This window comes from Armigeres subalbatus, chromosome 2 (assembly GCF_024139115.2).
Source record: "Armigeres subalbatus isolate Guangzhou_Male chromosome 2, GZ_Asu_2, whole genome shotgun sequence".
Lineage (NCBI taxonomy): Eukaryota > Metazoa > Arthropoda > Insecta > Diptera > Culicidae > Armigeres > Armigeres subalbatus.
This window is the reverse complement of record NC_085140.1, coordinates 182,094,537-182,161,928: the sequence shown is the minus strand read 5'-3', so window position 1 is coordinate 182,161,928 and position 67,392 is coordinate 182,094,537. Positions and strand designations below refer to the sequence as shown.

General features: G+C 42.1%; 2 protein-coding genes across 2 annotated transcripts in view; both read left to right on the top strand.

Moving 5' to 3' along the window:
- The first annotated feature begins 7,134 nt into the window (after nt 1-7,134).
- Nucleotides 7,135-46,321, top strand: LOC134211350 (uncharacterized). Its single transcript, XM_062688128.1, has 9 exons — nt 7,135-7,439; nt 25,335-25,381; nt 25,557-25,729; nt 25,790-26,324; nt 26,378-26,704; nt 43,299-43,549; nt 43,603-44,064; nt 44,120-45,484; nt 45,546-46,321. The coding sequence occupies exons 1-9, from the start codon at nt 7,390-7,392 to the stop codon at nt 46,203-46,205; spliced, it is 3,870 nt and encodes a 1,289-aa protein (XP_062544112.1). The 5' UTR covers nt 7,135-7,389; the 3' UTR covers nt 46,206-46,321.
- Nucleotides 46,322-65,477: 19,156 nt separating this feature from the next.
- The window catches only part of LOC134211347 (aldehyde oxidase 3-like), a 17,294-nt gene continuing 15,379 nt past the window's right edge, over nt 65,478-67,392 (top strand). Inside the window, exons 1-5 of the mRNA XM_062688126.1 lie at nt 65,478-65,729; nt 65,820-66,169; nt 66,229-66,401; nt 66,461-66,992; nt 67,059-67,385. Coding sequence (XP_062544110.1) covers nt 66,130-66,169; nt 66,229-66,401; nt 66,461-66,992; nt 67,059-67,385 — 1,072 coding nt within the window. The 5' untranslated portion in view covers nt 65,478-65,729; nt 65,820-66,129. The remainder of the gene's footprint in view (nt 65,730-65,819; nt 66,170-66,228; nt 66,402-66,460; nt 66,993-67,058; nt 67,386-67,392) is intronic.

The following is a 67,392-nucleotide window of genomic DNA, read 5'->3' as shown; positions in this document are numbered from 1 at the left end:
TGAATTCAACGCAAGTTCTTAACGTGTTCATTTTACCACCTGTTCCCCTAAATATACGAGCGTGTATTTCGCTTGCACCATTTTGTCAGATTGAAGTGACATTTCGAAAACTTGAATATCCGTGTATTGATTACCCTCATTAAATGAATTTTATTTGATTGTTAAAAATTGTGATAAATAAAAGAGCAGATTTTTTGCCAACTGTGTAGGACATCTCTGTCGTCCGGAACGGTTTGTAATTCCTATTAAAAATACTATCAAAATCCTGTATTATGGCTTCCTAAGCATGGCAGCCACAAAGCAAGGCCAAGGCTCTTCCCTATACCTATGAGTATCATATTGTTAGTGTTATGACCCAGGAATGCAAAAATAGTGAATCTACTTAGAAACCTCGCAGTTAAAAACTGTAGAAATGCTTGACCAAGCTGCGATACGGTTACTTTCAAATTATAAATGTAATGCAAAAAAAATGATGACAGAATTCCTGAAAAAGAAAATCCTTCAGAAATGTCTAGGAACTGATGATGGAAATTTTCCAGGAGTTTCCCACCTAAAAATTCTGAGACACGTATTATTCATTCCTCAAAACTACTGGACAAAGGAATCCCTTAAACTCATAGATAAGGAATTCTTGGAATGAATTAAAAAACTGCGAGTATAAACCACTCTACCCCCTACAATTTCACAGGAATACTTGTAGAAGAAACTTTTTAGAAGTCATATCAGAGGGATTCTCCAGAATACAAGAGGAAGAAATTTTCTATAATTCATAGGAGAGGGAGATATTCCAAGAATTATTAGAGAGAGAATGATCTAGAATTTTTATTTATCCATAATTCCTGAATGGGTAAGTCCTTAGAGCTCCTGAAGAAGAAAATCCTCAGAAATCCTTGATATGGGAGAGTTTTCCATAATACATGGAGCAGGAATTTCCTAGAGTCCTAGAGGCTCTGAATTGAAAAAAAAAGTCTAAACTTTCCTGAAATCCTCGGAGGAAACAATCCCCATAATTTATGAAAGGATAAATGATCAGAACTCCTGGGTAGGAATTCTCAAGAACTCCTAGAGAACCCTGTATTCTTGAAAAATAAGTTTTCCAGAATCTGTATCCACCTAAACCCAATCGAAATCGTTTTTTATTAAAATTGTTAATACCCCGGTAAAAGATATACCCCGGTAATATTCACCGAAACCGTAAGCTAGACAAGTCAATATTATTTTTTTTTTAATTTCGTTAATAAAGGAATAAAATCAACAATGTTTGCTTTTTCTGGGTTTGGGATTTAATAATTTATGAAAGAAATCTGACAAGATTCCGTATACACCGTTTAGCCATATACACAACAACTTTATAGAACTTAACATATTGCTCAGCCACAGTAAACAGAAGAACATATTAATTGTTTCGCATTTTAGAAATATATGGAAATGCTAATATTTATCATCTTCCAAGCTTAGATGTCCACTTTCATGATAGAATTATAGGTGAAAGTGTCATTTATATACTTCCATAAAGATATGGCAGAAGAAGAGAAAACGAAGAGTATCAGTGTTGAAGAGAGATCAGTTTCCATGCTGATACTCTTATTTCCCTCCCCTCTCCATTATGAAAGCAATCTTGAATTTTTTTTCTGGTTTGGACATTCACCGAGATTACTACTACCTAAAGTCCAGTGAAGAATCACACTGAAAATAGCTCTTGTGTATGATCCATTGGCACGGCAAATGCTGAGTAAAGCGTACCATTGGTACTTCGCGTACCTGAAGGAATAAAATAGACCCCATCTCGCGGTCCTTAGCCTCTTACCCAGCAACTCCTATCCCTACCTCCCCGCGGTGCTGGCCGGGATACGAGCAACCTTAGGGAAGATCGGGTAACCAACCCCGGTGGGAACTTTGATCGTATGCTGGCAGGGAAGGGGGGTTTGCTCCTCTCCGGAGGTGCAAATCTTATTGAGCGTCTGTTCTCCATGTCAGGATCGGCTCACAACAGCGTCTGTTCTCCATGATAGGGGCGGCTGATCATCGTCCGAGTGCCAGCGAGGGACTCTAAGTGAAACTGTGCACCATGGTCCACCGGAAATAAGGAGGAATGGTCCTCCGGAAATTTAGGAGGTTTGGTGTCAGGCCCTGCAAGCCAGCCAAACAAAAAAACTCACGCAACGAACAATCCAAAAAGAGAGTACGGACCGGAACCATCGGCGAAGACCACTGCGACGAAAAGGGACTAGCGATTGGAAACTCGGTTCGTGGAACTGCAAATCTCTCAACTTCATCGGGATCACATGCATACTCGCCGATGTGCTCAAGGCCATGGATTCGGCATCGTAGCGCTGCAGGAGTTTTGTTGGAAGGGATCAATGGTGCGAACGTTTAGAGGTAATCATTCCATCTACCAGAGCTGTGGCAACACACACGATCTGGGAACATCTTTCAAAGTGATGGGCGATATGCAAAGGCGCGTGGGTGGCCGATCAATGAGAGAATGTGCACGTTGAGGATCAAAGTCAGGCTCTTCAACTTCAGCATAATCAACGTCCACAGCCCGCACTCCGGAAGCACTGATGATGATAAGGACGCATTTTACGCGCAGCTGGAACGTGAGTACTACAGCTGCCCTCGCCACGACGTCGAAATCATCATAGGAGACTTGAACGCTCACGTTGGCCAAGAGGAGGAGTTTAGACCGACTATTGGAAAGTTCAGCGCCCACCGACTGAGAAACGAAAACGGCCTACGACTAATTGATTTCGTTGCCTTCAAGAATCGACATATCGTGGCGCCAACATCGACTCTGATTACTATCTGATGATGGTGAAACTGCGCCCAATACTATCCGTCATCAACAATGTTCGGTACCGACGACCGCCGCGGTACAACCTAGAGCGACTGCAGCAACCTGATGGCGCCACTGCATACGCGCAGCATCTCGAGGCAGCGTTGCCGAAAGAGGGTGAGCTCGATGGGGCCCCTCTTGAGGACTGCTGGAATACAATCAAAGCAGCCATTAACGACGCAGCGGAGAACAACGTCGGGTATGTGGGACGAAGTCGACGGAACGATTGGTTCGACGAAGAGATTCTGGAGGAGGAGGAGGAGGCAGCGCGGGCGGTCGCGCTGCAGCTCCAGCGTGGAACGTTATAGACGGAAGCGGAGACAGCAGACCCGCCTTTTTCAGGAGAAGAAACGCCGCCAGGAAGAAACGGAGTGCGAGGAGATGGAATAGCTGTGCCGCTCTCAAGATACACGCAAGTTCTATCAGAAGCTCAACGCAGAGAACAACAGAGAACAACTTCCCTGAGAAGCTTACCAGATTGATCAAAGCAACGATGGATGGTGTGCAAAACTGTGTGAAGATTTCGGGCGAACACTTCAGCTCGTTCGAATTGCGCCGGGACTAAGACAAGGTGATGGACTTTCGTGCCTGTTGATCAACATTGCGCTAGAAGGTGTCATGCGGAGAGTCGGGTGTAACAGCCGGGGTACGATTTTCAACAGATCCAGTCAATTTATTTGTTTCGCGGATGACATGGACATTGTCGGCCGAACATTTGCAAAGGTGGCAGAACTGTACACCCGCCTGAAACGTGAAGCAACAAAAGTTGGACTGGTGGTGAATGCGTCAAAGACAAAGTACATACTTGTGGGCGGAACCGAGCGCGACAGGGCCCGTCTGGGAAGCAGTGTTACGATAGACGGGGATACCTTCGAGGTGGTCGAGGAATTCGTCTACCTCGGATCCTTGCTAACGGCTGATAACAATGTTAATCGTGAGATACGAAGGCGCATCATCTGTGGAAGTCGGGCCTACTACGGGCTCCAGAAGAAACTGCGGTCAAAAAAGATTCGCCACCGCACCAAATGTGTCACGTACAAGGCGCTAATAAGACCGGTTGTACTCTATGGACATGAAACATGGACAATGCTCGAGGAGGACTTGCAAGAAGACGGTGTGTGGCGGCGAAGAATGAACCATGAGCTCTCCCAGCTCTACGGCGAACCCAGTACAGGTAGCTAAACAAGTCGTCGAACAAGGTAGCTAAAGCCGGAAGGGTACGATGGGCAGGGCATGTTGCAAGAATGCCAGACAGAAACCCTGCAAAGATGGTGTTCGCTTCCGATCCGGCAGGTACGAGACGACGTGGAGCGCAGCGAGCGAAATGGGCAGACCAGATGCAAAACGACTTGGCGAGCGTGGGGCGTATTCGAGGATGGAGAGATGCGGCCTCGAACCGTGTATTGTGGCGTCAAATTGTTGATTCAGTGTTATCTGTTTAGATGTAGACTAAATAAATGAATGAATGAATGATCCATTAAGCTGGTTGCAAATAACCAGGCGCCCAATTTATTCAGTGAACACCCTATTTAAATTCTTGAAGAACACTCTTGTGTTTTAATCCTGGAACTAAAGTTGAACAGCCCAGGCTGCAATCTTTGTTTTATTTAAGAATCAGTTGGAAGTCCGTAAAGGAAGGCCCTACTAATTGAAATCGAAGGAGGTACGCCGGCTACCCAACATTTGGTCCTTCGAATCGCTTAGTATTTCAATAATCCGGCTCGAAGGACCATAATGTTGGGTTACCGGACCCTCTTCTACATAGAGAGAGAGATAGTTAGACGGCGCTGCCACAAACGTGATTAATTTCAAGTCTAAAGTAAATCTAGCCGTTCGGATTCTTGACTGCTCAATTCATAACACATCTCACATATTTATCAAACACGTTATTACACATACATCATTGCTTAAAACAGCATAAATGTATTTACAGGAACATGGACATGGAACATTGCCCCATAAATTCGTCGTAGCTGTACTTCAACTTTCTTTCATAATAATCCAGAACTGGTGGAGCTCAACTGGGGAACACGCCCCACCAGATTGAATATTTTCCTTCAAATTCGTTTAAATCTTGGTGGAATTTTTGAAGAAATTCCTGGAGGAAACCCTGACGTAATTCCCGAAGGAATTTCTGGATAAATCTAGGTATTTTTTAAGGAAATTTCATAAAACATTCCATCGCAAATTCATCCGGAAAATCCTTGAGAAATTCTTTTAAAAACTTCTAAGGAAATTTCTTTAGAAATTCTCTCACAAATTCGGAAAATGATTCAAAAATTCATTTGTTAATGCCTTTAGAAATACTCCTTCAAGAATTTCTAATAATTTTCAAAAAGTCCGCCAGTAATTCCATTGGACATTCCTCTAGAGATAACTTCGGAAAAGCCTTTGTAAATTTCTTTAGAAGTTTCTTCGAAAGTTTCTATGGGAAATCCTTTGAAAATTCTAGAAAATCCATATACAATTCGGTAAGGATCTCTGAAAAAAGTTCTAAGGGAAATTCCGAAATGATTATTAGAAGTCCTTCTTTGGACTTTCAAACTAATATATGGAGGAACTTATTCTTTTTTCTTTAACAAAATCCTTTATAAATTCCTTTGGGATTCGGAAGAAACTCCTTTACTGCCCATGATTTCATAGTTGACGTATCAACCATCCAAATTTAAGGGAATTTGAATTATTACGTTTCTACAAGCGCATTTCAACCGCTCAACTCCTAAAAAAAATTTGGAATGACTTACCGACTTAATTCCTTTTATTTCAGGTATTTACAAAAAAAATCCTGGGAGACTTTCCAAAGAATTTGTGGATAAATTTATGAAATAACACCAGGATGAATATTCCAGGAGTTTTTTATTTGAGTTTCGTTTCGTGGAATCATGAAGTTTGAGACGTCGCAAGATGAGTTTCAGATCTCATCAAAAAGTGGCCACTTCCCCGCGGAAACTAGGTTCCTGGAATGCCACTGAACCTGACCATCTGCACTCAGGTACCTCAAATTAGACTCTATTGAGCTCGTTTCGTTTGAAGTTTGCATCCTGTCCCGGGCAAGAATCACACACGCCATCTCCGGATTAGCAGTACTACGCCTTTACTCGCAAGCCAAATTTGAAGCCTCTATGTGTGGAACATATGCTATAAGTTTGCCATTGATTTCAACTTGGAAATTTAATTCATGTAATCAATAAAAGCTAGCGATTAACTGCCTACCCCTAGCTGCTACATTGCCATTCATCAAGAAAACCACTGATGACATAGTTGTAGACGCCACCATGTGTTTAGAATCTAGAAGTATCCATTAGATAGTAGCTAACGAACGAAGTCGTTATTTGTAAAGTCATCATCGATTTGCATACCGCCGGATATCGGCGCTGGCAATGATAATAGCTCTGGGTCCACACTCACTTCCTTCCAGTCAATGAAGCAAGTATTGCAATGAATCGCAAATCGGAGAGTAAGGATGCATAACCGCCAATGAGAGTTATTTGTGCTAGAAATTGATTCTGTGCTCACCGATTCGATCGCTTCACCTATAATCTGGTAATGCATTCTGCACTTTTTCAAGAGGATCAACAATTCAAAGTAAACATTAGTTCATTTCTGTCGTTCACGTGTAAGTTTGGTCTCGGAAAGGTTGTAATATCTGATATTATATCAATGTGGTAAGAACAAAAATCACGGAAAGAATACATGGAAAATCTGAGATGGATTTTTTAATTCCTGGTATCCAAAATTATACGAAACGTTAAAATTGGACGATTTGTCTAATAAATCATGTTTCGTAAAGCTCGACCTCTGAGAAATGTATTGAGACTTTCTTAGAACTAAGGGGCCGTACACTTATTACGTAAGCAATTTTTCTGGGTTTTTCGACCCCCCCTCCCCCCATGTAAGATTTTTTCCATACAAAAGATTTTTTTATTTCTATGGCGCGTAAGATATCAACTGAACCCCCCCCCTCCCCCCATAAGTGCTTACGTAATATGTGTACGACCCCTAACCGGGAAGTTTTCCGCAAAAACATCATGTAAAAATTTTAACAAAATTACCATACACGCAGTTTTTCAGTCGCACTGATCCTTTAGATTTTTATTTAGAGAAAATCCTGGATAAAAGCTTTTCGAAATAAGAAAATTTCAGTCCGCTCCATTGAATGGATTATTCATCGTTTTTTGCGATATTCTTACAATCAACGGGCAAACACTTTCCGCTCTTTCCTTCATTTGAACCTTCCAGTGGATGAGGTGCGCAACGAACTTCTCTGTACCCGGGCTCATGAATGCCATTCGCTGGAGATTTAGCCACTCGCTCACGACAAGTCGTAGTGAGAAGTCGCAAATTCAAAATCGTAGCTCAACCGGGCACGTGTGTTTTTTCGTCTTCTGCTTCAGTTTTGTGTACTTTTCGCTGTTCTGCCTCATGTTCGTGAACGGATTGTAGATTGAATGCAGATTTAGTGTAGTCGGCCTTGTAACAGCGATCACATCGATTAAGCGTTGTGAGAAGTGAATTAACGTTAGTTTGAAAATTCAAAAGGTGCTATAGACGAGATGTTATCATCGTTGAGTTCCTACATTTGGGGTGGAACCGAGAATGGCAGGTGAGAGAGATGAGCGTAAACCAAACCAAAATAAGAGATGACCTTCACCAGTTTAGGTTGATAATTTGGTAGAAGAGAAAATTGCGAAACGTTTGTTTCCATGTGTAAACCTTCTTCGAATCATCTTCCCCTGAAACTGGTTTTGCTTGCATTACCAGATGTGAGCAATAAAGAATTACGAACTATCGTTCTCGTAATGAATAAAACCGCTTTTTAAGATGTGCCGAGATTCGCAAAAATAATGACAACTATAGGAGGAGATCCCCTAGCGCCGGGCATCTCCCAATACCGGACACTTCTAAAAAACGACACTTCATCATCTTATTTACTATAATAAATGTTATTGAAAAGTCCTTTACCTGCATGGAATATCAGATCCTCATGTTGTAAGCTTTGTACAAAATTTGAAATTGAATAAAAAATGTCATGTTTCGCCGTAAGAAGGTTTGAATCAACAATATTAAAATCAATCGAATGCATTCTGATTATGTCGAAGAGAATCAATACTAGTCATTAAGGTAGCTTAAAAAACACTGTCTATTTTTTTGATGTCGATTCGTTCGGAAAAGGGGCCTTTAGACTAGTTTCAAGTGAAGCTTATTTTTGCATAGGTTAGTACTGCCGTAATCTGACAAAGTGACGTATACGCCATTTTCCAAAAATAGTGTTAACGAGTAGTACTAATCGAGCTCTTTAACAGAAAAATGGAGAACATGCATGTTGTAATTTGGCGCATTCTTCACTTTTTCAGATTACAGCAGAGTAGGACTATGTCGCTATTTGAAATATGACTAGTAGGGTGACTCAATTAGTATGGAATTTTTTTTTTAATTTTTTGATGGTCCGCCCTCTTATTCGGTTCTATTTGATTCCCTGATGCTCTGGACAAAATTTCAGCGAAATCGCGTCAACGTTTGGGCGGTGCTAAACCCGTTGGAAGTTTATATGGAAAAATGTATGCAGAAACATCGAAAAAGAGTGATTTGCAGTAGGACGGCACAATTTACGATGAAGAATAATGGTACTCATTCAGTTCTTGTAGAATTGAATACAGAATGTTATGCTGAGAACCGCTAGAAGATTAGAGTTTATTAGGCAAAGATATTAGCATTTTATTAGAGTGTTGTGTGGATGAATTTATTTGTTTTCAAAGGTAAAAGAAACGAAATTTACTCAAACCCCACTTCAGAGAAATGCGACATTTACTCAGAGTAAAAGTGGCGCCAAACAGAAAAGTGCACCAAAAAGTTTCTGCGAGCCGGGTCAATTCAAATTTCCGCCCTACCTCACACAAGACAGGGCAAACGAATTGTGGTGACAAATAGGTCCTATGCTGAGGGCTAATGTGACAACAAAACGGATCATAGTTAACTCCTTGAAAAAGGCACAATACATGTGTCCGAAACGTCGGATGAAAACATAAAACCCCGTTTTTGATCCCAAAAGACTGAAAGCCAAAACCTCAAACGTCGCCATCTTAGTCGAATCAATTAAGAAATATGTAACTAAGAAAAAAATAAGCTTCACTTGAAACTAGTCTAAAGGCCCTAGGGGGGGAGTAAGCCTGTCATCCACGAACAAATCAAGCCTACCTAAGATGTATTATCCGGGCCTCGCCGCTTTGGGAAAGGCCACCTGGGCCACCAGCTTGGGCAAGTGTAACATTTTCGAACTGGAATCTTGTAGGATATTGGTTAACCTACACTACTGCTGACTAACGAAAAAAATGTGGGATTGTTTATTTACATTTGCTTCATACTACATGCAGAGGAGGCGCGATGCACCGCATATTACCCCCCTGAAAGGCCCCTTTTCCGAACGAATCGACAACGTTTCATACGGAACAGTTGACATCCCTTCTGGTGAATAATGATATTTTTGGGTTTCTAAATGCTACAAATGACTGACAGGTGTAAGTGTTTGTCCCAGGTGGTATTTTAATAAATGAACGGCCTGCACATCAGGGATGCCAGATTTGAAGACATGTCTTCAATTTGAAGACATTTGAATCTCTGTGAAGACATTTATCTCGTGAAGACATTTTGAAGACTTTTCAAAATATTTGAAGACTTGTATATTTATTTGAAGATATTTGAAGACAATCAATAAAGCAAACAACCCTAGTAACATTTTAGTTTTATACTGGGTTCAAAAGACTCTTGTAGAGCAAAAAAATGGTTTTCGTGACCGTCATAAAACCAAAAATGTTACTTGGGAAATAGAAAATACAATTTTATTAGATGTTTATAAATTCTGCGACTTCTATATGTAAATTATATAAATATTACAAAAGTTATAATAGTCTTTGCTCTTTGTCTCGGGCTTAGAATCTCAAAACTCATGAATGATTCAAATCAACCGTGAGTTAATAAACGCATTTTCAGACCTTGTTAAAAAAATCCTGATGGCAGCATTAGTTTGAATAACCCATTTGAATCATCGTAAGTTTTCTTTTATTCTCCTACGTAAAAACCGATAATTGACGTTCGTCTCGCATAGAAGAATGGATACTCTTGCATGTTTAAACAATAAATTGCCAGCAAATTGGTTTCAAACGCTTTTTAGAGCAAAATTGTTTTATGGCAAATGAGTGGAATTATGCGTTTTGGCATGAAATACTCAGGCGTGATGCAAATCTGTAAATTCGCAAACGAGTTCGCTCGTGCGGGAGAGCTCGATGAGTGAGTTTTATGAATGATTTTACCAACACTGCGGAACAGTTGACATCCCTTCTGGTGAATAATCATATTTTTGGGTTTCTAACTGCTTCAAATGACTGACAGGTGTAAGTTAAGATCCCTACTGGGTATTCTTCGAACAAATATTTGCAATAATTCCATGTGGAAATTCAGTTAAAATATCCGGTGGATTTTTAACCAAAGACTCAGTAGAAAATCCAGGGGAAACTCGTTATCTTGTGAAAATTTAAAAAAATATCTTGAATTCTAACAAAAGAGAAATAAACATTATTCTACATCAGTAAAACAAGGAAGTTGTTTTGAATTTACATAAATACCTATTGGATTTTAAAATTTCTCGCTGATAATCATAACTAATACATAACTAATAATAATACATTTGAAGACATTTTTAAACGACTGTGAAGACATTTGAAAATATCATCTGGCATCCCTGCTGCACATTTCACTAACAGCAAGGAGTACACTGCCAGTAAGGCTGTCCCTGTCAGTTATTATTTTTCAGAGTCAGAATCATGTTTTAGGTGCTCACTGGCAGTGGGTAAATTGGGATTAGGCTTGTGGTGGAACCAACGAGCTACATAATTGGAACCTGCGGTTACTCGGCTTGAATGGCACAGCATTCAACCAATAATAAAACGATCCGATAGAATTTCAAGTTGTCGGCAGACAGCTATGCAACACTGGAACTGTTAGTGCTCCTTCACAGATGAAAGGGTATGAATACTACACCCTCGACGCTGCCACGGAATAAGTGGTGACATTGATTTTTTGTACAGAAATCAAAGAAGTTCTGGTACTGGACTCTAGTTTTTTCTAACATTTATAATTTGTAAAAGAGGTAGCAGTTGTTGTATGAGCAAAAGCCCCTGCTTCTAAAACCAACCTATCATGTGCATTGTGACCAGTGTACGATCTTCTTCTTCTTCTTATTGACATTACATCCCCACACTGGGACAGAGCCGCCTCGCAGCTTAGTGTTCATTGAGCATTTCCACAAATATTAACTGCGAGGTTTCTAAGCCAGATTGCCATTTTTGCATTCATATATCATGAGACTAACACGATGATACTTTTTTGCCAAGGAAAGTCGAGACAATTTCCAATCCGAAAATTGCCTAGACCGGCACCGGGAATCCCTCAGCATGGTCTTGCTTTGTAGCCGCGCGTCTTACCGCACGGCTAAGGAGGGCCCCTAGTGTACGATCTCAACCCTAAAATAAGCAACATTATTTCGTTTATCACATGGTAATTGTTGCAAGTGTAATGAATTTGCAGAAATGCAGTTTACCTTTTAGAACAGCGTTGCTGATAAGAAATTCACACCGCGTACCTGCAAGTGATGCACTCTGAACAACGCAGAACAGCGATTATAAACATTCTTTAAATATGTATCCATTTAAACTTGAACATTGTAGGAAGTATCCGGCCAGTAAATGGTAACATAATCCACAGAGAACAGACGTTCATCTTCATTTGAGTGCTTGTGAAAAAGTTTGTACTGGTCACTGGTACTGGTAGTTAAGATAATAAAAATTGTAACAATTTAATTAGATTTAACAAAAACATTACTAATATATTTTCAATTGAACAAAACTATAACTTTATGTGTTGGTGATGTTGGGATGAAAATAGTGTAAAAAAATACAAAATTATTACAAATGATGTTATTGAAAAGAACAACGTTCGCACTGGTTCTTGTTTTGCTATACGTATTAATTATATCACATTGTGTTATAATCATGGTCATGGTATGACGATCATGGAATTTTCTTTTCTTCATTAGCAACCGAGAATTTACTACAAAATTTATTGCCGATTTTGTTATTTGAAGCACATATTGATATAAATATGAATTATGATGATAATCTTCCGAGAAAAGTGAAAAAGCGCTCAGAAATGAAGGCTCATCATTTTTTAAAAAGGTATATTTTTAAATTACACCCTATTCTGCTTTTACACGGCTGTGTAAAGAATCCCAGATTAAATTTTTACAAAGTTGTTTCTATCGAATATTGAAGTTTTCAGTTCAATTTTTACACAGAACGCAAAATCGGGTGTAATATAATTTATTTTATCTCTTTCGTACGCAAAGTGTACTTGAAGGCTATAAGAACACTTCGAAACTGAATTGTTAACAGGTGAATCCGAAAGCCATAGTATTATATGCCAATTGGCACATTTGAAGTTTTAACTTATTGGAAGCTTTCTTTCACCATTCGAATATGTATTAAATTGTGTGGGAACTGGATGAGTTTCATAGCATCTAATCGTTAATAACTCCGGTAGGCATCAACGTACTGAGGTGATGTATGTATGTGTTTGCGTGCGTGTGTGTTTTTTTAATCACTAAGGGAGTGGGGTTGTCAAAAGGGGCAGCAGGGACTATGTCCAAGGGCTTGACGACCCCTCCCCATGGCCACTGCGAGTTAGGGGGCCTGCCTAGGATGTGGTGGGGTTTGACAGTGGGCTCTGTTGAACCTCTGCAAAAAGCTGCATGTGTCTATATAGGCAGGCCCTATCAAACCCAGTCAACACATGAAAGTATATGGTGTCGTGTAGGCTGTTGAAGTGGAGGCGATATAGGTGCTTCTCCATACAACATGTATGTATATCGTGTATCAATATCGTCTCCAATTTAGCATCTTGTATTGCACTATGTACGACTTTATATTGACTGAAAAGCGACAGTGTGCCGCTCAAAGCACACAAGCCCAACACGAGTGCCAACCGGCACATCAGGATTAATACCAGTGAGATCCTGATTACGTTATACTGGTCACGGCAAGCGACAAACACACGCGCGAAAGTAATGCAAAATAAACGACATGTAAAATAAACGTAAATTAACAAAATATGTCTGGCTGAACATTCTTATTTAACGTCAAATAGAGATAACATAATTAGCTTTCCGATTACTATCAATTTGGTTGAACAGCCGTGATTATTACTTTATTTTCAATTTAAATCCCGTTTCTTTTTTACTTTCCTTGCGTTGAAGAAATGATGCCGCGGGTGCCTCATCCGAAATTCAAATGAACAATCGCTCATTTTGAGCGATTAATTGTTTATTCTCGCGAAGGATAAACAATTGAACAAATCAAGGAAATGCTAATACTGTAGTATAGAAGTTGCATAGTCACATCACTTTCCATGGTGAATCCCGATCTATGTTACTGATTACCCCACCCAACTAACACAACTTCCTTCCCGTGGTAATTGTGGAGATGCAGAGGTATTCTCGGTCTCTAGTAGCAACAATAACCACACACTAACATTCCCTTCCTTCCCCAACTGACTGTAAGGACTTGACCGGCGCCGTTATTGATCAACATTTGAGAGCTGCTGAAACGTGCACTTCGAGAATAGATGGTAAACCCCAACCACTAATCACTTGGATCGTAGTGCAATTTCCAGTTCTGAGCAATCACGGAGTAGCAACCATTGATATGTACAGTCAGTCTAAGCTAAGCTAAGCTAACTAAGGGAGTGGGGTTGTCAAAAGGCTGATCCACTAAACCCACCGAAGTAACGAAAAGTTAATTGAGTTACCCTCTCATATAATGCTTTGATCCCCAGAACTACATTCCAATTATTATGTTTGGAGGATAGGCTGTACTAAAGGTACTCATTCCAAAACGACACTTCTGAGCCCTTTGGCTCCCTTGTTTGTGCCAGTAAACACACACAAGCCTTGAGCCCTTAAGCTTAAGCTTTTTATCTTTTCCTTGTGCCATTCAGCACCACATCTTTTTTTTAATCCATTTAGCTCTCTACGTACTCGCAAGTTACTCAGATAGTCCCCGGTGGCGGAAGCTCCTACGATACCGACGACCCGCATCCGTGGAAGGCTATTACATTACCAACAATACGCATTCATCTGGTCAACATATTCATAGATCAGCTCAAGTCCTACGCACTTTCTCACTTCAACGGGTGACCGGCCGACTGCAGATATGGATCGATTCGGTTCAATGGTGCCCCGACGACCCGACGCCGGTGCATTCGCACGCTACGGTCTACTCAGCTGGCTGGGTCGAGCCTACTCCGAGAACCGAGTTTCGATGCCCTTGAGCCATTCAGATCCCACCTTTTCCGTTGAGACATTTAGTTGCCGCCTCGGTCGCGATCGCGAACCGCCATGTTCCGCGGCTATGCGCTCGCCGAAACCTGACAACGTTGGTAGCAGGCACTGGCTTTTCTTTCATTATGGACATATATCTTCTGCGGGCGGAGTACTCATGGTCCGCTATCCGCAATGGCGTCGTGCTGCTGCTTCGTGCGCCAACTTCGTTATAGGATGTCGGCTATCCTGGACGTCACTCTTGCGACTGTTGTGGGTACTGGCACACTCCTCGAGCAGTACAAGTCAGACAAAAATGGTTGCAGCAACTTTTTTTTTGAGTGACCCTCCGCTCTCCCCCACACCAAAGAGCTCGACTTGAGCCCCTTGGTAATGGACACTCAATTCTCAGCCACTGGCAACACATGAAAAAATAAAGAGGATACTTAACAAACTACTACGTGGCTGAGAATAAATAAGTAAATAAACAAAGAAATACGAACAAGAAAAAAATATCTTAGAAATGCTTCTAGTGGATCGAATATCCTTTTAAAGAAGCATTTTTTTACTACTACTAATAATTAATAAATATGACTATAAAATTAAATTTAAATTAGAAACAAAAATATTTAATTGTTTGATGACGGTTTACGAAAAAGGAAGACAAAAAACATGCTGAAGATTAGATTAATAAATTTGAAATTTGGTGTTTTAAATAAGATTTTACTTTAGTTTTGAAAGATGAACAGTTTGTTACTTGCTGAAGATTTCTAGAGAGAATATTAAATCTGGCAGGTCCGATGATGGAAAAACGTTTTTGCCCAAAATTAGAATACGCACGAGGTTGTGTGAGATGAAAAGCCTGTCTAGTGATATAAGACCTACACACACAGCAAAAATGTTTAAATTTCAACGACGTGTAAACAGATTGAAATTTCCATTAAAATCGATGCACATATTCAGAGCATCAAAAAAGATGTAAAATTAAACGAACTCTCATTTATTTTTCAATTGCTGTAAAAATATGTCAATATGAATTTATTTTTCCATCAACAAAACTTTAATTTCAAACGATCGTGCAAATTTAAACCTGCATTAGTTAATTGTCAAAACAACATGGTGGCATCGTGCGTTGCATTTAGTTACTCTGGAAAGTAGGGATTTTTTGTCCCAAATAACCCGTTCAAGCTAAGGATAAACGATGTTGAACAACTACGTTAATGGTAAGCATAAATTGCATGATTGTTCATTTTATGAAATTCATGACTTTCTTATTTACAGCTAGTAGTTTTGCTCCAGCTGCTTTCGATTTCGGCTATAGGGAGAGGAGTAATTGCAGCTCAATCAAATGTGCATAGCAGTGGAAAGAATTACGACACCATGTCATACATTAGACCTTGAATGAATCATTAGAAAGACTTTATATAACTTTTTTTTAATTTGACTTGAAATAAAACAAAGTGAAATAGATTATTTCTTCTGATTATTATTTCAATTGGATTATATTATATAAGAGGTGGCGATAGAAGGGCGATTAAAAAATAGATTTAATTTTACATGCTTTGAAATCATCAAACGTGTAAAATTCAACGATGTTTTTTGATGCTCCAAATATGTGCATCAAAATAAACGTAAATTTACACAAAAATTCTAACTGTGTAGGTTCTGTACTAAGAATGATATTATGTAGTGCAGTAGGATTATGTAAGATATTGTGAACCATGTGCAAGGTTTGCTGTTCACACAACCCTAATATTGGTAACACATTATGAGGAAACTCTGTATATAAACGAACAGTTGAAAACAAGTATGGTAAATTATAAATTACTTTTAGTGAACGATTTTGTAGCGTTTGGAGTTTCTTCAACTTAGATTTACATGCTCTACCCAGAGCCGTAGCGTGGATTCCCGGCGCCCTTGGCGAACTCTTTTTTGGGCGCCCCTCTCTTACTAAGGAAAAAATGTGCGATGTTTAACACGAAAAAGTAAGTTTTAAAAGTTAAGTGTTTGGAAGATACTGCAGATGCTCCTAAAAAGTTTTGAAAGAGACCTTGCAGAGTCGTGGCCATTTCTAGATCTTCGTATAGAATCTGTAAAAACATCCAGATTATTAAGATTCTTGAAAGTTCTTCACCCATTATGTCTTTCAGCTCATACTGTCCATAACGACAGTTTCTTGCACTCAATTGAAGGAACTGACGTACTTTAAAGTACATCCTGAGAAAAGAGATTTGAAAATCATGACAAAATTGTACAAAACTCTGAAATGGATCGATCGAAGGTCAAGATCGCTATCGGAGCTATTCGGATCAAGAACAATCCTACTTCCGAATCGAAATAGGATGCAAGAGGGCCACGTGGTGAAGAAGGGCGATGAATGTGTTGATAGCACGTGATATTCGTATTGCTATTTTTTTTTTGCTAATTTACGAGAACCTTTAATAATGATAAACAAAGTAGTCATTTTAGCAAGGTAAATTATTGATGATTTCCTCTTGATTATCAATCATCATTTATCACACCAAACTGTTAAATCTTTGAAACCGCAATTTGCTACATTGGTAAAAAAAAAACATAGACTAAGAGAAATCACTCAATTCAGTTACGCCCTCATGATTCTAAACGCGAGATTAGAGTGAAAACGCCCTTGGAACAAATGTTCAAGTACACGGAAAACTGTGGTTTCTAAGAGCATCTCCACGGGAGTCCTCATCTGGGTCCCTATCGCTATTTCCGGACCCTATAAAGGGGCCCACTTCTATACCGGTAGTATCTAAATGGGAATGTAAAATAAGAACGCAACTCAAAATTTGCTGTGGGTTTCCAAATTTAGCGCCCCATACTGGGTTGCTAAATTTCTATACAGGGTTGTTATTTTGTGAAACGTTACTTTAGTATTGATTGAAAATAGCACAAAATCTGTTTTTCTTTTACAAAACAAATTCGGCGTATGTAATTAAATAGCGAGAAATATTCAAATTTTCGGATCACGTACCCTAGTTCAACGAATTACCAATTCAAGTAATTACTGTAATAGATCAAAAACGACGCCCGCTAGAGCCCACAATATTCATGGATTCTCCTTGGAAAAAAAAACCTACTGTTTTCTTTTTTTTTTTGCTAGTTATTCCAAGGAGGAGGTCTTCCAAGAATCCCTCAGAAGGTTCTATAATGATCGTTCAGAATGTTCTTCAAGAAGTTCCGCCAGAAAATTTCCCGCAAGTATCTCAAGGCATCATGCACGCGTACAAAAAAGGATGAGATTGAGCAACGACTGCTACGCGCACATACACCTGTGTTCAGAATAATAGCAGCGGAAGCCGTTTTTCATACAAAATGGTCAACTTTGACAAGCTGTAACTTGGTACCCTGATTACCGATTGAGCTGCTATTTTTTTGAACAATTTGACCTAGCGCGTAATTTTTGAACGCGTCATTCGAAAAAAATCATACTTAGTATGTGTAAATTTCAACATATTTGTAGTTCACTGCCAAAATTTTAGCTCAATCGGTCATCGGGGTACAAAGTTACAGCCTGTCAAAGTTGACCTTTTTGTACGAAAAACGGCTTCCGCTGCTATTGTTCTGAACACAGGTGTAAAATTTAGCACACGCGAGTCTCACGAAGCTTGTGTACCTCACATTAACATTGGTGAGTCGCATTGAGACATCTCAATATGATCAGCTCACGCGTTGTTTGCCATGGCAAACCTTTGCAAACAACAGTAGAGGCACGTAAAACAGCTTGGGCGGGAAATTTTCATTCAATAATATAAGTAACTCCAGTTATACATTCCTAGCGCATGGGATGAGTCTCATGAAACGTACATTGAGATACGCTCACTCAGTTATTTTATGCGCGCTAGCTTTTCTCGTCGCACAGAATCGATGCTACGTGAGCTTTTGTAGCTCATGGCACACTGTCTCATCCATGTACACACGAGAATTGAGAGACTACCGTGCGGGACCGAAATCCGTACAGCACCGAAATCCGTCCACCTCATGAGATATCAATCAATTAAAGGGGGTTAAAGGTAATTAATGTAGAAATAATTTATCTTATCTTGTTCAGATTCTTGACAGAAAGCTTTTAGGGCATAGAAATGGGAAGAAGGCTTTGAAATTAAAACAAAAAATCAAAAACAAATCGCCACCCACCAAACGCGGAGTTTTTGCCGCCATTTTGTTTTCGGGTAGAGCATAATTGCTCCAAAAGTAACTGTGTTTTAATTGCTAATTGCGAATAATTACATAAGATAAGCGGAATACAAGTCGAATGGATCGCTTCTCAAGGTGCGTATCGAACTATTTACAGTGGTAGTTTAGTCAATCAGACTGCTTCAATTTAAATATTTAGGTAAAAAATAGCTGTACGGATTTTGATCCTTTGATTCGAAATCCGTCCACGGTGGACGGATTTCGAGTCAGGAGTAGTTGATTTTATTCATTATTTTATCACGTTTTTCGTAGTTTTGAATGAGTAAATGCGAAACACTTCAAAAGTAGAAGCCTCCATGCTCCTGTGTCAATGACAAACGTTTTATTTACATTCGATTCCTATTTTCTAATGACTTTTTCATATACTAAGGTGCTTAAGTGTACGGATTTCGATGCCCCACAGTATGGTATTTCATTTCTGTCCCCCCTTCAATAAGATTAGCGATAAAGACTCCCGTGGAGGTGCTCTAAACGCTGGCAATTTCGGGAAAATTGGCTGTCACTTACACAGTATAAAAATGTTACAGCATATATGATGTAACAAGAAGGCTCCGTTCGATTCGACTCATTTTTCCATCAAATTTTAAAATTACAGGTCGTCGTTACTATGGAGCTTGTATTAAATATTGCGAACAAGAAAAAGTTGTATGTAAAATTAAAGGCTATTGAACACAAAAATGTGGGTTTAAAGATTTACATAGCGTGTAATTTTGAGAATTTTTAACTGTATAGCTTTCGTGAAACCGAGTGCACAACACAACGTCGGAAATAATCACACATCAATCATTCACAAATATCAAATAACTTTTCTAATATGTGATTTTTAGACTTTTTCTTGGTCCTTTGTCTCCGGGTTCGAAATAAACCAAATTAATAATATATTGATTTGAGATTAAAGAAATATTCCTTGTTTGCTCTAAATTACTCAAAATATTGTCACTATAAACCTTTGTACTTTGTAGTCGGTTTGTTATTAATTGGTCCTTAAACTAAAACAATTCTTGATTTCGGCGCCCCATGAGGGCTGGCGCCCTTGGCGGGGGCCAACCCGGCCAACCCCACACAGATAGAAAAATCCACTGAAATATACGCTAAAAATCATGCACATAAATGGAACGCCATTATTAGCGTAATTCCACACGGGATATAGCCTGAATGTTTATAATATTTGACGTGAATCGTCAATATAGCATGCAAGTTGTAAGCAATCTTGTTAGGAAGAGGACCATTTCAGCGTAGAATTGCGTAAATTTCCGCATGTTAAGTTTTACGCGCTGTTTACTTTTCATTATTTTTTTCTGTGCACGCTACGGTGCTGGCTCTACCCCATGCAATTATTAAATAACTTATTATCAATTCAGTGCAAAGCCGAGTTATAGCCGCTAACAAAGTTGGATTTTTCTCACAATCCATACGTTAAACCTAACTTCGGAAGTGGTGCGCTGTTTTCATTTGGTGATGTGCTATACAGCGCACCACTTCCGAAATTAGGTTTAACGTATGGATTGTGAGATAAATCCAATTTCGATAGCGGCTATAATTCGGTTTTCTACTGAATTTATAATAAATGTTAATGGATATGAGCAAAATAAAACAAAAGTAAAGTTTTACGTGGAAGGAAACTGCTAAGTCGTTTCAAAATACCACACATACTAGAAATTTTATCAGATACTTTCTTGATATGATTATCCCATGATAACGTGCAGTCAAGGTAAACGCCCAAATACTTGAAAACTTCTACACTTTCAATAGTATCATTACCAATCATTAAAGGTGGAGTTATTGGCCTAGCTTTTCGGGGAGATCGTATATTTGGATATCATATATTTGGTTTTATTCAAATTTAACGAAAGTAAATTGCATGAAAAATACGCTTTAAGTAACTGCAAGTCCTCATTTATATTTCGAACAATGAGCTCTGAATTAACATTCGCATAGAATAGTGCAGTATCGTCAGCAAATAACCTTGGCGTGCCTTTTAATTTTTTTCTACAAATATCGTTTATGTAGATCAGAAAGAGTAGCGGCCCAATGTTACTACCTTGGGGAACTCCTGTGCAGATTTCTCTAAGAGAACTTATTGCACCATCGAATGACACAAATTGCATCCTATTACTTAGGTAACTGCACAATATTTCATTGGCTATTCCTCTAACTCCATACATTTCTAGTTTTCTTAGCAAAATATTGTGGTCCAAAGTATCGAATGCCTTTTCAAATCAAGAAACAAGGCACCAATTAACCGTTTGTTATCAGTTTCTTCTAATATATTGTCGACGAGCTCAGTGATAGCTACTGTAGTACTGCATCCATTGCGAAAACCATATTGTTTGTTATACAATACATTATGTCGGTCGAGTAAGTTACAAGTCTGGTAATTAAAAGTTTTTCAAAAATTTGGCTGAACACTGGAAGGGTTGAAATAGGCCGATAATTATCTTATTTATTTATTATCAGACTAAGGCCGGAGTGGCCTGTGCTGCACATAAAAGTCTTCTCCATTCAGCTCGGTCCATGGCTGCACTTCGCCAACCACGCAGTCTGCGGAGGGTCGCAAATCGTCCTCCACCTGATCGATCCGCCTTGCCCGCTGTGCACCTCGCCTTCTTGTTCCCGTCGGAGCATTGTCGAGAACCATTTTCACCGGATTACTGTCCGACATTCTGGCTACGTGCCCAGCCCACCGCAGTCTTCCGATTTTCACGGTGTGAACGATGGATGGTTCTCCCAACAGCTGATGCAACTCGTGGTTCATTCGCCTCCTCCACGTACCGTCCGCCATCCGATAATTATCTATTTCACTTGAATTTCCAGATTTAAATATAGGCACTACTTTTGCGGTTTTAGGCAATCAGGGTATAATCCAGTTTGGATGATTATGTTAAAACAGTCGGTGAGAATTCTTGAAAATGAAGGAACATTATTTCTTACTATTTTAATTGGAACGCAATCTGGGCCAGCACTTTTGTTCATATTTAATTCATTTATTATTAAAATTACTTCATTAACTGAAGCCGGGTAGATATACAACGATTCCGGTATCGGGTTAATGTAACGTAAAGGATTTTCAGTTGTAGCAGCAATTTTTTTCAGCCAGCTATTAACCAATAGTTTAAAAGTGTTCATTGAACGCCTCACAAATCTGTTTACTGTTTGTAATATCATCACCATTAATAATGAAGCAGGTTTACATTGATTTTTGGATTTACCCAAGATCGAATTTATGGATTTCCACAATTTGGTTTGGAATGTGGTGTATTATTCAATAAATTCTCGTAATATCTTTTTTTAGCCATAGAAGTAAAAAAGTCAAACCGTGGCCAAAACTATTTCTTTCTGTTATTTAGGCTTATTGTGGCCTAGGATGAAATAATAATTTTAAATTATAAGTGAAATGCAATTTGTCTGCAATCTATCCACCTTACAGTGTAAAATCGGTAAAACCGTCAAAATAATTAAGTTTTTTATCTAATAAAATCCCGTGCTTCAACTTCTTGAACGTATTGGTTTTAAAATGCGTAAATTTCACAAGCAAGAAACCCGTGATTAAAAGTTACCGTGACAATCCATTAACTACTCTTTTACCTAGGACGTCCTAAACCATCGAATCTTCCCCTAATTTTACAACTTAAAATCTACAGCTGAGGCATTCCACGGGGGCATGTCAGTCGATCCTGAGCGACCATTTCGAAAATATTTGAAACTCTGCACAGTTTTTCAATTTCATCTAAATCGTCATTTTTCGATATCAAATCTTCATATTGAGTCACGACTAACTTTTCAAAAGGGTGTATGTGAAAATGGTTCAAAAATATTTAAAAAGCTGCACAGCAAAAACGGAATGTTCGATTGTTATGATTTTTTCAGCAAAGTTAGACAACTAAATGGTGATTCTTAAGAAAATGTGCACAGTAAAAAAACATTTTTTTGCCTTTAAAAATATCATTTTTGTCACAAAAACTCAAATATCTCAAAACCCTATCCTTTTTCGAACGTAATTTTTTAGGAAAACGGTCCATTATATTAGCTATCTACCATAAAAATGTGGTGATGGAAAACGAGTAAAGGAAAAAGGTATGACATTACATACATTTCGCAATTTTCACATTTAGTAAAAAATTTTTTTCTGTGTAAGTTATTTCGAGAATTGCAGTTTGATGCAGATTTTATTGTTAAGGGACGTGATTTAAACAAGTTGTTTTCATGATATTTTGATTTAATTATTCATAGCATCTATAAGAAACTTAGACACGATCCAGTGTTGTGATCAAAAGTATTGATAGTGTCATAATTTTCATTGCACGTGACTGGCGAAATAGTGTTAATAGTGTTGAAACCTGTTGATAATAACGTTGATAGAAACATATCAGAAATGTTATTTTTAAGACAAAAGCTGCAAAATCAAAGATTTATATACACGTGTACGTCTATAGTTTACCTGCAAAAAATATACCTCTTAGAGAATAGACTTTATGATCGGGAGGAAACGGGTATCTTCAACAACAACAAATGCATGATAGGTACATACCATGACAATGCTCACGAAAAAGCAAAAAATTACTACTACTAAGGTTGTTAAAGATCTTATAGTAATTTTTTCTTCAGTCAAGCAAATGACACCAAACTAGTCAGTAAAAACTTAAAAGTGATTTTGTTTATTGAAATATTACGAACAACATGAGTAGCCGCTTTCTCAACTGTTGTAGGCCGTTTGATGGAAAAAAGTGTTCAAAAGAGTTACGAAATCTCACCGAAAGCACCATAGATAAACTGAAAGCGACTGGTTATGCTCCAATGTCCACATTGAATACAAATTTACGCATTTGCACGTCCTGCCGTCTAAACGTTGACAAAAGAGCAATCTGTATATCATCGGTTGAGCAGAGCGCAGGAAGTTCGAAAACGACAGCAACTGAGGAATTGCCAGATGTATCGACAACAACTGAGGAATTACCAGAAGTATTAAGTGCTGAGAGCCTTGCCACCGTACCATCAGCGAAATCTGTTTCAACAAATCAATCGGAAGATGTGTGTATCCAAAAGGTCAACATCGAACGCTTTAACGAGGGCATAGCTGGGATAAAAGTGACCTGATTAAATGGAGTAAGATGGACTACGTTTATTACCCGGAGAAAAAATACCGTGAAATAAACGAAGCTGTACGAAGAAACCTCTTCAAATTAGGACCTGATGATGTGGAAAATACAGACTACGATGAGGTAATTATAAATATGAAGGAAAGGTTCTCGAATGCAGCCACGACAAGGAAAGAAAAATTATTGATTTTGTCGATGCTGCCAAGTTCGTGGTCTATTCAGGATGCCATTGATGAGTTCAAAACCAATAGAAATACAGTAAAAGAGGCAAAACAATTGAAGAATAACTGTCTTTCAACCAAAAATACTAGGTCTAGTACTGCATTAACAGATGAGACAAAAGAAATAGTAGTTCAATATTTTGAAGATGATGAAGTAAGTCGAGCTATGCCTGGTCAAAAGATTATGTATCAGTAAAAAAGATGGAAAGCGTCAAGCAATCCAAAAACGATTAATGATGACGACTTTGAAAGAAGCGTACACACGCTTCAAGGAAATTCACGATAATATTAAAATAGGTTTTTCCTCATTTGCAAGCCTTCGGCCAAGGCAATGTAAGCTTCTTTCCAATTCAGGAACACATAATGTGTGTGTGCACAACCCATGAGAATATTAATCTTATTTTACATAGTTTGAAAAGAATCAATTTAACAAAGGATATTAAAACTGGTAGTCTTTGTGTGAAAATACAACATCAAATTGCTATCTACGATCTTGTTCGGATTGTCCAGATTCTTCATCATTGGAAAATACTTTATTCGCTGAGTTTGAAGAAAAATATATTGATCAGTTATCATTTGAGCAATGGGTGACCACGGATAGGTGTGACATAGAAACTATTGTAAAACCTGTAGATGAGTTTGTGTCATATTTTTGCTTGAAATTAGAAAGTTTAATCCCTCACGATTTCATTAAAACAGAACAATCCAGCTTTTTAAAAAATAAATCCTCCTAACACTCACCAATGCGCTCGTGTAGAGTTTTAATCCCGGTCATACGGCGGACCTCAAAAGTTAATGTTCTGGGGGATTGTTGAAGATTGTCATCAGAAACTTGTTTTGAACTCGTTGTAGTTTCAGATGATGAGACCACCATGCCGTATTCTATCACGACGAGGATAATTTGCTGGTAGTTAGAAAGCTTATTTTCAGGGACAATGTCGACGAACGGTTGTTCAAAGGGTACTGTAGTTTTAATCAAACGTTACATTTGGCACTGTTTCTTTTTTTTAACTAAAATCAAGCTTGCTGTTGAGAGTCCAGCAAAGGTAGTCGACCTCATTGGCCCAATCTACTGTTGTGCCATTGAGGGTAATTTTACAATCCTCAGGCGAAACATGTTGGGGGATTTTACGTTGGGGAAGATGATGATGTAGAGAGAACCTTTACAGCAAATTTTATAATTTTCGTTTGTAGCCGTTCACTTATCTATATAAATTCTCCCAATCGGAACTCAAATAATTCAAAGGGTTCAACTTACCTTCAATTTAAGTGAGTGAGTGAAGGTATATGGGCATTCCATTCGCGTTCTAGCAAAGTAACTGGCTTAGTTCAGTTCATCTACTCAACCGTGACGTAGAGTTGAACACCGAGTAGTCTCTGCTATGTATATCTATTGCATTCTGTAAACAGATCTAAGATGTTATCTTCGAATCTGATAATAAAGTACAGTATGGTCCAATCGTGTGTGTTCATCAAAATAAGCAGAAACCATCTTATATTTTTCGTTTGATTATTCTATCAAAAAATAAGATGTTAATCAAAATTTGAAATGGTACTTATAGTAAATTAATTGCTCGATTTTTTTTAATTATTTGCAGTCCTCTAGACGAAGTTACTTTTACCATTAATGGAAAATCATACACTGGTAAGTACTGTGCTGCTGTGCAAAAAAAGCAATGACAGTAATAAACTTCTAACGATATACCGATACCGCATTATGATTGCATATCTACTTGATAATTACCCTCCAGAGCAATCACAGTCATCGTGACCGGCAAAACAAGCTAATGCAGTAACGTCTCTTCCATTCACTATTGCAGTAAACGCCAAAACCGTCCCGGTCGACACCTCTTTGAATACATTCATCCGCAATCATGCCCATCTCAGCGGAACAAAGTTCATGTGCCTGGAGGGCGGCTGCGGGGCTTGTGTCGTCAACGTGAATGGCATCCATCCCATAACCAAAGAAAAAGCATCTTGGGCGGTGAATTCCGTGAGTATTTGAAATTACGTATTATTAAAACCAAAAAAATCACTATTCGTTTACTCGTAGTGCCTTTTCCCGATTTTCTCTTGCCATGGCATGGAAATTCTCACCATCGAAGGCATTGGCGGAAAGAAGGACGGCTACCATCCGACGCAGCAGCGACTGGCACACTTCAATGGAACCCAGTGCGGATACTGTTCTCCGGGCATGGTTATGAACATGTACAGTCTGCTCGAAGCAAAGAAGGGCCGGGTTTCGATGCAAGAGATTGAGAATTCCTTCGGTGGAAACATATGTCGATGCACCGGATACCGTCCGATATTGGACGCCTTCAAGTCGCTGGCGGTGGATGCAGATGAAAAACTGGTGCAGGCTTGTCAAGATATTGAAGAATTGCCGAAGGTTTGTCCCAAAACGGGTAATTCGTGCGCAGGGAAGTGCTCGTCGGTTGATCCGAAAGTAGTCAGTAAACAGCCAGTTCGAATGGTGTTCGAGGGTGGCAGCGAGTGGCATAAAGTGTACAATTTGAATGATATCTTTACTGTTTTCGATCAGATAGGGGAAAAACCGTACATGCTTGTCGCTGGAAACACTGCTCACGGTTTGTAAAACCAATTTGATTCCCTATCAATATGACCAAAATTTTACTTGCAGGAGTTTATCGGCGCAGTGAAAATCTTCAGGTTTTCATCGATATCAATGCGGTTGATGAGTTGCACACTCAGTCGTTGGGAAACGAATTGGTTATCGGAGGAAATGTATCGCTGACGGAATTGATGAATATTCTAACGGATGCCGCCAATAAAAACGAAAAGTTCGGCTACTGCAAAGAGATGGTGAAACATATCGATCTAATTGCGAACGTTCCAGTGCGCAATTCAGGAACCATTGCGGGTAATCTCAGTATCAAAAATCAACATCACGAGTTCCCGTCGGATATTTATTTGATTTTGGAAGCTGTCTGTACAACGCTAACGATTGGTGAGTGATTATCAGTTAACAAAAGAAGGCTGTCAATGGGAAACCAAATTTTTATCAAACATTTGGAAACTCAATGCCGCTTGTGTTGAATAGTAGCCTCCACAGATTCTACAACCGACTTGATGGAGTCCAACGTAAACCTTCCTCTGCGTAACACAAATTTCTCTTTGAACAGACATCCCATCACCTTTAAATATAGGGACAGGCTATTTAGGACGAACCTCTCAAGAAGCTTCTCTGTAATGTGTGCAAATTGGTCTACAGGGGATGTCCAAAATAACTGGGATAGGCAAATTTTGGGCATATCATAACATAGCACATCTAGTGTTGTAACTATGTCAAATATTATCCGATTTGGACAATTCAGGGATGCCTGAACTAGAAATTTAATGTAGTTTCACCATATTCTCATGGAACCGACCATGGCCATCGGATACCGGAGATATTCCGGGTTTTTCAAAGGTAGGTTCAGAACCGTAAATTTGTGGTAGGTATTAGGATAAGTGGTGGTTAGAAACAGAATAATATTAGTAACCACAAATAAAGTAGGGCTCTTTCTGATTGGAACCATATGTTAAAATTCGAAAACGGACCAAAATCAAGTGAGATATGGCCATTTGTTTAGAATTGGTGCCGAACGGGAGTTTTAAAAGGGACCAGGCCACAAATTCATTTGAATCAAGCTTTTTGACCGATCTTCCATTATGATTACATTCCAGAAGTCTTCTGTCACGTCTAGAATGAAAAACCAACCAAAAAGACGGATTCTGAAGTCGCTGGGGTGCCCCCGGGGAACCCGTAGAGGGGACATTTCAGTTTTGGCACCAAAGCTAGCCATTCGACGGTTCGTTTTTCATGGTTTTCTATCAGGAAGCGAGGTATGAGTATAAAATGGACCATTGACGGCTTTGACCGCTTCCGGGACCTACGGATTGTCCCCGGGGAACCCGTAGAAGGGGACATTCCAGTTTTAGCGCCAAAACTGGTCATTCGACGGTTCGTTTTTCATGGTTTTCTATCAGGAAGCGAGGTATGAGTGTAAAATGGACAATTGATAGCTTTGACCGCTTCCGGGACCTACGGATTGTCCCCGGGGAACCCGTAGAAGGGGACATTCCACTATTCCAGTTCTAGCGCCAAAACTGGTCGTTCGACGGATCGTTTTTCATGGTTTTCTATCAGGAAACGAGGTATGCGTATAAAATGAACAATTGACGGCTTTGACCACTTCCGGGACCTACGGATTGTCCCCGGGGAACCCGTAGCAGGGGACATTTCTGTTTTAGCGCCAAAACTGGTTGCTCGACGGGTAGTTTTTCATGGTTTTCTATCAGGAAGCGAGGTATGAGTATAAAATGGACCATTGACAGCTTTGACCGCTTCCGGGACCTACGAATTGTCCCCGGGGAACCCGTAGAAGGGGACATTTTGTTTTAGCGCCAAAACTGGTCGTTCGACGGATCGTTTTTCATGGTTTTCTGTCAGGAAGTGAGGTATGAGTATAAAATGGACAATTGATAACTTTGACCGCTTCCGGGACCTACGGATTGTCCCCGGGGAACCCGTAGAAGGGAACATTCCAGTTTTAGCGCCAAAACTGGTCATTCGACGGTTCGTTTTTCATGGTTTTCTATCAGGAAGCGAGGAATGAGTATAAAATGGACAATTGACGGCTCTGACCGCTTCCGGAACCTACGGATTGTCCCCGGGGAACCCGTAGAAGGGAACACTTCTGTTTTAGTGCCAAAACTGGTCGTGCGACGGTTCGTTTTTCATGGTTTTCTATCAGGAAGCGAGGTATGAGTATAAAATGGACAATTGACGGCTTTGACCGCTTCCAGGAACTACGGATTGTCCCCGGGGAACCCGTAGAAGGGGACTTTTCTGTTTAATGCCAAAACTGGTCATTCGATGGTTCGTTTTTCATGGTTTTTTGTCAGGAAGTGAGGTATGAGTATAAAATGGACCATTGATGACTTTGACTTTGACACAAAGTTGTGTACGATATCGAGAAAACATTCGCTCAAAAGCAATCGTGCTTGGGTGCTTTCTTAGATATTGAAGGTGCTTTCGACAACGTGTCTTTCGATGCAATATTGGAAGCCGCACGTTGTCATGGGCTACCTAATATTATTACCAAATGGATTCACCAGATGCTTAAAAATTGACATCTCTACTCGACATTACGTCAAGCAGCGATTAGGAAATTAAGTGTCTGCGAATGCCCTCAAGGGGGAGTATTATCTCCACTTTTGTGGAATCTCGTTGCAGATACGCTATTGAGGTTACTCAATAATGGCGGTTTTCCTACCTATGGATTTGCCGACGACTATCTAACATTGATAGTGGGTTTGTGCATTACTACCTTATTCGACCTGATGCAAAATGCTCTTCAGGTAGTTGAAAGTTGGTGTCGCCAATATGGCCTTTCGGTCAATCCGAATAAAACATCTATTGTTCTTTTCACGGAAAAACGTAATCGTAATGGTATTCGTCCATTACATCTTTTTGGTTCTGAAATCAATGTAACTGATCAAATAAAGTATGTGGGTCTAATTTTGGATTCAAAGCTTTCCTGGACTCCTAACATTGAGTTCAGAATCAAAAAGGCGTGTATGGCTTTCGGCCAATGCCGACGAACCTTTGGTAAAACTTGGGGTCTTAAACCCAAATATATCAAATGTATTTACACAACAGTTGTACGACCAATTTTGGCTTATGGATGTCTTGTGTGGTGGAAAAAAGGGGAAGTGACGACAATTCGGTCTAAATTAGGCCATCTTCAAAGGATGTGCCTAAATGGCAATGACTGGTGCGGTGCGTCCTTTTCAACTCCCACGGATGCTCTCGATGTTCTCTTCGACGTGGCCCCACTACACATACATCTCAAACTTACCGATTATGGGTGTTCGGTTTTATGGAAGAGAATACTTTAAACCGCAGTTCTACACACACATGGTTAATTGGGACAAAATTTTCCTTGCTCCAAGTGATCTCACACAAGTTAGTAGTTTTCCTTATAGGACATTTTTGACACAATTCCCCTCGCGGGATGAGTGGACATCTGGCTATTTGGAGAGAAGTATGTCTGACAGCATTGTTTGTTACACTGACGGCTCCCTCCTCGAAGGTAGAGCAGGTGCAGGCGTCTATTCGCGTGAGCTGAGATTGGAACAGTCACACTCACTGGGTACACACTGCACTGTCTTTCAAGCGGAAATATTTGCCATCATGTGTGGAGTGCAATCTGCACTGCAGCAACGCATTATGGGCAAAGTAATATACTTCTGTTTAGATAGCCAAGCAGCTATTAAAGCTCTCGCCTCGGCCAACTCAAGGTCGAAGTTAGTAATCGCCTGTCGAACTCAAATTGAGGAACTGAATTCAGTAAATACTTTACACCTTATATGGGTACCTGGCCATTCTTCCATAGCTGGAAACGAATTGGCTGATGAGTTAGCTCGTAATGGAGCATCGCATGACTTTATTGGTCCTGAGCCAGCTATTCCAATATCCAAGTGTTGGGTGAAGCTTTTGATCAACTCTTGGGCTGTCACTCAGCACAAATGGCATTGGAGTAGTCTGGATTCATGTCATCAAACAAAATTGTACATCCGGGAGCCATCTCCGGTAGTAGCAAGCTATTTAGCTAATCTGTCTAAACAGAATTGCAGTGTCTTAGTCAAGGCCTTGACAGGTCACTGCCGACTGAACTATCACATGGCAAATATTCAACGCGTTGAATCATCTGTCTGTGATAGTTGTGAATCCGATTATGGAACTTCTTATCATCTAATATGTAACTGCCCAGTCTATGCACAATTGCGCTTCCAAATATTTGGTAAACACTTACTTAGTGAAATTGACTTCAGAAACCTGAACCTTCAGAGTATTTTGTTGTTCATAACCCGATGTGGTGAGGAGCTATAAGCTCTTGTACGCTTATGCGTTGTATGCCCTCTTCGAGGGCCCTTTTCCAAACATTCCCTTTGTTCTCCCATCCGCATTCCTTTCCTTTTGTTCACTTCCTTTTCCGTCAGGTGTGTGATGAAAAAGGCTGTGAAGGCGATGGCACAAATCTCCCAAATTGAGGTGAACGTGCCCCTGGAGCCGACGTTCTGATACCTGATGAGTATAAAATGGACAATTGACGGCTTTGACCGCTTCCAAGACCTACGGATTGTCCCCGGGGAACCCGTAGAAAGGGACTTTTCTGTTTAATGCCAAAACTGGTCATTCGATGGTTCGTTTTTCATGGTTTTCTGTCAGGAAGCGAGGTATGAGTATCAAATGGACAATTGACGGCTTTGACCGCTTCCGGGACCTACGGATTCTCCCCGAAAAACCCGTAGAAGGGAACTTTCCAGGTTTGGCACCAAAGCTAGCCATTCAACGGTTCGTTTTAGCGGAAAAACTGGTCATTAGACGGTTCGTGTTTCATGGTATTCTATCAGGAAGCGAGGTATGAGTATGAAATGGACAATTGACGGCTTTGACCGCTTCCGGGACCAACGGATTGTCCCAGGAAACCCGTAGAAGGGAACTTTCCAGGTTTGGCACCAAAGCTAGCCATTCAACGGTTCGTTTTTCATGGTCATTCGACGGTTCCCCGGGGACAATCCGTAGGTCATGGAAACGGTCAAAGACGTCAATTGTCCATTTTATAAGCATACCTCGCTTCCTGACAGAAAACCATGAAAAACGAACCGTCGATTAACCAGTTTTTCCGCTAAAACTGGAATGTCCCCTTCTACGGGTTCCCCACGGACAATTCATAGGTCCCTAAAGCGGTTAAAGCCGTCAATTGTCCATTTTATACTCATACCTCGCTTCCTGATAGAAAACCATGAAAACGAACCTTCTAATGACCAGTTTTGGCGCTAAAACAAAAATGTCTCCTCCTACGGGTTCCCCGGGGACAAGCGGTCAAAGCAGTCAATGGTCCATTTTATACTCATAACTCGCTTCCTGATAGATAACCATGAAAACGAACCGTCGAATGACAGGTTTTGGCGCTAAAATTTGAATGTCCCTTTCTACGGGTTCCCCGGGGACAATCCGTAAGTCCCGGAAACGGTCAAAGCCGTCAATTGTCCATTTTATACTCATACCTCGCTTCCTGATAGAAAATAATCAAAAACGAACCGTCGAATGACCAGTTTTGCCGCTAAAACAGAAATGTCTCTTTATACGGGTTCCCCGGGGCAATCCGTAGGTCCCGGAAGCGGTCAAAGCTATCAATTATCCATTTTACACTCATTCCTCGCTTCCTGATAGAAAACCATGAAAAACGAACCGTCGAATGACCAGTTTTGGCGCTAAAACAGAAATGTCCCCATCTACGGGTTCCCCGGTGACAATCCGTAGGTCCCGGAAGCGGTCACAGCCGTCAATGGTCCATTTTATACTCATAACTCGCTTCCTGATAGATAACCATGAAAACGATCCGTCGAACGACCAGTTTTGGCGCTAAAACTGGAATGTCCCTTTATACGGGTTCCCCGGGGACAATCCGTAGGTCCCGAAAGCTGTCAAAGCCGTCAATTGTCCATTTTATACTCATACCTCGCTTCCTGATAGAAAATAATCAAAAACGAACCGTCGAATGACCAGTTTTGCCGCTAAAACAGAAATGTATCTTCATACGGGTTCCCCGGGGCAATCCGTAGGTCCCGGTAGCGGTCAAAGCTATCAATTATCCATTTTACACTCATTCCTCGCTTCCTGATAGAAAACCATGAAAAACGAACCGTCGAATGACCAGTTTTGGCGCTGAAACAGAAATGTCCCCATCTACGGGTTCCCCGGGGACAATCCGTAGGTCTCGGAAGCGGTCAAAGCCGTCAATGGTCCATTTTATACTCATACCTCGCTTCCTGATAGAAAACCATGAGAAACGAACCGTCGAACGACCAGTTTTGCCGCTAAAACAGAAATGTCCCCTTCTACGGGTTCCCCGGGGACAATCCGTAGGTCCCGGAAGCGGTCAAAGCTATCAATTGTCCATTTTACACTCATTCCTCGCTTCCTGATAGAAAATCATGAAAAACGAACCGTCGAATGACCAGTTTTTCCGCTAAAACTGAAATGTCCCCTTCTACGGGTTGCCCGGGGACAATCCGTAGGTCCCGGAAGCGGTCAAAGCTATCAGTTGTCCATTTGATACTCATACCTCGCTTCCTGATAGAAAACCATGAAAAACTACCCGTCGAGCAACCAGTTTTGGCGCTAAAACAGAAATGTCCCCTGCTACGGGTTCCCCGGGGACAATCCGTAGGTCCCGGAAGTGGTCAAAGCCGTCAATTGTTCATTTTATACGCATACCTCGTTTCCTGATAGAAAACCATGAAAAACGATCCGTCGAACGACCAGTTTTGGCGCTAGAACTGGAATAGTGGAATGTCCCCTTCTACGGGTTCCTCGGGGACAATCCGTAGGTCCCGGAAGCGGTCAAAGCTATCAATTGTCCATTTTACACTCATTCCTCGCTTCCTGATAGAAAACCATGAAAAACGAACCGTCGAACGACCAGTTTTGGCGCTAAAGCTGGGATGTCCCCTTCTACGGGTTCCCCGGGGACAATCCGTAGGTCCCGGAAGCGGTCAAAGCTATCAATTGTCCATTTTACACTCATTCCTCGCTTCCTGATAGAAAACCATGAAAAACGAACCGTCGAACGACCAGTTTTGGCGCTAAAACTGGAATGTCCCCTTCTACGGGTTCCCCGGGGACAATCCGTAGGTCCCGGAAGCGGTCAAAGCCATCAATGGTCCATTTTATACTCATATCTCACTTACTGATAGAAAACCATGAAAAACGAACCGTCGAATGGCTAGCTTCGGTGCCAAAACTGAAATGTCCCCTCTACGGGTTTCCCATGGGACACCCCAGCGACTTCAGAATTCGTCTTTCTGGTTGGTTTTTCATTCTAGACGTGACAGAAGACTCCTGGAATGTAATCATAATGGAAGATCGGTCAAAAAGCTTGATTCAGATGAATTTGTGGCCTGGTCCCTTTTAAAACTCCCGATCGGCACCAATTCTAAACAAATGGCCATATCTCACTTGATACTGGTCCGATTTCGAATTTCAACATATGGTTCCAATCAGAAAGAGCCCTACTTTATTTGTGGTTACTAATATTATTCTGTTTCTAACCACCACTTATCCTAATACCCACCACAAATTTACGGTTCTGAACCTACCTTCGAAAAACCCGGAATATCTCCGGTATCCGATGGCCATGGTCGGTTCCATGAAAATATGGTGAAACTACATTAAATTTCTAGTTCAGGCATCCCTAAATTGTCCAAATCGGATAATATTTGACATAGTTACAACACATTTAATTATTCCCAATTGTCAATCGAATCTGTATCTTCATTACTTTCGTCTACTTCCTTTCGCTTTGAGTAGTATAATGATCACCGAAAAAAGCCAATAAATTAATTTCGATTTCGATTCCCAAAATTTGCCTATCCCAGTTATTTTGGACATCCCCTGTATATGCATATGTGTCTCATACATCCGAGAATAAGCGTACGTCCAGGCATTAGAGGTGTGCGCCGGTCCGAAAATCGGCGGCGGCGGCGTTTGTCAGAATTTTGGTCGGCAGCGGCGGTGTTTTCGGCATCACGCCGTAAATATTCATTTGAAAATTATTTTCGGATTTTCCATGGAAACTACTTTAAAGTTTTGAGAGTTCTTTGGAATTTCCTAGGGAGCACTTTGGAATTTGCAAGGAAAATTGTTTGGTATTTCCGTGAGACATTCTTCGGAATTTACATGAGAAATTCATCATTATTTTCACGAAAAATTGTTTCATGTTTCTACAAGGAAATGTTCAGAAAATCCACGGAAAGTTTTTGTTCGGTATTCTTTGAAATTTACACAGAGAATTCTTCAGATTTTCCGCGTGAGATTGTTCAAAATGTGTACACCAACAAAAGAATTGAATTTCAATGTCAAATTGTTCGAAATTTATTGAAATTTGCACGGAAATTTTTCAAATTTCTATGGAAAATTCTTCGTTCCACGAATTTAAAAAAAACTTAACAAAATTGTTCAGAAGTTCCATTTTTACGAAAAACTTTTCGGTATTTCAACGATAGAAAATCTGAATTTCGAATGAATTTCGTTGGATTTCTACAGGGAATTCATTGTGTTGTCCATAAGAGGTTCTTCGGAAAATCAATGGAAATAATAAAACAAATGGAAAGTTCGTTTGGCCAAAAATAATTTGTCGGAAAGCCATTTGTCCGAATAATACATCAAGTCGAAAATCAACATCAAAACTGCATTTGGTTGAAATGATGAACGTTTGAGTGAAAAGGTTCATTTCATTTAATTAGTTTACATCTAAACAGATAACACTGAATCAACAATTTGACGCCACAATACACGATTCGAGGCCGCATCTCTCCATCCTCGGATACGCCCCACACTCGCCAAGTCGTTTTGCACCTGGTCTGCCCATCTCGCTCGCTGCGCTCCATGCCGTCTCGTACCTGCCGGATCGGAAGCGAACACCATCTTTGCAGGGTTGCTGTCCGGCATTCTTGCAACATATCCTGCCCATCGTACCCTTCCGGCTTTAGCTACCTTCTGGATACTGGGTTCGCCGTAGAGTTGAGCGAGCTCATCCCAAGTAGCACACGCAACATCTTCCAAAAAGCACATTGTTTCTATTCAGTTTCATTAAAGGCATTGGAAAAACATCAAAGTACGAAAAAGTTGCATCAAGATGTCAAAAACGTTCGAGTTGTGATCAATGTTTCATTAGCATTGCAATGCAGTACCTGTTTACAACCAAAGAATACTGCACTTGATGTTGCAAACACGAAACAAAATCATTAAGTTGCATATTTTTTATCATGTAACTTCAATGCGTCTTTCAAAATTTATTTGTTTGTTTAAATTAAGTTGCAGATAAGTTGAGTGTGTCTTCTTGTTTAATTTAACGTCTTTCATCGTTTTGACAACTAACATATTTTCCCGGTGATGGTGCAATCAAGTAACAGAAAACCCGAGTACAAAACTTCATAATCGTATGGTTTTTATGGTGAATCAACATGCAGTCCCTTCGAAGAGTTGAATGGTGCTGTGGTAGAGTGAAGGACTATCAATCACAAGATCCATAAATCGAATCCAGCTTTATATTTTTATTCTATTGTTTCCCTCTGTAGTACTTTGCAACATTATTGAAATTTTACTGCAATCGAAGGATGTTTCTGTAGGCTCCACCTCTTGCGCTTTTTAGATTGCAAGAGAGCTATGTTTGATGGCACATACGCAAAGATTGTTTCTTTCTGAATAGTTGCAACACAGTGAAATGTTCAGTAGTGAAACAATTTGTGCTGCTTGGGATGGTTCATTCTTCGCCGCCACACACCGTCTTCTTGCACACCGCCAAAGATGGTCCTAAGCACCCGTCTCTCGAATACTCCGAGTGCTTGCAAGTCCTCCTCGAGCATTGTCCATGTTTCATGTCCTTAGAGGACAACTGGTCTTATAAGCGTCTTGTACATGACACATTTGGTGCGGTGGCGAATCTTTTTCGACCGCAGTTTCTTCTGGAGCCCGTAGTAGGCCCGACTTCCACAGATGATGCGCCTTCGTATTTCACGACTAATGTTGTTGTCAGCCGTTAGCAAGAATCCGAGGTAGACGAATTCCTTGACCACCTCGAAGGTATCCCCGTCTATCGTAACACTGCTTCCCAGGCGGGCCCTGTCGCGCTCGTTTCCGCCCACAAGCATGTACTTTGTCTTTGACGCATTCACCACCAGTCCAACTTTTGTTGCTTCACGTTTCAGGCGAGTGTACAGTTCTGCCACCTTTGCAAATGTTCGGCCGACAATGTCCATGTCATCCGCGAAATAAATTGACTGGATCTGTTGAAAATCGTACCCCGGCTGTTACACCCGGCTCTCCGCATGACACCTTCTAGCGCAATGTTGAACAACAGGCACGAAAGTCCATCACCTTGTCTTAATCCCCGGCGCGATTCGAACGAACTGGAGTGTTCGCCCGAAATCTTCACACAGTTTTGTACACCATCCACCGTTGCTTTGATCAGTCTGGTAAGCTTCCCAGGGAAGCTGTTCTCGTCCATAATTTTCCATAGTTCTACGCGGTCTATACTGTCGTATGCCGCCTTGAAATCAACGAACAGATGGTGCGTTGGGACCTGGTATTCACGGCATTTTTGAAGGATTTGCCGTACAGTAAAGATCTGGTCCGTTGTCGAGCGGCCGTCAACGGAGCCGGCTTGATAACTTCCCACGAACTCGTTCACTAATGGTGACAGACGACGGAAGATGATCTGGGATATCACTTTGTAGGCGGTATTAAGGATGGTGATCGCTCGAAAGTTCTCACACTCCAGTTTGTCGCTTTTCTTGTAGATGGGGCATAAAAACCCCTTCCTTCCACTCCTCCGGTAGCTGTTCGGTTTCCCAGATTCTGACTATCAGTTTGTGCAGGCAAGTGGCCAGCTTTTCCGGGGCCATCTTGATGAGCTCAGCTCCGATACCATCCTTACCAGCTGCTTTATTGGTCTTTAGCTGTTGAATGGCATCCTTAACTTCCCTCAAGGTGGGGGCTGGTTGGCTTACATAAAAAAGGTTATACAACGGTAAACAGTTTGGGCAAAAATTTCAAAGCGACATGCGATCGAGTTGGTAATTTGACCGAAAAAGTACTCTTCCTAACACGTCGTTTGGCCGAAAAGGTTGTTTGACATAAAGGACCATTTGATCAAAAATGTCATTTGGACAAACGGCCTAATGTTGATTTCTGAACGGGTTATATAGTCAAAAACATCCACCTGGTTGGCCAAATAACATTTTCAGCCTAATGGCCTTTCCGTCAAGCGACCATTTCGGCAAAAAAAATCCTTTATGGCCAAACGACTTTTTTGATCAAATGGCCAGTCGGACGAACGACATTTTCGGCCGTATGTCCATTTCGGCTAAATAAAATTTTCGACTGGATGGGTTTTTGCCTAAAGGTTTGTTCGGCCAAATGACATATTCGGCCAAACACTTTTCGGCCAGGGACCCTCCTTAGCCGTGCCGTAAGTCGCGCGGCTACAAAGCAAGACCATGCTGAGGGTGGCTGGGTTCGATTCCCGGTGCCTGTCTAGGCAATTTTCGGATTGGAAATTGTCTTGACTTCCCTGGGCATAAAAGTATCATCGTGATAGTCTCATGATATACGACTGCAAAAATGGTAACTTGGCTTAGAAACATCGCAGTTAATAACTGTGGAAGTGCTTAATGAACACTAAGCTGCGAGGTGGCTCTGTCCCAGTGTGGAGATGTAATGCCAATAAGAAGAAGAAGAAGACCTTTCGGCCAAATTAATCGACCTGTCGTCTGGCCGAAAGTCATTCAGCGAAAAGCCATTTTTTCGAATACCACTTGGTTGAATAAAACGTTAGGCCAAATTCCATTAAAATGAATTAAACGTTTGTCCGAAACGATATTAGATCGAAAATGGTTTGACCGAAAATGACATTTGGCCGAAAGCGACAAGTTGCCGAAAGACACATTCAGCCAAATGGTAAAAAATTCTATTTCTACGAGTATTTTTTGTTATTTCAACGGGAAATCCTTCGAAATATACAATCAAAGTTTTCTAAAGAGAAATTTTATTGAATTTTGAAGGAAATCATTGGTATTTCCATGAAAAAAAAAGTTCTAACGTGATGTTCTAGGGATCAATAGTAAAAATCTTCAGAAATTTCACTGAATCTTCAGAATTTCCTCAGAACATTCTGCGGACTTCTTTAAATTTGAAGCGGCGTGAAAAAATAAAGACCACCAGCGTAACGAGTTTTAAACGGCGGCCAGCCGATGCAAAAATGTTGGTGGCGGCGGAGCACACCTCTACCAGGCATCTCTCTGCCTGTCATCAACTTTTCGTACGTCACCTTTCCTGTCGTCTGCATTGGCTCTAGATATCGCTGCTGGCGACCATGGAGTCGTATCGTGGTGCAGGAAGAATACTTCTATGATCTCCTTCAATCTCGATGGAAATCGTTCAGGGGCTGTAGTGCCCCGCTTGTGTTGATCAGGTTTTCAATTTGCTCGATCCATCAGTGGGTCCTAGGTTAATCCTCAGTTGAGATTCTCTTGGTATATTAGCGGCGCACGCTTATGAGAGCACGCCGTGTGCTCATCCAGCTCAAACATCGTGACGCGTTATATGTTTTGCAGGCGAAGTTTGCGGTTCGCTGCAGATATTCCGGAAGGTGGCAGCGTGGAAGACCAATGGACCGCCATCAAGAATGCCTTCATCGCCACCAGCGAGAACAATCTGGGCGAACTACGCACCCAGCGAAAACAATGGATCACCGATGAGACCTGGAGGAAGATAGAGGAGCGAAGAGAAGCCAAAGCCGCGATAGAGCGATCGAAAACCAGAGGAGCCAAAGTCTTAGCCCGTCAACGATACACGGCTTTTGAGAAGGAAGTAAAACGCTCATGTCGACGGGACAAGCGAGCGTGGGCAGACTCTCTGGCCGACGAAGGAGAGAGAGCCGCCCCAACCGGGGACATTCGCCTCCTCTACGATATCTCACGACGCTTAAGCGGGGCGAAGATGAATGCAACGATGCCTGTGAAAGACGCGAATGATCAGTTATTGACCGACCCAACTGACCAGCTGAAACGCTGGTTCGAGCACTTCGAACAACTTTTTCAAGTGCCAACCAGGCCATCACCACCTCGGCATGATCTGCCTAGGATCCGACGTATAACACGTGTCAATACCGAAGCTCCATCACTGCTAGAGATTCAAACAGCCATCCAAAGCATGAAATCGAATAAAGCCCCAGGGGTCGACCGCATATCAGCCGAGATGCTCAAAGCTGACCCCATGACATCCGCTCAACTACTGCATCGTTTATTTCGTAATATCTGGGACACCGCAACTTTCACGGTCGACTGGATGCAAGGTATCTTAGTGAAGGTGCCCAAAAAGGGTGACCTGACTGTATGCGATAACTGGCGAGGCATTATGTTGCTGTGTACCGTTCTCAAAGTTTTGTGCAAAATTACCCTAGCCCGGTTTCAGGAGAAGATCGATGCGACTCTCCGGCGGCAGCAACCCGGATTCCGTGCCGGAAGATCCTGTGTGGACCATATTGTCACGCTCCGCATCATTTTGGAGCAGGTCAACGAATTCCAAGAGTCCCTTTACTTGGTATTCATTGACTACGAAAAAGCTTTCGACCGTCTCAATCACGAGAATATGTGGGGCGCCCTGAGACGCAAGGGGGTTCCTGAGAAAATCATCAACCTCATCGAAGCACAGTACGAGGCCTTTTCGTGTAGAGTGCTGCACAATGGAGTCCTGTCCGACCCTATCCGGGTCGTAGCTGGTGTGAGGCAAGGATGTATTCTATCACCGTTACTGTTCCTCATCGTAATCGATGAGATTCTGGTAGATGCGATTGACCGTGAACCAAACCGCGAGCTGTTATGGCAGCCTATAACCATGGAGCACCTAAACGACTTCGAATTGGCGGATGACGTTGCACTACTCGCGCAACGGCGCTCTGATATGCAGAGTAAGCTCAACGACCTTGCCGATCGCTCCTCCTCGGCAGGTTTAGTCATCAACGTCAACAAAACCAAATCGTTGGATGTAAACACGGTGACTCCTTCCAGTTTCACAGTAGCCGGGCAACCAGTGGACAATGTTGAAAGCTTCCAATATCTTGGTAGCCAAATGACGTCAGACGGTGGTACCAAGATCGACATAGGCGCACGGATCAAGAAAGCAAGGGCTGCCTTTGCGAGTTTAGGAAATATCTGGAAAAACAGGCAGATAAGTGAACGCACCAAAATACGAATTTTCAACTCTAACGTGAAATCTGTGCTGTTATACGCTAGCGAAACATGGTGTGTATCAGTGGAGAACACTCAACGGCTGCAGGTGTTCATTAACAGATGCCTGCGGTATATAATTCGGGTCTGGTGGCCTCACAACTGGATCTCAAACAACGAGCTTCATCGTCGTTGTCACCAGAGGCCGATAGCAACAGAAATTCGGGATCGAAAGTGGGGCTGGGTCGGCCACACTCTACGTAGGGGCGGAAACGAAATCTGAAAACAAGCATTAGACTGGAACCCAGCGGGACATCGCAGCAGAAGCAGACCCAGAGGCTCATGGCGGCGAAGCCTCAATAAAGAAATAAAAGAAGTCGACAGAAATCTAACCTGGCAATAGGTTAAAGCGATAGCCGGGCAACGCTCAGGATGGAGATCTTTCAAGTCGGCCCTTTGCATCACCGGAGGTGTATAGGATCCATAAGTAAGTAAAGTTTGTTCGGCCAAATGACATATTCGGCCAGGGGACCTCCTTAGCCGTGCCGTAAGTCGCGCGGCTACAAAGCAAGACCATGCTGAGGGTGGCTGGGTTCGATTCCCGGTGCCGGTCTAGGCAATTTTCGGATTGTGAATTGTCTCGACTTCCCTATGCATAAAAGTATCATCGTGTTAGCCTCATGATATACGAATGCAAAAATGATAACTTGGCTTAGAAACCTCGCAGTTAAGAACTGTGGAAGTGCTTAATGAACATTAATCTGTGAGGCGGCTCTGTCCCAGTGTGGAATAACATCTCCAATAAGAAGAAGACTTTTCGGCCAAATTAATCGACCTGTCGTCTGGCCGAAAGTCATTCGGCGAAAAGCCATTTATTCGAATACCACTTGGTTGAATAAAACGTTAGGCCAAATTCCATTAAAATGAATTGAACGTTTGTCCGAAACGGTATTGAATCGAAAATGGTTTGACCGAAAATGACATTTGGCCGAAAGCGACAAGTTGCCGAAAGACACATTCGGCCAAATGGTAATTTGACCGAGAAGTTGTTTGCCCTAACAGTTCATCTACCTGAAAATGGCATTTGTTTGAAATGGTCGTTTTGCCGAAAAAGTCATTTGGCCGAATATGTCGTATGGTAGATATCGTCGTTTGGCAGAAAAAACCTTTTGGTCCGGAAATGTCCGTTATGCAACGGCATTTTCTGCCAATTGACCTATTCGGCTAAACGGCTTTTTTATGAAAATGACTAATTAAGCAGAACAATACTTTGGGCCGAATGCGTTTCTTGTCCAAATGACCCTTCCTGCCACACGACCATTTCAGCCAATTGAGTTATTCGGCCAACTGTTTTGCCTTTCTCGTATACACAATTATTTTTAGATAAATAAGCTAAAGAAGACTATTTTTGGTCATATAAGCGCTGTGAACAATGTTTGTTGTGTTGTGGCCTTCGGCAAAATGGCTTTCTGCTAAAAGACTTTTTTTTTTCTGTGTCTTTATTAAGGAGACTTTCAGCCCGAGGCTGGCTCGTCTCCAAAACTGCAAAAAGACTCTTCTTCGTTCAAAAATTCTATTTCTACAAGTATTTTTTGTTATTTCAACGGGAAATCCTTCGAAATATACAATCAAAGTTTTCTTATTGAATTTTGAAGGAAATCATTGGTATTTCCATGAAAAGAATTCCTAACGTGATGTTTTAGGGATCAATAGGAAAAATCTTCAGAAATTTCACTGAATCTTCAGAATTTTCTCAGAACATTCTGCGGACTTCTTTAAATTTGAAGCGGCATGAAAAAATAAAGACCAAGCGGCGGCCCGCCGATGCAAAAATGTTGGTGGCGGCGGAGCACACCTCTACCAGGCATCTCTCTGCCTGTCATCAACTTTTCGTACGTCACCTTTCCTGTCGTCTGCATTGGCTCTAGATATCGCTGCTGGCGACCATGGAGTCGTATCGTGGTGCAGGAAGAATACTTCTATGATCTCCTTCAATCTCGATGGGAATCGTTCAGGGGCTGTAGTGCCCCGCTTGTGTTGATCAGGTTTTCAATTTGCTCGATCCATCAGTGAGTCATAGGTTAATCCTCAGTTGAGATTCTCTTGGTATATTAGCGTCGCACGCTTATGAGAGCACGCCGTGTGCTCATCCAGCTCAAACATCGCGACGCGTTATATGTTTTGCAGACGAAGTTTCCGGTCGCACGTATTTAGGGAATTATCTCCCGTCTTGCTCGTCTTAAGAGCCACTAGCAACGTTTTCCACCTCTGATATATACAACGGCTGTATGTGGCATATGTCTTACTTTAATCCGGCTCGAAGGACCAATTTATGCTCCGCAGTGAACTAATAAAATATAACCGACGGATCAAATGGACTTAAAAAGGATCACTGTTCACTTAAGGAATTGGCACAACTACTTATCAGACATTATATTTCTTATCAGCATTCTACGTTCTAAATTACACTTTACTATTAGAAAACTGCTGATGACACTGTTGTACACGCGTTTGTGGCTAGTAAGAACTTGGCCGTTCGCCTTGTCTTAAACTACTGCTTTTTTGCTCTGGCTTATGCGCATGCTTTAACTACCTACCTTGTGTCTGGCTGAAATGGTCTCTTCAAAAGAATATTCTAGAAATTCTAAAAAAGAAAGCGTATGTTCGCGAACACAGTATTTGCAAGCAATTATAGTTATTCAAATAACAACAAGCTATTTTACAATGAATGATTATTTATATTATCTTCCATTTTCCAGTTGAATCTGGTGGCAAAACCAGTACTACCAGCCCGATGGACTTCGTTCAGATGGACATGAAGAAAAAATTGATCAAAAATATCATTCTGCCACCGCTGGATCCTACGGTGCACTATTTCCGTTCATTCAAAATCATGCCTCGGGCCCAAAATGCTCACGCCTACGTCAATGGAGCATTCTTGATCAGGACCAACAAGACTCGAGACAATGTGGAAATGGCCAGAATATGTTTTGGCGGAATTAACCCTAATGTAATTTTTAATTTAACCACAACTAGTTCCTTATCTCATTCGTTTAATTTTAGTTCACCCATGCCACAAATACCGAAAACATGTTAATAGGAAAGAATTTGTTCAGCAACGATACAGTCCAAACTGCTATTAACACTTTATCCGCCGAATTAGATCCCGATTGGGTTTTGCCTGATGCATCTGTAGACTACCGCAAAAACCTTGCCATCTCCCTGTTCTACAAATTCATCCTCGCAATCGTACCAGAAGGTCAATTCAGTCTCAAACCGGAATACAAATCTGGAGGAACCGTCATGGAACGCCCGTTGTCATCTGGAAAGCAATCTTTCGACACTATTGAGAAGAACTGGCCACTAACGAAAAATATTCCCAAGATTGAAGCCTTATCCCAAACCGCTGGGGAAGCAAAATATGCCAACGACTTGGCACCACAACCTGGAGAACTCTACGCTGCGTTCGTTTTGGCTACACAGGCTCACTCTAGGATAGCAAAGCTAGATGCTTCGGATGCTTTAGTAGGTATTGTCATATTGATGTACAAGCAAAATATTTTCATTTAGCACATTCCAGAAAATGCCTGGCGTTGTGGCTTTCTATTCAGCTAAGGATATTCCCGGAACGAACAACTTCATGCCGGCAGGACTGGGTAATCAAGACGTAGAAGAAATTCTGTGCAGCGGGGAAGTTCAATTCCACAGTCAACCAGCAGGTTTGATTGTCGCAGAAACGTTCAACCAAGCGCAGAAGGCAGCCAAGGCTGTGGTCATAACGTACGAGAAGACCAGTAACCGCGCACTCTATCCAACCTTAAAATCAGTTATGGATGTTGATGCTCGAGATCGTTTCTACGATGTTTCCTTCGACAAGAGAGGTAAAGGATACAGAGTAGCCCAAGCACCCACCGCCACAAAGAATGTTAAGGGACGGTTCGAGATAGCTGGACAGTACCACTACACAATGGAAACGCACACCTGCGTGTGTGTTCCTATAGAAGATGGTATGGATGTGTACTCTTCAACACAATGGATGGATTTGACACAGGTAGCAATTGCTGAATCAATTAAGGTCCCGCAAAACAGTCTCAACATGTACGTTCGTCGCTTGGGTGGAGGATACGGTTCCAAAATATCCCGAGGGACTCAGATCGCCTGCGCATGTGCTCTGGCTGCTCATTTCCTGCAAAGAACGGTACGTTTTGTTCTCCCAATCGAGACCAACATGTCCGCCATCGGCAAACGCTACGGCTGTATTAGCGATTACGATGTCGACGTCGAGAAGAACGGTAAAATCACAAAAATGAGCAACCACTACGTCCAGGACTATGGCATATCGTTGAACGAATCGGTACAAAGTGCCACAACCGAATTTTTCAAAAACTGTTACGACACAAAGACATGGAAGGTTGTTGGAAAAGCGGTGAAGACAGATGCCCCCAGCAATACGTGGTGTCGAGCACCGGGAACAACCGAAGGAGTTGCAATGATCGAAAACATTATGGAACACATCGCACAGGAAATCGGGCAAGATCCTTTGGAAGTCCGAATGGCCAATATGATGCCAGATAATAAAATGAAAACGTTGATGCCACAGTTTCGTTCCGATGTTCAGTATGATGATCGGAAACGCGCAATCGACGAATTCAATGCCAACAACCGGTGGAAGAAACGGGGTATCGCTATCGTGCCAATGCAGTATTGGTTGGAGTATTTCGGACAACTGAACGCCATCGTATCGGTTTACGCTGGCGATGGTACGGTGTCTGTCACTCATGGTGGCATTGAAATGGGCCAAGGTATGAATACGAAGGTTGCCCAAGTTACAGCGTTCGCACTTGGAATTCCGTTGGAGAAGGTGAGTGTAAAGCCATCCACGAGTATGACATCGCCTAATGCTATAGTGACGGGTGGAAGCATGACCAGTGAGGCAGTTTGCTTTGTAAGTATTAAAATAAGTAACGTAAGATGCATCAATGAAATAACGTTCTAAAAAATTTTAGGCTGTCAAAAAAGCATGCGACAGTCTGGTACAACGCATGAAACCCGTCCGCGATGAGAATCCCGGCGCTCCATGGGAGATGATTGTCAAGCTGTCCTACGTGAAGAACATAGACCTGTGCTCTGAAGCTCAATATAAAGCAGAGGACCTCAAAGCGTATTACATTTGGGGACTAAGCTGTGCCGAAGTCGAGGCTGATATCCTAACTGGCAATGTTCAAGTTACGCGGGTAGATATTCTGGAGGATACAGGCGAGAGTCTTAGTCCCGGCATCGATGTAGGACAAATCGAAGGTGCTTTCGTTATGGGAATCGGATATTATTTAACCGAGGCGCTCGTCTATGATAGCGAATCTGGTGCTCTACTTACAAACCGTACCTGGACCTATAAGCCACCAGGTGTGAAGGATATTCCCATTGATTTTCGGGTAAACTTCCTGAGAAGTAGCGCCAATCCGGCCGGAGTTCTGCGATCCAAAGCAACCGGAGAACCCGCGTTGAATATGACGATTGTGGTTCTGTTTGCTTTGCGCTACGCTTTACGGTCGGCGAGAAAGGATGCTGGGCTACCGGATACATGGATTCCGATGGGGACACCTACTACTCCCGATCAAGTTTATATGTTGGCAGGAAATAAAACAGAGCAGTATATGTTAAACTAACATAGCAGTTTCCTCCTATTTTATTACAGTAAAATATGTGCTTTCCGAGGTGCTGGAACATTTATTTGTTAATTATTTTTTGAGATACTGTATTAAATAAATCTTCATCAAGCTTGTTTTTAGGATTTTCTTTCTATTCTGAGATCCACCATTGTTGCTCCACTTTTTTGAGAGTGTTCAGGTTTCCAGGACCAGATTTTGGTTTGCCATTTGCCTATATATGTACCACAATACCACCGAAAAAGTTTTGGTTGTACCTGTCGCGATTAAACCCGCTCATCACTGACGACGATATAAACTATTGTATCGAGCTGCTTGTGCTCACCAGATTTGATCGACGTTATATCTTTGGTTCCAAAGGGAAAAGACACATCCAACATGACGTTTGTTTCATTCAAGATCGGTCTTGATCGTGATATAATGTGCACCTATCCTCGCAGCCGCTGCTTACTCGTCAATTCCAGGCCCTAAGGAAGCCCCCGAAACACCCGCCCCAGTCGCGCTCCAGGTGGACATCCACCATAGTCATCGTCCCGGTCCTGCGGTCAGTGATGGCTTAGGGGGCTTCCGGCCTGCAACGTCAGGCGTGTACAATGTCAATTTAGAACACGCAGTGCTTGAAATCTTTTCGGTTTCTAGCTTCAGGGACTTTCGAATGGTCTCAGAATTTACAAGCAGAACGTTCGAGGACTGAGCACAAAAATCGATTCGTACGCTGAGTACGACTTAATTGTGCTGACAGAAATTTGGTTGGACGATTGATATATTCAACTCAGCTTTTCGGATCGCTATACACCGTATTTAGGACTGATCGATCCCTCCTCAACAGTCAAAAATCACGAGACGGGGGAAGCCTGATTACTGTATTTACCTTTTGTTAAGAAAATTATTTTGAGCTTTTTAGTGGAATGTCTTCACTTGTCATAAGACTGAAGACGGCCTTACTGTTGAGGCCGAAATACGTATCTGTCAAGGTGGTGGTGGAATTAAGTTTGTACAATCCCAAACTCGTCTTATGACAAGTGTATTTACCTATTTTTTGTGTGGTCTCCAGAAACCTTGCGAGCAAAGGCGTAGGATCGCCAATCCGGAGATGGCGAGTTCAATTCTCGATCCGGTCTAAGATGTTTTCGGGTTGAAAACATTCTCGACTCCCTGGGCATTGTGTATCCATTGTACTTGTCACACAAGATACATACTCATGCAATGGCGGGCATAGGAAAGCTTTCAATTAAGAACTGAGAAAATGCAAATAGAATACTAAGTTGAAAAGCAGGCCAAGTTTCAGTTGGAATGTAGAGCAATTGAAGAAGAAGAAGAAGAATCAAATTTGACATATGCCGTGAACTTAATTCAAAATAGAACATCTTGGTAGCCATGAATTAGATTCTATGCAGGTATCTGTCATATTTGCTAATATCAAAATAACTATGTTTTTAAAAACTAGTGCATGTTTTCGAAAATAAATTTGTATTTCGTGGGGCATCGAAACCCGTACCCTTAAGCACCTTAGTATATGAAAAAGTCATTCAAAAATAGGAATCGAATGTAAATAAAACGTTTGTCATCGAAACAGGAGCATGAAGGCTTCTACTTTTGAAGTGTTTCACATTTACTCATTAAAAACTACGAAAAACATGATAAAATAATAAATTAAATCAACTACTCCTGACTCGAAATCCGTCCACCGTGGACGGATTTTGAATCAAATGATCAAAATCCGTACAGCTATTTTTTAAACTAAATATTAAAATTGAAACAGTCTGGTTGACTAAACTGATGCTGACTGACTAAACTCTAGGATAGGATGTGACAACTTAATTGAGACTGCCTTGTTGTTTCTTAGTCGGTTGCTCTGATGGAACATACACACGGTCAAGCAGTTTGACCAACATTGACTCCACCTCTCGTTTATTCAAACATTCATCAATTTTTATCAACACCGACACGAACAATCAATTTATTCGACCAACAATATCACACACGAACGACCGAAGCACCAACTCGAGCACCAACCATCAAAAATATATGGGGGTTTGTGCAACTTCACTACAAATGCTCAAACATGTTCGGCGAACCTTGACTCCACCCCCGACAACTCAAACCAAAATCAAACCGTTTTAATTTTTCCCAACCGAGCCGCCAACTGTCAAATGGTTGTTCGAACAACTTCACACACGTTCCAACAAAGCAGCAACCGAAGCGTTTTCTGGGGGTGGAGTCAATGTTCGTCGAACTGCTTGACTGGTGTGTACGTAGCATGACGAGGTGGTCGCCAGTGCAGCCAAAGTAATTTGGTACAAAATCTTCCAAATATCATGTATCAAAACATGATGTTTTTTTACCGTTCCATCCATTATTTATGTAAGAGAAGCGAAAGACTAACAGAGAGAAGTTTTCGCTAATAAAAATATGACTTTGAGATCGAAAATAACAGAAAGATGAATCACTATGCTTAAAATCAATAGTTTAAAACCTTTACAACCCTTGAGAATGATTTATATGGCGTTAGCAGTCCAATATACATTTATTTTTTTGCCAAAATACTGGAATTCAAACATTAAAGAATTTTGCTTATTATCAACTTTACAAACCTGCAACACGGCCAAACTAGCAACATGCTGCCCTACGAAAAACGCGCCGCCACCAATCGAAGTAATCGATTGTCATTTTCAACCAATCAGCAACCGGTACGATTGTGACAGCAAATCGGTACGATTTTTACTGACTACTTGGCACATCCTATCCTAGACTAAACTACCACTGTAAATAGTTCGATACGCACCTTGAGAAGCGATTCCTACGATTTGTATTCCGCTTATCTTGTGTACTGATTCGCAATTAGCAATTAAAACACAGTTACTTTAGGTGCAATTATTTATGCTCTACCCGAAAACAAGATATTTTTTTCCGATGGTTTTCGGCTGTTGTCAGTGTCACATTAATGAAGATTCGAAAGCTGAACATTTATTTGGTGAGATAAATCTGATTTATTATGTCATCTTGGTGCTGATTAAGGGAAATCATGTCAAACTTTAGATTATGCAACTAGCCATTTCCTGTGGGTTGCTCGTGTCCGGAATCGCAGCTGCGGTCCGTTTGAAATAATTCATGTAGCCCGATTCTATTTAGTATATACTTCTTCTGGTAGAGAAATGTTTCAGAAAATTTCATTTTTCTGCGTCTCTTCGAGCTAGCAACGCGATATTTCCCACTTTAAAAACAATTGTTTGAGAGTACATGGTCACTTTGTGAGTTTTCCAGTGGTTAATCAAAGTACAATACCGGTACAAATTTTGGAGCCGTATTTATTTTAGAGGAACCATGTGGACCGGTACCACAGACAGGTAAGGGAATGTTTCCTTTAACTGCCTATATTTTATTGGTTGCTACCGGATTCTATGGATCGGTCTTTGAATTTTTCTTCAAGTATGAAATTTTTGGATGGGTTACTTTAGAGATTTGGAATTGGTGCGTTAGGTTCTGCCATTTACCATACCAGGGTACGATACTTTGATTGTGATCAAGAATTCAACAAACGCTTTTTTCGTCCTCATTTCTATGACAGTTCATCATATACAGGTACATCATTTCCTAGTGGTAGTTAGCTGAAAGTATTCCTAGTTATTGGTAATTTTGCGGAAAGGTCACTATTTGCGTCTACAACGGTTGTTTTTCAATTTTTCACCACACAAATTATGAAACATCATTAATTTGAGATTTGAGTGTATCGCCAATATGACAGCAAGTTTCTCTCTACTGGATTTTATAAGTTTAAATACAACTACCTATTAGTTGAAATATGCGTGCATTTTTTTAAAATAAATTCTTAAAGCTTTCAATTGCAGCATCAACCAAATCACTTTCAATTGTACTCTGTACTATTGGGATTTAATATTAATTTTAGTCATAAAATGCTGAGAAATCGCATAGACACATATTTTTGATTAATAATTCACCATTTAGCCCTTAATTAGCATTTCGTAACGTGTAAAAATTGTCTAATTTATAAATTTGATGATCGTTTGTTAATTGAATCACCTAAGTCGCGCATAAACTTTTCTCATTACAATAACAGTGTTTGACATAAGAAGAAGAAAAAGAAGAAGAATGAAGACCGAACGATCGTGCGATTGTCGAAATATTTTGTTCTGCTGTGTGCGATCGATAAGTCAATTAATTAGTACGCGTTCAATAGTGTTTTTGTGTAACCTCGAGCAATCAACTGATTTTGAAAAAAAGGATTTGTTCACAGAGGTTCAAGATATTTAGCAGTTAACAGTTTATCTTAGTCCTTGCCACTTTTATATTAGTCCTTGCTACACATTCAGCGATGGAAAAAAGTTAATGTTAATCTAGTTTAGCTTCGGTTCAACACACCTCTACTTTTATGTAAACTGCAATAAATCTTTATAAGAGTGAACAATAGTTGAAACACTAAATAAAAACATACTCATAACCCACACAAAAAGAAAGTAATGAAAAATAAACGCTATATAAAATAAACGTAAATTACCAAACTATTTTTAGCTGTTCTTGCATTCTTATTTAACCTTAAATTGAAATAAAAATAAGGGTTACTGGTTGACATTAGCTTTCTGATTACTATCAATGTGGTTGAACAGCCGTGAATAGATCCTTGTTTTCGATTTCAATTCCGCTCTTTTCTACTTTCCTTTTGTTAAACAATGAACGCGGGCGCTTAATCCAATACTCATAAGGACAATCGCTCACTTTGAGCAATTGATTGTTTTTTCTCGCGAAGAAAGAATAATTGAATAGGATACGAAAATGCACATACTGCTGTATAGAAGTTACATAGGTCACATCACTTTCCATGGTGCATCCCGATCTATGTTTCTGATTACCCTACCCAACTAACACAACTTCCTTCCCGTGGTTATTGTGGAGGTGCAGAGGTATTCTCGGTCTCTAGTAGCAACAATAACCACACACTAACATTCCCTCCCTTTCCCAACTGACTGTAAGGACTTGGCCGGCGCCGTTATTGATCAAGATTTGCGAGCTGCTGAAACGTGCACTTCGAGAATAAATGGTAAATCCCAACCACTATTCACTTCGATCGTAGTGCAATTCGCACCAGTTCCGATCAATCACGGAGTAGCAACCATTGATATGTACAGTCAGTCTAAGCTAAGCTAAGCTAAGCTAATTATGCTCTACCCGGCGGCTCTAAAATGGCGGCACAAACTCCGCGTTTGGTGGGTGGAGATTTGTTTTTGATTTTTGTTGTTTTAATTTCAAAGTCTTCTTTCAAATTCTATGCCCTAAAAGCTTACTGCCAAGAATCTGAACAGGATAAGATTAATTATTTCTCGTTAATTATCTTTAACCCCCTTTAATTTATTGATATCTCATGAGGTGGACGGATTTCGGTGCTGTACAGAGTTCGGTCCCGCACGGTATGCAACTAATTTCAATATTTCCAGGACTCTGGTTGTGCATTGCAGAAGGGTATTCGGCGGCAATGATTGAATGTTAGTGGTTTTTAGGTGGCATGTGATCAACAGCTGCAAGCAATCTACAAATGAAAGGCCTAGATCGATTCGGCATAGCCAACACGCCACCATGGGAGCACAGATCTCCCTCAGTTTAATCTGGAAATGGTCTGTTCGTAGTGGGGATGTTGTAGTTTCTGTGAATCACAGATCAGAATACGAACAATGTCCAATAAGGTCTGCCTGCATGATTAAAATCGCCAAGTGACACCACCCTTGCCTATAGTGAAGAAAATTATTTTTCCCGTATTACTGTTTTAAATTCACTTGCATTAGGTACTAGGTAGTACCCATCGTGATTTATTAAATCGTTTCTTAAAATGAGCTAATTACATATTTTCTGAGGGTTTCTTTGCGAATATCGAATGCGATCCATAGCGAATAGCGAATGCGAGAGTTGTTTTTGGAGGTAATTCAAACCTCTCGACCGTATGGGGCATCAGACATCAGGGTTCCAGAAAGCCTTTCAAAATTCAATTAAAAAAATCCCTGTTCGATATAAGCCAACTACCCTTCCGGATAATTTAGAGATGCAGCATAGTCGAAATGATGTTGATGACCTGGAAAATATAGAAAATCGTACACCCAGAAGCATTCCAAGCTCGTCTTTTATAGACACCTAAAATGAGTAAATGTTTTTAAAATTAGAATATGTTTTCAAAGAAACAATTGATAGAATTATCCCTCCCCTCGGATATGTGATCTTGCCGCGATGGGTGGGCTTACGCCATTAGCACTGATATGGCAACCAAAGACATACCCTGTCGTGGTGGTATCACATCTTCTTCTTCTTCTTCTTCTTCTTCTTCTTATTGGCATTACATCCCCACACTGGGGACAAAGCCGCCTCGCAGCTTAGTGTTCATTAGCACTTCCACAGTTATTAACTGCGAGGTTTCTAAGCCAGGTTACCATTTTTGCATTCGTATATCATGAGGCTAGCACGATGATACTTTTATGCCCAGGGAAGTCGAAACAATTTCCAATCCGAAAATTGCCTAGACCGGCACCGGGAATCGAACCCAGCCACCCTCAGCATGGTCTTGCTTTGTAGCCGCGCGTCTTACCGCACGGCTAAGGAGGGCCCCTGGTGGTATCACATGTTTGGGCTTATTCTACGAGTGGAGTGACGTGAGATTGTTCGAATGACGTGAGAAGAGTCGTATGGTCCCATTTGAATAACATGGTCACCTCACGTGAGAATTGCTAAGATCGACTCACCTTACGTCACTCGACTCGTAGAATAAGCCCAGTTGACTATTTTCATTCAATGCCGTGTCACAATTTAGCATTGATGTACTGATTTTACGGATGTGCATGTGATCCAACGGACATCGTGTCTTGGAGCTTGGAATAGTAATGCAGTGAGTTGTGCGTGTTTGTGTGTTTCCTCAGTAATATTGAAGTAAGATCTTCTCCTTTTTGCAATACTTTTCTGATGTGTTCCCTGATGATGATGAGTCGTAGCTACGCTTTAATCTAGCTAGATAGGTATATATAGAGAAATTGTAATAAACTTTATTGGCATTAATAGGAAATTGTCATTAATATGTGCGGTGCTTCTCTTATTTTGTTATGTCTCAAATTAAAGAGCCATAAAATACCATATGTGTCTTTAAAGCTTCCATTATTTATTTGGTTATCTATTGACAGGCTGACCGTAAATAGGAAAAGGGAAATCTATACAAAAACAGAAATTTTGAGATTCTACTAGCTTCTACAATACTCAACAAATAGTGTTCAAGCGGTCAACATAGACTAGTTCTTCTAAGTATTGGTCCTAGTAGAGGCAAAACTTCTGTTAAGTTCCAGTCTTGACAATTTAAGCTACCATGTAGCTCCAGGGGGCTACGAAATGATGAGTTGAAATCCGGGAAAGGGCGCCTAACATCTGGTCCTCTGGTCCTCTGGTCCTCACAAGTTCCAATACTCACGCTTCCACGGGTCTTCCGATGACAATTGACCGCCAGCTAAGGGTTGCGTACTTAGCTGGTAGTGTATCCTGGGCACTGTTGTCCTTCTGACATCAGCTAGAGTGAGAGGGTGCGTCCTGTGAAGTCTGCCTAGGATGTGGTGGGGATCGACAGTGGGCTCTGTTGAACTTCTAAAAAAAGCTGCATGTGTCCCCAAGCAGGCCCTATCAAAGCGATCGTGTGTCGCCAAAGCGCACTAGCCTAGTCCTGGTGTTGGGTTCACCAAGGAGGTGCGGCTCCAATAGCGTCTGTTCTGGCATCCAGCGGCTGAGTATGAAATGCTATTCCCCGGAAGCTATACCTAAGATGGCAGCCCCATCCCGGTGGATAGGGAACCTTGGGCCAACAACCTACTGTTCCCGAAACATCAATTTGTTGGAGAATCCGATAATGAAAGAATACGACTGATTTTACGGCGACGACGAAACAACGGACACGAATAGGAACATGGAACGTTTTAACCCTAGCCCAGCAGGGTAAATTGGCACTAGTTGCCAATAAGGCACGCCGCATGAAGCTTGAGATCCTGGGACTGAGTGAAGTCCGTTGGCCAAACTTTGGAGAACACAGAACGCCGTCGGGACAAGCTCTGCTATACTCTGGTTTACGAGGTGAACACGCTCCCCGGCATCGCGGAGTTGGCTTCCTACTAAGCGCTCAGGTACACTCTGCGCTTATGAAGTGGGAACCTATAAGTGAAAGGATAATCGTTGCCAGATTTAGAACACGGGTCCGAAACCTTACTATAATCCAATGTTATGCGCCAACCGATGCTGCCGATCTGCAAGACAAAGAGAACTTCTACAGTCAACTCAATGCCGTCGTAGATAGAATTCCGAAGGGTGAAATCAAGGTCTGTTTGGGCGACTTCAATGCGAAGATCGGATTCGACAACTCGAACCATGAGCGCATTATGGGACGCCATGGTCTCGGAGAAATGAGCGAAAACGGAGAGCTGTTCGCAGAATTTTGTGGTAATAACGACATGGTGATCGGGGGATCGCTCTTCCCCCATCGACCGGTTCACAAGGTCACGTGGGTCTCCCGTGACGGCTTTAAAGAAAATAAAATCGACCACATCAGCGAGAACAATCTGGGTGAACTGCGTACCCAGAGAAAACAATGGATCACCGATGAAACCTGGAGGAAGATAGAGGAGCGAAGCCAAAGCCGCGAAAGGGCGATCAAAAACCAGAGGAGCCAAAGTCTTAGTCCGTCAACGATACGCGGCTCTTGAGAAGGAAGTAAAACACTCATGTCGACGGGACAAGCGAGCGTGGGCAGACTCTTTGGCCGACGAAGGAAGGAGAGCCCCCGCAACCGGGGACATTCGCTTCCTCTACGACAGCGGTTCTCAACCTTTTGCATTTTTTGAGGTACCCCCTACTTTTTCGCCGTAAATACAAAAGGGCGTAACTAATAATATAAATGAAAAACGAACCCGAAAACAAGCGGCTCCCCAAAAGGTTGTCTGAAATTTTCATTATTCCGTGAAACTTTTCAATTCAAATTAAGTTTATACATCAAGCTTCCTACAATACTTTGAAGATTACAAGACTTTGAAGACTACAAGACTTTGAGGCTTCCGAGTCTCTTGAATGGATGCTTCTGCGAGCCTTTGAAGAGGCTTTCTAAGAAGTCCTCTAAAAAGGTGGCTTCTGAGCATCTGGAATAGACGCTTCTCAAACCCTTGAAAGGAGGTTTTCAAGCCTCCTAAAGAAGAATTCTGAGCCTCTTGAAGGAAGACTTCGAAGCCTGTTAAAAGGAGGCTTATGAGCTTTTTGAAAAGACGGTTTCTAGCCTCATGGTGATAAGACGCTTCTCAGCCTCGTAGTGGGAGACTTCCGAGCCTCTAGAAACTAGGCTTCCAATACTCTTGAAAAAAAAGGCTTCGGATCGTCTTCGAAAGGATCGATCGAAAGAAGGCTTTCGACCCTCTAGAAAGGAGGCTTCTAAGCGTCTTGAAAGGAGGCATTTCAGCCTCTTAAAAGGATGCTACTCAGGCACTTGAAATTATGCTTTCAAGTCTCTTGAACAAGGTCCCCGAGCATCTTGAAAAAAGGCTTTATAGCCTTTTGAAAGGATGCTTCTGAGCCTTTTAGAAAGCGGCTTCCTAGGCTCTTGGCAGGATGCTTCGAAGCCTCTTGAAAGGAGGCTTACGAGCTATCTAAGGGGATGCTTCCGAGATACCTTTTGCAACAAAGCTACTAAGCCTTTCAAAAAAAAAGCCATCATATCTCTCAAAGGCTCCCGAATCTTTAGAATCTAGATTTAAGTTCAGAAGCATGTTCTTAACATACTATTCAACATTTTGTCTTAATCAGGCAGATTGCATAGATTACGCTATCTTGCAAAACAGATTTATTTTGCAGTCAACATTACGCGACCGTATCCTACTTACATGTTTGTATCCTTATGAGAATCAAATCTGATGTTTGTAAACAAAACACATATTACTGTTTTTTTTTGTACCGCAACCCTTAACGACAATCTTCTGGAATCCAAAACTTGCATTTTCAAGGGCATACCATTCAAAACGGAAGCCACGCAAACTATCATTTTTATTATTGCAGCTTTGATGCGTCGCAACATTTATTTTAGTATTTTTCAAGTTTCATACAATTCGTATGGAAGAAAAAATATTAAAAAACTTTGCACCCATTTTTCTCAAACCCCTCAAATGTCAGTTGTGTGTGGCTTCTGTTTCGAATGGGGCTCTGTTTCGAACGTAAGTGCAAATAGTTTTGGATTCCGTGAGGACTGTCCTTAATAGATTATGTTGGTTGTCGCGGTAAAGACGTGCGGCTACAAAGCAAGACCATCGCTGAGGGTGACTGGGTACAATTCCTGGTGCCGGTCAAGGTTATTTTCGATTTCGAAATTAGAATCCTTTTAGCCTAATGATAAACGAATACAAAAATGGTAATTGGCTAAGTGCTTAATGAATACTAAGTTGCAAGGCGGCAATGTCCCAAATGTAATGCCAATAAAGAAAGAGAAAAAAGTTGGGGTAGGAAGGATTCAAAAGTCTTTGATTTAGAATGAAAAGTTTAAGAATAAAAACTCTATCAGTAGTTTTTTTTGGAATTATAATACCCCAGCCAACACAAAGCCGCATATGTTAGCGGATAAGTATACATAGTGGAGGCGATATAGGTGCATTCCTTCACTTTGTACACTTTTTATGGTATACGATTTTGTGTTTGCTGGGACATCCGCCATTACGCGTTTGTGTCCGAGGTACCCCCTGGGGCCAGCAAAAGTACCCCCAGGGGTACATGTACCCCAGGTTGAGAACCGCTGCTCTACGATATCTCACGACGCTTAAGCGTGGGCGAAGATGAATGCAACGATGCCTGTGAAAGACGCGAATGATCAGCCAAGACTGACCAAAATACGAATTTTCAACTCTAACGTGAAATCTGTGCTGTTATACGCTAGCGAAACATGGTGTGTATCAGTGTAGAACACTCAAAGGCTGCAGGTGTTCATTAACAGATGCCTGCGGTATATAATTCGGGCCTGGTGGCCTCACAACTGGATCTCAAACATCGAGCTCCATCGTCGTTATCACCAGAGGCCGATAGCAAAAGAAATTTTTTTTTTTTCTTCCTAAACAATGGAGGGGGAATCTGCTCAACAGACATCCTGGGTTGACCAGGAAGTGCTGGGTTAGGGGCCACCTCCAATGAGGGAGGCAGGGCTGCATCCCCGACCAGCTAAACCGTTTCCATTGCCGCCAAGCCCATCGTCCCTTCGGTACAACCAGAAAGTAATGCTTCAAAGGGGGGCCAGTGCATGACGCACCCTCGAGGTTAGCTGCGTGTCCTTGCAGCATCGAACATCGTGACTCGCTTTTTTAGAAGAACACCATGGTATCGTGCCAGCGCATTGCCGGCTTTCCAGGTGGCCTTACCACGCCCTATGTCCTCAGAAGGTGGGCAGGGTCGACTTCGCGCCTGCTTCCCTCTGCACGACTGGTATCAAGAATGATGATGCCGCGTGCACCCCAAATTGACCTTTCTGCGATAGGGCCTATTCGCCAGCACACAGAGGGACTTGCCGACGCGAGGCCTACGCCTGCCCCAGCCTTGACGAGGACCCCTTTCCGTCCTCGGGCTCGGAACCCGCCCGGTTGACCGACGCCGCGAAAGCGACGATACCATGTTGTTCTTCGCGCGGCCACTTGTTCGATAAAAGGAACGAGTTCGACCACAGAGCATGACCACCGGTATGACCCATGAAGCCGACTCCGATCCCTTGGACCACCTCTTATTTGCGCCTGAACTAGCCATCCTTGAGTCCACGCGCCACCTTCTGTGTAGCTCCGAGACGATTTAGGCGATAGCCGATGAAACGGCGTTCCAGCCAACTTCGTCTTTACACATCCTCTGAACTAGGTTGTCCGGGGTAGTGTCCAGACCACATGTGGCAAGCATGTGGTCACGCATTGCGCGAAAACGTGAGCACACGAACAACACGTGTTCCGCCGTTTCCTCTAAACCTGCGCACACCAAACACTCGGGCGAAGCCGAGCAAGCCAGCTGCTTTACCTGCACTTTGATTTTGCAGCACGCTTAAACGCCGGGCACATCGAGCCCCCCATGGGGTGCTTGCTGTTCACAGCTTTGCTGGAACAAATCAAACAATTGGGAGGGTTCGTGCAGCATTGTGCCTTATGTCCCTCCAATCCGCAGCGTCGGCAGAGATTGCTTCTGTCAGGGCCTTTGCAGTCCCATTGCTTGTGCCCCGGTTCCAGGCACTTGAAGCAAACTTCGGGTTGCTCGTATATGCGCACAGGGCATACCGACCATCCCACCTTGACGCTCCCTAACTTGACTACCTTGGAGGCGTCCGCTGCAGATAGCCGAACCAATGCTACCTGCGTCCCTGCCGGACCTTTCCGTAGCCGAACGGCTGCGGTGGGCGTCTCCACTTCACACTGTCGCCGCAGTGCCGTGACGAGCTCTTCGACTTCAGTGATCTCGTCCAGGTCTTTAACACTTAGATTCACTTCCGTCGTGAGTGCCCTCACCTTGACCGTCTCGCCTAGGACCTCCTCCGCCAACTTCTTGTAGTCGGCGTTCTTTTGCGAGACGCCCCGCTTCAGCTCGATTATCATCTCGCCCATCCGGGTACGTCTTATTCGACGTACGTCGGCGCCGAGTTCACCGAGCTTGACGTCACTCCTCATCGCCTTCAAAACATCCGAGTACTTAGCCTCGTCCGCCGTGATGACTAGGGCATCGCCCCTGGAGCGATTGGCGCCTACCCTGAACTTCTTGCTACCCTCATTCGCCTGGGCCTTCTTTTCGGCCCTTGACGTCTTCGGTTTCCTCTTGTTCTTGACCAGGGTCCAGGAGGCGTCATTCCCTCTATTTCCCTGGTCTGGTGCGGCTGAGAACTTTCAGCCTGCCGTAACCCCTTACCACCGTCTTGCCTGAGTGGACGGACCTTTCCAGGTCCTTCCTCCCCCGGTTTTGAAGGTACCTGACCGGGGTTCAGCTTCCCAGCCCCACTACCCTTGTTCGGGGTAGTAACCCTCCGCGTTTTGGAGCGGCCCCCAGGGAGCTCATCCCCTGGAGACTGTCTCCCCCGTTTTTGTGTCTGCTCCGTTGGAGTAGTCACCCCCGACATACCCGCAAATACTTGAGCCTCAGTCTGGGTAGACTTTGGCACCACCGTCTTAGCTGGCACGCCTTCGGTCGACTCGACCTTGCCCGAGTCCGCGAATCCTTGGGCCTCAGTCTGGGTAGACCTCGACTCCACCGATTTCACGGGTTTACACTTGGCCGTCCCGACCGCCCTCTCCAGCTTGGCGTCCAGCATCGACTTTCGAAGTTTCTGCAAGCTCCTCTTGAGGTCCTTGCTGATATTATGCTTCGATGACACAAAGTCGATGATGGCGTCCAGCTGTTCCGTCGCCACCTCGAAGGCCGAAAGCCCATCGCGTTTGCGGTTCATCGCCTTCACAAGCCATGGGCCGTCAATAACCCCTTCCGGCGTTTTTATAGCCGAGAGGAAGGTTGAGTGACCCACGCTGGCGCTGCGCACTGAGCTGCCGACTATTGCCTCTGGCCTCCTAGGCGGAGACCTGAACAACCCACCTCTTGCGAAGGGGTTGTCGCCTACACTACTACCACTAATTGAAGAATTGACTTGGTTTTCCATTTTGGTCCCACGAGTTGCTCGGGAAAAGAGGTCCACCACGCCAGAGCCCAGCATAACGCGGTAAGGGACAATTACTGTGGAGGGTGCCCAGGTACCCCACAGGCTCCGTTAAAGGCCTAGCTTATTATTTCACCCCCCTGGCCATGCATCCCCTCGGCACGGGTCGCTTGACGCCTTGGGATTAGGGGTTAGGGACGATGGTCCCGGTCTAACTCGCAGTGGCCATGGGGAGGGGTCGTCAAGCCCTTGGACAAAGTCCCTGCTGCCCCCGTTTGTGAGTGTGTGTATAGATCATCATCTGTTAAGAGTATGTTTAATCGGTGAATCACACTATGAAGAACTAAAGGGTTAATACGCTCATCAAGCTAGTTATCATTATTATTTAATTGTGTTTTCAAATATTTGAATCTGCTTCAAAAACAATAGCATAAAATTGGATTTAGGAAATAGGAGAAAAAATAGTGTTTTGGGTGGTGACTGAGAAGTGCAAAATATAAATAATGTAAAAATATTTCATTCTAAATCGTCATAACATTCTGTCACGACTCTCGCTTTGATCGGTTCATGTTATTTTTGTGCTTCAGTTTTTTGTGATGTACTGATGTATTATCCTACGTAAAATCTAACTTACGCGTTTCGATTGTGCTTCGTGAACTGTCCGTGTAAATAACCAATTCCGTAGATCTATTGCAAGCAGAAAAACAGCACTTGAAGTTCTGATTCCACCGTGATTAAAAACTGATAGTCGCCGCCATTCTCACAATCACTTTACTCGCTTGACGTTCGCCTTCACCGAAGCAGCTAACGAATTATTTTTCGCTTTGCAACGATCGTCGGCTTTCATCAGCAGCACCTACACCAGTCATCCGGACAATTGAACGACACAACCGTCGTTTCAAATAATATCAGTGCTCTACATCAGAAAGCTGTTGCGGTGTATGATATTCTGGATTTTATCTCCCACTGTTTGGACTAAACGCATTAATTAATGATGGACAATTGCGGCAAATGTAATAAGGAATTTTGTCCAGAAGATATCGTTGTATCATGCGATGGTTTCTGTGAAGATCGTCACCAGTTTCACGCAAAATGTGTGGGATTGAATTATGATGAAGGATGCGCTTGCTTGCACTCTAACATTTTCTGGATGTGTGACAGCTGTAGGCACATAATTGAAACCGGCCGCTTTCGCTTTAAACAGCCCTCAACGGTGGAAAGCAATGAATCAACAATGAAAGATGAGGTACTTCATTTGAGAATGGAAGTGGAACGTATTGGCAAGATAGTTACTACTTTAGTTTCGAATTCCTCGAGTAAAATTGTTTCGAATCACACAATGTTTAATCAGCCTTTATCTTCAACAAGAATGATGAATATCGATAATCCTGAAGTGATAAACGACCAGACTGTCCAACTTTTCATTTCAAACATCGCGAATGATGTAACGGAAGAGGAAATGAGGCTCATGGTGTGCGAATCAATAGGAGCCGAACAAGTTTCACACATTAAATGCCTAGCGTCCCCTCGGAAAGATCTTTCTTCTCTCGATTATGTGTCTTTCAAAGTCGTTGTAGACGCCCGTCATCGTGATTCCGCGCTAGATGCAGCTAGTTGGCCACCAGGTGTGCGATGTCGAGAATTCATACATTGCTCGAATCCCGTATGGAGACCTATAAACCGGATAATTCAACCCAATTTTATACGCTAATCTTCAATATCCATGTATTTTCATTGTCTTTTTAATAGTTTCCATTGTGTTGAATATTACTGTCACTTAATTGTTTATTCAGTTCGAAATAAGTTAAATTTTAATTAGTAGTCTATGCGACCCAGTCGAAGGCGAATCATTAAATAAATCTGTTCAGCTATTTTCGTCTCTAGGTTAAACATTAGAATATAATCATACAGTCTGTACAGCTTGTCTGAAGGCGGTGTAAATAAATAAATAAATAAATAAATAAATAATGAAGCAATGTTAGATGGTATTGGCAGTCATATGGGTCTGTGATGTAAAGTGTTAAGTGAATCGACTCCCCATTAAACACACTTGCAGTCGTGTGTTCAACAAAATAGTAAGCAGGGACTTATATACAAATCAGGGGTTTATCACAAAAGTTCAACTCAATGTACGCAGTGGTTCTACGCTCCAACAAAAAAAATACTGATTAAGGCGTGACGTGAATTTGGAAAGGTTGTACGTGATTTTGAACAAGGATGGTTCTAGATAGTAATTTTGTTTTGACCGTTTAGTGATTTTTCGGTGACCCGTTTCTGGGAATGGTTTCCCTGCTTAAGAGAGTTATGATAGTGGAGGAGTTGTGAAAGTGAAGAAAGAACGAGGCGGTAATAGTGACCGCATTATTTTTGGTGATCACGAAAGTAGGTGAATAGGATGAGTGATTTCATTGGTTATACTGTGTGAAGTAACTGAGGTGATTAGTAGTCGCAAAAACTTTAAAATCTAATTACTTTCTCTGGCGTAGCTCGCCGAACCAGCCTCTTCGTACCTTTGAGTTGACAACGGTGACGTTCGGCACCGCCTCTGCCCCATATTTGGCAACCAAGTGCCTCCAGCAGTTGTCCAAGGATGGGTAGGAAGAATTTCCTCTCGACATGTTGACCGGTGCCGTCGATGTGGACGAAGGTGTAGAACTCTGCCAGCAGCTTCTAGAGTTTATGCAGTCGGCATTCATGAGCTTGTGTAAATGGACATCGAATTCTCCTGCTATTACCTACCGCCCATATACCAGCAGAGCTCTCCGATGAACGAACTACATTTTCGCTGGACTCGTATTCCGCTCCAATCAAGACATTGGGGCTTCAATGGGAACCGGTGGACGACGTGTTTTCAAACTCTGTTCCCAAATGGTCACACGAAGGGCCAATTTCTCGTCGAATCGTCCTATCGGGTACGGCTCGTCTCTACGATCCTCTCGGTCTTATCAGCCTGGTTGTGGTGCTCGCTAAACTTTTCGTCTAGGCTCTCTAGCAAACTATTATGAACTGGGACGATCCGTTAGACGATGTCGGACAACATCACTGGTTGGAGTTCCGTTACAGCTTAGATGGGCTATCGGCGATTAGCATTCCTAGATGGGCGATGCCTGCTTCAGTTCTCGTGTCCACTGAAGTGCATGGTTTTTGCGATGCCTCGGAAAAGGCATATGGAGCCTGCATCTATATACGCACAGTTTCGACAGACGGGGTGATCGCCGTTCGATTGCTGGCTGCAAAATCTAAGGTGGCCCTTCTCGGCGATTCCAAAGGCACAAGCGCAACTGATTACCACGTCTTGAGCTCTTCTCTTGAGCCATTTGTACAACAAGGTTCAAACAAGTACAACGTTGAAAGTTAAGGCCATTATTTGGACAGATTCGATGATCACCCTCCTCTGGCTCCGTTCGACTCCATCACAGTGGAAAACTTTCATCGCAAATCGAGTTTCCAAGGTGCAACATCTCACCGCCTACGGTGTTTGGACGCATGTACCAGGCGTTGAAAACCCTGCGAATATCATTTCTCGCGGCATGTATGCAGCTCAGCTTCAAGAAAGCACATCGTGGTGGAATGACCCACAATGGTTTAGTCAACCATCGCGGTTTTGACTGCCTCGAACCCCCCAAACCTCATTCGACTTGCAGCACGTGCAATTTGAAGAAAGAACAGTATCACTGCCAGTACAGGTGCACCAACCAAACGAAATCTTCTCAATTCGACCCGTTCGTATCATTGCTCTGCTTCATCGCTTCAGTCACAACATCAAGCCAAGTAGCCGCACAGATCGACGGTCAGGTTTTCTACAAACGCTGGAGCTCATTGAAGCATCCAACAACCTTGTTAGACTTGCACAAAACGAAGTTTTCGATTAAGATAACAATGCAGTAGCGACACACGGTCAAGTTGAACCGAACTCGAAAATACGGAGCCTCGCCCTATTCTCGTTGATGGGATTCTACGACTTCAGGGCCGCCAGAGAACTGCGGCCATCTCCAACGACAATAAACATCCGATTATTCTGCCAGCTCGACACCCTCTAACGATTCCTATTGTTTCGTACTGCCATCTGAAGAACCTGCTTGCTGGACCTCAACTTCTTGCGGCATGCGTCCGGGAAAATGTTTGGCCTCTTCGTCTACGGGATTTGGCACGAAATGGTGTGTACTTCTGCGTATGCTGCTTCCGCTGCCGTCCTTGTAATCTCGAAAGAGTAACCCCGACGTTGCCATTCCTCAACACAGGAGTAGATCTCTGTGGACCGTTCCAGTACCACAAAACTAAGAAGGTACCTCCAATAATTCGTAGCCATTTTCAACATATGGAGCTGGTCTATGACATCTCCACTTCGGCGTTTAAAGCAGCGCTGCATGGTTTCATTGCTCGAAGAAGAAAACCAAGTATTATAGAGTGTGATAACGCTACAAACTTCCGAAAAGCCGCAAAGGAATTGAAGGAATTGGGCAAACAGTTTCGTTCGCAACAGCACCAAGATGGAACAGTCTACCAGTGTGCGGACGAAGGCATAAACTTTAAGTTCATACCGCCCCGCAGCCCAATCTTCGGCGATCTATGGGAATCGGCAGTACTTCAAGAATCACTTCCGTCGAACCGTCGACAACTCGATCCTCTATTAGGACGAATTCGTCAGCTCGTCGCTAGCTCGCATAGAAGCCTGCCTTAACTCGTGGCCACTGACGCCGCTCTCTTTCGACTTGAACGACCTTGAAGTGCTCACTCCGGGACACTTCCTCGTTCACCGTCCGCTCACTTGCTTCCCTGAACCAGACCTCTTGGATGTCCCACGAAATCGATTGGATGTCCCACGTCCGGACTGCAGACGGAGAATATCGGCGCGCAATCACCAAGATTTACGTACTCCCAGTAAGCCAAGCATCAACCGAGTAGGCCTAGGCACAACTCGGTTGGTTCCTCCATCGCAGTACTCTAAGTGCTGTGCAACACTCGGAAGCTCTAGGGCCCCACATACTGCTACAAGAAAATATAAAAAATATATAAAGAGTAAATTTGGAATTTTTGCTCTGAACATAATATTTACTATAAAAGGAGAGTGCATATCGCAACATTTTTTCTTTCGTTCACAACTCAACTGAATAAAAACTACAACCATGATTGTAGCTTTTGGTGCAAGACGCAACTATCCTTTATCGCCCTGAACCGTAAAATCAAAGGCAACTGTTGAAATGCGCTGCATTGATAAACATCGATGAAGAGAAATGGACCAATGCAGCTAATATGGGCTCCTAAGCGCTAAATTCATTTCATCGTCGAACAATGAAATGAAGGAGACTACTACCAACTGCTGTAACCATTTCAGTATATAGGGGAACTGTTCCGTTTTCCATCTCACTGTACATATATTCATCTCATCGCGAAACAAAGAAATTCCGCACCAATTTCGTCGCTGCTTTTTGCTAACATGCATGCTCACTGCTGAAAAAATCACAAAAATAATAAACAAACAAAATACCTTTTATTTGCTTTGTTTTTCATGAGACCAATATTGGAGCTATGAGATGAAGTCCAGGAGCAGTAACCCTACACAGAAAGAAAACCGAATCGCATGAGCACGCCCAAGCACCCACCGCAAAGCCCCCTTTATAATTTGGATTTTGTAAACACCGGCACAACCATTTCGTGAGCAAGCCCAATCACCCGCATCCATAAATTGGACTTGGGTAGCTAGTTGCCACAGCACAGCAGGAGAAGGAAGAAGAGACCTAGCGAGCAAGTCCGACTACCCAACCACACTCCACGCTCCCATGACAATAATCCATATTGATCAACTCAGTTAATTTCAGTTAACTTGCCGACATTTGAAGATCTTCAACTTTATTTTGGTTCAAGTTAGTTGAAAGAAAGTGTTTAGATGTTGAATTCGCGTTCAAGTCCAGCAATTTGCTCAATTTACTAGCGTAATCTAATCATAGAATTAGTATTTTTCTATTTTGGCAAGCCTTTGAAAAAAGTACAACTCGTAGCGAAAAAATCATCAAGTAAGAAAAGCCGCAACGAATTCAGCCAATGTGATTTAATTACTCGGTGTAGGATTGCATATGTAGTAGTTAATAGTATACTGATCATATCAAAACGGTTTGGCCTGCGCTGTAGAGTGTGCATTGTACGTCATTATTCTCCTGAGTTCAAAATAACTGTGTGAGAGAAAAATCTGCTCACTTAACAGCTCCAGTAGCTAGTAACGTACTCTCTAATGCAGGGGGCAATTAGTCCCATTACATCGTAAGAATGTCAATTACGTTTAGATTGAACGGAAATATTTTCAACGGTAAGATCTTCAAAATTTACTTACATCCAATATTTCATTGAAGAGTGCTTTATTTCTAGTGAACCCATCGACCGTTCCCATCGACACATCATTGAATACTTTCATTCGCAACCATGCTCACCTTAGCGGGACCAAGTTTATGTGCTTAGAAGGGGGCTGTGGTGCATGCTTGGTCAATGTATCAGGGCCACATCCAGTCAGTGGAGAAATAGTTTCCCATGCTGTGAATTCGGTGAGAAAAGAAGTGAAGATAAAAGTGATTCGATTAGTTGAATAATTCGGCTCTTTCAGTGTCTGTTTCCAGTATTCTCTTGCCATGGATTGGATGTTGTTACGATCGAGGGTATCGGCAGTGATCGAGTGGGCTATCACAGAGCGCAAAAAGTGCTCGCCCATTTCAATGGCACCCAGTGTGGATATTGCTCACCGGGGATGGTCATGAACATGTACAGTTTGCTGGAGTCTAAAAAAGGGCTCGTTTCGATGGCCGAGGTCGAGAATTCGTTTGGAGGTAATATTTGTCGGTGCACCGGATATCGACCTATTTTGGATGCATTTAAATCTTTGGCTTACGATGCTGAACCAAAGTTGGCGAAAGCTTGTGCGGATATCGAGGACCTCAATCAGATCTGCTCAAAAATGAGTGATGCCTGCCTGGGAACCTGCCCTGCCTCAAATATAGTTAGTGAAAAAAAATCCATTCACATGATCTTCCCAGATAATAGGGAGTGGCACAAGGTATACAACACAACTGAAATATTCAGTATTTTTGAAAACATCGGCACAAAACCGTATATGTTAATTTCGGGAAATACTGCACATGGTAAGTTAGTCACAAAAGGATAAGTTAATCAGTTAATCACAATCAATTAACCTGAACATGTTGCAGGAGTCTATCGCAAAAGCGAAAAACTTCAAATCTTCATAGATATTAACTCTGTTGAAGAACTTCGATCGCATTCTCTGGGAAAACAATTGATTGTTGGAGCCAACGTAACATTAGCTGAGTTCATAATCATACTATCTGAGACAGCTAAAAAATCCAGTGGCTTTGATTACTGCTCCGAGCTTGCCAAGCACATTGATCTAATAGCTAATGTTCCGGTTCGCAATACTGGTACGATCGCCGGAAATCTGAGTATCAAAAATCAACACGAGGAATTCCCCTCTGATTTGTATCTGATTCTTGAAACTATTGGTGCAACGTTAACAATTAGTAAGTG

What these genes read in the sequence shown, in the direction of transcription:
- LOC134211350 (XM_062688128.1), top strand. Translation starts at nt 7,390, where the DNA reads ATGTTATCATCGTTGAGTTCCTACATTTGGGGTGGAACCGAGAATGGC. An exon ending in TTGGCGGAATTAACCCTAAT is followed by an intron (nt 43,550 to 43,602) that starts GTAATTTTTAAT and finishes GTTTAATTTTAG; the next exon opens with TTCACCCATGCCACAAATAC. An exon ending in TAGATGCTTCGGATGCTTTA is followed by an intron (nt 44,065 to 44,119) that starts GTAGGTATTGTC and finishes AGCACATTCCAG; the next exon opens with AAAATGCCTGGCGTTGTGGC.